The sequence below is a fragment of the Pistacia vera genome, unplaced genomic scaffold, assembly GCF_008641045.1.
Source record: "Pistacia vera cultivar Batoury unplaced genomic scaffold, PisVer_v2 Contig545, whole genome shotgun sequence".
Lineage (NCBI taxonomy): Eukaryota > Viridiplantae > Streptophyta > Magnoliopsida > Sapindales > Anacardiaceae > Pistacia > Pistacia vera.
Window position 1 is genome coordinate 711313 of NW_022196385.1, and position 72089 is coordinate 783401.

The 72089-nt window shown below is 41.7% G+C and overlaps 1 pseudogene; it reads right to left on the minus strand.

The window, feature by feature from the left end:
• Nucleotides 1-14527: 14527 nt before the first annotated feature.
• On the minus strand, nt 14528-58324 carry LOC116107659 (annotated as a pseudogene).
• Between the last annotated feature and the right edge of the window lie 13765 nt (nt 58325-72089).

The following is a 72089-nucleotide window of genomic DNA, read 5'->3' on the forward strand; positions in this document are numbered from 1 at the left end:
TCGGGGTCTCGTCAGGAAAGTTCTTGGGCTACATGGTGACTCAGCGAGGGACAGAAGCCAACTCCGACCAAATCAGAGCAATCCTTGGTATATCGTCTCCAACTTGAGTCAAAGACGTCCAATGCCTCGCAGGACGTGTAGTCGCCTTGAGCTACTTCATCTCTAGGTCAGTCGACAAGTGCCATCTCTTCTTCCATGCTCTCAAGAAGTTCAAGAAGTTTGAGTGGACCACTTCCTACGAAGAAGCCTTGCAACAACTGAAAAGGTACCTAACCTCACCTCCACTCCTCTCCAAACCTGTGGACGGGGAGAAGCTCTACTCTTACCTAGCGGTCTTAGAGACAACCATCTCAACAGTACTAGTTCGGGAAGAAGAAACGAAGCAATTGTCGGTCTACTATGTAAGCAAGTCATTCCTTGACGCGGAAACACGATACAGTCAACTGGAAAAGTTAGCCCTCGCCCTCATCCATGCATCTAGGAAGCTCAGGCCGTACTTTCAGTGCCACTCAATAGTTGTACTCACCTCCTTCACACTCAAGAAGATACTGCACAAACCAGAGCTATCAGGGCGACTCCTACAATGGACAGTAGAGCTCAGTGAGTTCGACATATCATACCAGACTCGCATCGCCGTCAAATCCCAGGCCTTAGCTGACTTCATTACTGATTTCACCCCGAATACCACCATCCAAGCAGAAAGTGAGTTGTTATGCATGAACGGCGGATCACCTTCAGGTGGACTCTCTCAGTGGACGGCTTGAGTAACGTAAATGGAAGCGGACTTGGAGTAGTACTGATTACACCAGAAGGAGACATCATCCAGCTGGCAATACAGTGTGGGTTCAAGTGCACAAACAACGAAGCCGAATATGAGGCCCTCATAGTTGGACTTTCCTTAGCCAAAGAAATTGGAGCAAAGAAATTGGAGCAAAGAAATTAGAGATGAAGTCTGATTCCCAACTCGTGGTCAATCAACTGCAAGGTACGTATCAAGCACACGACTCGAAGATGACATCCTACTTGAGCATGGTCAAGGAGATGCAAGCCCAATTCGATGAGTTCTCCATCGTCCAAATCCCCAGAGCAGAGAACTCCCATGCTGATGCCCTTGCCAATCTCGACTCAGCCCTCAAATGCTCTTCCCAGTCATCCATCCCTCTATTATTCATGTAGTGGCCCACCAACTAGGAGGGATAACAACCAAACAAGCCGCCCGAGGAAGTCATGGGTGCTGCACTAGCCGACTGCTGGATGACTCCGATAGTGAGATACTTGGAACACGACGAACTCCCAGCTGACAAGAACGAGACACGACAACTAAAAGCAAGAGCCGCTAGATTCACCATACATGAGGGTCAACTCCTTAGAAAATCATTCTCGGGCCCCTACCTCAAGTGCACAAGCCCAGAGGAGGCTCAACGTGTCCTTGCCGAGTTACATGAAGGCGAATGTGGAAATCATGCTAGGGGACGTAGCCTTGCACACCGGGTGATCACTACTGGATATTACTGGCCGACTATACGCACCGATTTAGGCGCTTATATGAAGAAGTGCGACAGTTGTCAGAGGTTTGCTTACGTCTCACACCTCCCACCAAAGCGACTCCATTCCATCCTCACACCCTGGCCCTTTATGAAGTGGAGAATGGACATTGTGGGAAAACTACCGACTACACCCGGACAACGAGTCTTCATGTTAGCTGTGATAGACTACTTTACCAAGTGGATTGAAGTTGAACCCTTCACACAAGTCAGTAATAGTTGGAATGCCGTTCACATCTAACGCTACTACTTCTAGGTGAACTTATCTTTTTTCTGTTTTCCTTTTTTATTTTAAAAGGGATGAGTGGGCCTATCCACCTCCTCTTAGACAGTCAGCCTCACAGCCAAATATTAATGAAGTATTATTCAGAAATCTTTCATCTCCAAATCGACTCCGATCGATCAATTATTGTTAACACCTTTAGATCGGTCATGCCCGATCCACGAACTTGCACCTTCGAATCGACTCCGATCGATCAATTATTGTTAACACTTTCAGATCGGTCATGCCCGATCCACGAAATTGCACTTTTGAATCGACCCTGCTCAATTCACGATTACACCGTCAAATTGGCCCTGTTTGATCCACGATTTCGCACCTTCGAATTGGCCCTGCCTGATCTGCCAATAACACTTTCGAATCGACCCCGCTTGGTTCACGAAAACACCTTCGAATCGACCCCGCTCAGTTCATGAAAATACCTTCGAATCGACCCTGCTCGGTTGACAAAAACACCTTCAAATTGACCCCGCTCGGTTCATGGGATCATCTTCAGTCGGCCCAGCCCGATCCATGAAGGGATGCCGTCAAATCGGCTCAGCTCGACCTATGATTCGCACCTTCGAGTCAGACCCGTCAGACCCAAGAATTCACACCTCCTGATTGACTTCACCCAATCTAGGACTTAGTACTCGGTTGGCTAGACCGAATGAATGGTTCTTACATTGGCAATAAGCAAAACGCCAACCTAGCCTAACATAAGGCTTACATGCCTTAGCCGCTGGGTCACACTGAAGTAACAAACACAACCTGGTGCATCTACAAGAAAAGAACAATGAACTCATTCATACATAAAGAAAGCATCAGAAGTTAGAACAACCGAGTATAATAACAGATAGCCTTAAACGGCTCAGTTCAAAATACAAAGGAACGGCACACGCCAAGAAAAAGGGCATTGCAGGCCCCAAAATACAAGAAAAAACTAGGCTAACTATCCTCAGTACGAGTCGCCTCCTCCATCTCCGACTCAGTCATAATGTTTGCACTACCAGCACCTGTCCTAGTAGCCCAGTCGCTCGTATCCCCAACATCTGATGGCCCTGGCTGACTAGCAAGGTCAGGCATCTGTTCCTTGCCCTGCAAACCCGGATGACCAACCCCGTCTTTTAGCAACTCCCACATGAGCTGGATGTCTTCGTCCGGATCCCAGTGAGAAGTCTTCCCTTCCTTGAACTCAAGCATGAGCTCACCGCATGCCTTGATGATAGCGTCATCGGCAATGGAAATACACTGCTCCCTTAGAGACTCAATCTCTGTAGTCTTTTCGGCCAACTCACGCCTCAACTGCTCCAACTCACGCTTGCTATCCCTTAGACGCTGTTGAAACTCTTGCTCGGCCTTTCGAGCTGCCGCCTCTTTTTGGCGCAGGTTAGTGTTGGCCTTGGATACATCCTGTATCCGTTTCTCCTATGCCACGATAGACTTCCTCAGATAAAGACTGCTAGTGAGTCCTCGCACAACAAAACATTGCCATCAGAACGAGATTTAGGAACAAAATCATCGAATACTATTGTCATACCTGAACGACGCGGGCTACCCCCCAATTAGCCGCAGCAACTGCACCCATCTGGTTAAGGCGCGCCTCATCCGTTGGAAACAAAAATGAGTCGGCCAGCTTACTCATGGTAGTCACATCAGAGTAAGTCGACGCATTAGCCGGAATTGTGACGGTTATCATCCTGGCCTCTTTATCTATGACTACGGTTTGGGACGACCCAACTCTAGCTACAGGCTGCTGACTCGGCGGCATCGCTAACACATCCTTTGCTCTCCTGTTCTCCTTGGCTAAGGACTCCCTCCTCCTCTTCTCGCGGCGTCGGGCGATAGATTAGCTCGCACTCGGGACGGTCAACTTCTTCATCAGTGATTCTGCAAGTGCAAACTCTCCAACGGTTAGTGGGTTCAGCCCGGACTCAGAAGCACATCCCAGGTCTGCTTCAGTGAGGGGAAGGGAGTACCTCTCTGTATCGCCTTTACTCCAGCCCAAAGAATGCTGGTCCTCAGGTTAGACTCTGCTAGCACTACTCGCCAGTCCCTCTACTCCAATGGGATGGCTAACACTGTCTGGGTCGCTACGTCCAAGCCGTCTCCGCTCTGCCCAGCCCGATTGAACTCAAGCTCTGCAAACAAAAAACACAATCAAGACTTAGTAATCAAAAGTACAAAAGAAACAACTAAGTTCTCACCGGTAGCTCGCCAGCCGATCGGGATCTCGCCCTGACCTCTCTCTCCAAAAACAGCCTGACCCCTCAGGTAGAAGTATCAGTCATTTCAGTTCTTATCACTGGACCATAGGTCGGTCACCAAGTAAGACTGATTATGCCTTAAGTTCAACAGATACCGACCCTTCTCCTTGTCATTCTCCTTCAAGAAGTACGAATACAGCAGTTCATGCAGCCCGAACCTCACTTAGTTCCGAACATAGAAGTCTTCTAAAGCTATCAACAATCTCCGAGCATTCAGCATAAGCTGAGATGGGGCAATCATAAAATGGTTCAATACCTCCCACACGAGGCGAGGGACGGCTAACCTCAACCCATCATGAAACCACTTCTCGTAAACACTAATCCAGCCCTTTGCCTCCTAGTCGACTCGCTCGTATAACCGCGGTGTCCGGATATCAACCGAACTCGAAATGTGATACAAGGTCCAGATACGCCAAACATCACTATCCTTCAGCACGGGTGGATAATCTCTAGTCAAAATGCCGTTGCCATGTTGGCTCGGCTCTCCCTTGGAGCCGTTACTGGAAGATGATGGACTACCAACTCCTTTGGAGTATTCCCCACTTCCCCTATGCCTACCCGAACCACTCGGGCCAAGAGTACTCGTACCTGGGGTAGCTACACTAACTCCAGTCAGCACCCTAATCGGGACGCCCTCTTCGGGCATCATCACTATGGTAGGGGCACGCTCGTACTCATCCCTTGGGTCTGCCACAATCCTGCTCGAACTAGCTAATTCGGAATCTGACATGTTGGCTTGATCGCCCAACCCGACCGACAGACTCAAGCCTTGTTCCTAAACTCACAATAATTGTCAAGTGACCACTCGGTCTGAGTTACCAATCGAACAAGCCCACAAGCGGTCAATTATTACTCGCTTCAGTACCGATCTACCTAAACAAGTTCTCGTAAACCCCAGTCGACCCTTCCTGCCGACCGAACCGGTCCTAGATTCAAGTCTCCCTTCGCTCGCCCCAAATGACCGACTCGTCTCTAAGTTCAACCTATAGTCTACTCGCCCCTGCTCACCGACCTAGCAACTCAAAATCCCCCAATCGGTCAGGGTGACCGATCACCCAGTAAAGTTCAATTCATACGCTCCCCTTATCACTCGGTCGGATAGATGGGATGTCCCACTTAGACCAATCAATCACTCGACTCGGTCGGGCAGACCTATCAAGCAAATTGAGGTAATGCCTAAACTTGACTTCGTCTTCCTAATTCCGTCCAAAACGCCGGAAAAAACACCAAAAATCGAGCCAACTTGCCAGAAACTTACCAGAAATCCAAAAATTCACGCCTATCCTAGAAAACCAGAACTCCAACACTTCTAAACTCTTCAAAACAAATCAAAACCATTCAAAATTTCATAAACTTCATCCTATTTTACAAAACTTCAGCAAACAACCAAACAAAAAGAAAGGCGTCGTGAAAGAAGAGGTTTACCATGAGAAAGTCGTCTTCCGTCGGCAGAATCCATCGTTGTTGAAGAAAAACTGGAACGAAAATAAAGAAAACGAAAAAAATCATTTTTCTGCAGAAAGAGCGAAGAAAGTGCGAATGGGTGACGAACAGTCCACCCATTTGTTTTTAAAAGGAAAGTCTAACAAACTGAGATGCGTGGCAGCTTGCAATTGGATGGGAGTCAGCGTGTCTTTTCGTTTTCCCGCCTCGAAAACCAGAAGTGGATCACCATTGTACATGTGGCAGGGATCCATGCAACGTAGGAAACTGTAGAAGCCACTCCCGTCGTCCTGCCTTCCCGACCCAGCCACCACGCGACTGCCAAAATGGGCCCAGTTGGCCCCATGATTCATAAACCCGTGCAAACCTCTCGACTGGTCAACCAGCTTGGAACGGCCTGGCCCGAGCTCTCTATAGGTAAAAAAGGTAGGAGGCTTCGCCCATTCGTCCTTTCAGAGCGGACGAACAGACAGCCAATGGTGAAGACTTCCACATTTCTTTCCATCCATCGCCCGATCCTCCTGACCAACTCTACCCTAGACTCCCAAAGGCATTCAAGATGTCTCATGCTTTGCCAGACCAGTAGGTCTGGCAAACTAATCGATTAGCTTGGAACGGCCTGATGCGAGCCCTCTTCAGAAGAACGAGGCAGAAAGCCTCGACTGTTTGCCCTTCCATGGCGGACAAGTGGAAAGACGATCGAGGTCCGCTATCTCGTCCACCCGATCACCCATGTACTTCGACCGAGCGAACACTCCGACTATAATATTGCAGCTCACCTCTTTAGTCGGCCAGACAGACCGAACGATCGCATGGGCCCAAGGCCTATTTCTCTTTCCCTTCGGTCCGTCGCACCGATCAGGCATATTATGCAATGATGGCATACTCTGGATCAAGAATGGATACCGAACGACGTCCAACCAAGAATCACCTGCAACAGTCAGATCGTCCACCCGACCGTCGTTCGTCCACGAAGGACGACCGAGCTCGCCTCAATCGTTACCTACTCTCTGACTTAAGAAACTCTTAACTGAGAGAGTGGGGGACAAACTATTAGGGCCAAAAATCGTCCTTGGCCCAAATAGGAAAATAGGACCACCAATGAAAGAAAGACCAGGCCTGATCCTAAAGAGGCCCAAGCCAAATTAGTCCCATTTGATACGAGATATGGCCGACCCAAACCATCTGGACACGGGCCTCCCAGTTCCAGCTCACTTCATGGGCCTGTAGGCAAGTTCATTCCTATTCCTGATCAAACTCCTATTCGAAGTCATTTTCCTGTTCAGAACACTTTCCTACTCGAAGTTATTTTCCTGATCAGAATCACCTTCCTATCCGGACACTGGTAAGACAGTTTACCACAACCCTAATTCTTCTAGGGTTTGCATCAGAGTTACACTCGGACTCCTACTCCTACCAGGAATGGGAGACTGGACAGTCACTATATAAATAGAGGTCAGCCCTCTCACAAGGGACATTACATTACACCTTCACACCTGAAGTTCTTACTTGAGAGCTTCATATCACTGTCGTAGTCACAGTCTCCGACTAGACTTCCGGTAACCTCTCTACTCCCTAGCCCTTACTATACTAGCCTCTTTCAGCCTTACTGACTTGAGCGTCGGAGCGCCTACGGCAAACACCACCCTGGTGTTTCCCGTTTGCTTCACGCATTTGTTTCTCTACGTGTGCAGGTGCAGCAGATCGCTAGTGGCCTCAACCTCACGGGATCAGACCCCCCTTCCGTACAAGTAGATTTTTACGTCTACAGCAATGTACTAAATTACTAATGTAATGTTATAAACTTATAATTAATTAAGTAATTATTTAACTATAATATAAATATATAATGATATATTTAGAACTTGATAATTGAAGTAAATAACTAAATATTATATTATTATTCAATCAAATATACTATTTTATTAAAAAATAATTCTTTTAATAACATTAAAATACTTTTAATTGGTCATAATTCCAATTATACATTTAATTAATCAAAACTTTAATATTAATATATTATAATTTATTGAAGTTTTTTTATGGTGTAGTTTATATGTAATAAGTATATTTACAAAAATTGCATGAGAAACAACAAAGTTTTGTTGGGTAAGATTGTACGTGAGTATGGTTTTAGTACCAATAGCATTAACTTTTTACAGAGGGGCTCATAAAAAGACTTTACAGGCTGTGGTTTTTCCCCTCCTGATTCCTTGACGGTCAAACTTCTCTTTTTATTTTATTCAATAAACTATTTTTATATTGACACCGCTCGTGTCTGTGACTGGCTCATTACGTGTCACACGCCTGGGAAAATGTATTCAACTATTCATTTGGATTACCGAAGTCACTGGGCGAATATGCAGGTTGGCCAATATCCGGTCAAAACTCCTGAATTCCTATATTACCGCCGCTCATGTCATACCGTCATACGCGGATACGCCTGGGTAAATGTAACTCATTTGGATTCTCAAAGTCATTGGGCAAATATGCTGGTTGGATAGCCGTTTTAACTCAAAACTCCTGAATTCCTATATTGAGAAATTATAAATATTTTTATAGAGGTGCAAGGTTTTTCATCTCAAGAACTCATCAAAACACAGAAAACCCAAATTGTTTTTATTTAAGGCAAATGGATGAAAAAGGAGCTCCACAAAAAGGGTCGGCAGGATTTTCAGTGGGAGAAGAAATCAAGAAATCCTGTGGACGCAGCCCTTCATTTTCTTCAAAACCTCCGGAAAAGAATGATTCTTCTTCTACAAAAACCTATGATACCAAAGAAGTAGCTGGACGTGAAAAAAGTGGACGAGGAGGAAGAGGAACCAGCGGTAAGTGACGTTTACTATTGATGCAAAGCCAAGTCTTCCTGCCCTGGGTTTGAAACAAATGGTGCAGCACAAGAGCGTCTCGGTTGAAAATTAATGAATTGGTCCTGTTTATGTTGATTTTCATTTGTTTTATATTAAATGTAATCTTCGGTTAGGTTGTTGGTGATTTGGTTGAAAGCTTTATATTTTCCAGGAAAGAAAGAAATTTTACGATCGATTTCATCTTCTTTGATCTTCCTTATACGATCAAAAACAAATTTTATTGTTTTGTCATCGCTCGTAATTATATTAAATTAGAGAATGATATTATTCTAACATCCAGTCTTCCAAATATGATATTATGCTTAATATTAAACTATGCAACACGCTATAATTACTTGGGTAATCTATCCGCAAGGTCCCAAAAATACTACCAAAAATAAATTTTTTTTTAAGACACCAGGTTCTAAAGGGATGTCTAATTTCTCATTAACCTCCATCATCTTTTCTAATGTGAGTAATTAAAATTGTAATTTTAAATTTTATATTAAAAAATAAAAAAATTCCAATTTTTAATTTTCTTTTATCAATAAAAATTGAATAAACAAGTTGTGGTATATTATACATTGAGAAAGGTTTTCTTTCTTTCTTTTATTTTTTTATTTTTATTTTTTTCCAAGCCAGATTAGCCACCTCAACAGACAATTTCTTAATTAGATGATTATTTTCATATTTTAAGTTGGCGGTGTCATCACTCATCAGATGTGTTGTTAGAGATAACAGTTGACGACTTCGTTGACCCTTTTTTTCTTTAAGTTTAAATTCTATATTAAAAGAATTTATTATTTATATATTTTTAATAATTAAAATTGAGCTTCTGTATTATAATATCATATATTGATATTGATATTGACCGTAGAATATGACTATCTATATTTGATCACTTGGAATTGATATGTTAATTCTTTTTCTTTCTGTTTCCATTAGAAAAAAAAAATGCAAATAAAATGATGATGCATTAAATGGTATGGGACGTAAAACTTGGAATAAATATTTGAATGAGGAAATCTAGACAGCCCCACTTTAATCTGAAAGTCTCACATGGCCCATGCGGCCATGCCGTCATAGCGCCGTCTATCCGAGTCGAGTCCAAGCTGACTCACCGACAGACGGAGGGGTTTGTTGGGTTTTATTTTATTTTCTTGGTTCTTGGAGATTTTATCTTATTTTATTTATTTATTTTTTTTTTTTTTTTTTTTGTGTTTGTTCGTGTCCAAGTCTCACATCGATTAGAAAACGACACCCTTGGTAGTTACAATGATACCTTCATCACCTAGAAGTGTCTTTTTAGGGCAAAACCTTACGAGTCCTAGCCCCCAAAATAGACATTATCTCTAAGAACTCACCTGTCATATGTCTGGATCCAACATACATAAATCGTGCTTTAAAAAAGATATACCTTCAAATTATACTATCCCATTTTATCGTGCTATTAGCAATAAGTCTATAATCTATTCATGATATGTTCACAGTTTGCACTAAATTAATTAAAAATAATTTAAGCAAAAAGAAANTTAAAAAAAGAATAATTTTTAAAATGGGATTGCTAATAATAAATGAAAGATGAAAAAAAAAAGGAAAAAAAACTATTTTTTAAAAATGGCTAGCAATAATAAAAGGAAAATAATACAGCCACCGATGGTAGTGCACCGAATGATGTAGCAAAATCCTGACCGTTGATTAATTTTAACTTAATATTAATCAACGGTCAGGATTTTGTCACGTCATTCGATGCACAAATTCGGTGCACTCCCGTCGGTGGCTATAGCATTACTCATAATAAAATGAAAAATTAAAAAAAAAACTAATTAAGTTTGATATAAAACATTTTTTTAAAAAAAAAAAAAAAGGTAAATGATGAAAAGAGTAAAATATATTTTCTACAAAATAAATTGGAAGAAAAAGAAAATTATAAATCATAAAAAGGGGTAAGATACTGTTTCCAAACTAAATTTAAAAAAAAAATGCTAAATTAGAAAAAGGTAAAATAGTTTTTTTTCCAATTATTTGGATGGAATGGAACACTTAATTCTTATTGAAGGCAGGGGATATGTGTGACCTTCCGATTAACTTGGGGCTGTCAGATATTAGCCGATCTCAAGCAACTATACGTGATTAACCGAATAACATTATCCTAAATTTTCAGATTGAAGTAATCAATTTTGAGACGGAATTTAATTATAAATGCATAATTATTTAAGCTTTTCTTTCACTGTTTATGGAGTTCAGTTGATTTTAGGAGTAAGAGGAAAAAAAAAAATTTATTTCTAAATCGTGTTGGAATATTTCTCTTTCTTTTCTTGTATCATAACATGTCAAAATCCTTATCAATATAGTGGTGTTATTTAAGCACAACTAAATATCTTTCTAACTCCCAATTATAATTAAAATCATGGGACTAATATTTATATCGCATGAAGTTCTCTAACCTTGACAAACACCCTTGTGGTATTGGTAATTACTTCCAACCCCGTGTCAATGTCCTAAAGTTTCTTCAAATAATTTTAATAGAATAAAGGGCAAAGAGTAAAATGCGCCTAAATTTTTATAATTATTAAGGGTTGATGCATTTACCACTACTAAAGTCTAAAACTCGTAAAACTAACTACTTATTAGGGCTCAGTCGATGGGTAAGCCTGTGGTTTGCCAGACACTCGCATGCTCACAAGCCATATTTTAATGGCATCTCTTTGATGGCAAGGTTTAGTGGATTCTTAACCTAAAACCACAAATACTTAAATGAAAAAAACTTTGAAAGAATTTGAAAATGTTAAGAATATTTTAAAAAAATTTCCAAGTTCAAATATTTTTTAATTATTTTTTTTTGGATTTCTATTAATTTTTTAAATTTTTATAAAGTAAGTTTTCCAATTTCATCTTTTCATTTTTTTTTTCCATATATTTCTTATTCTTTTCACTACTCTAGATTTTTTTTTTCATTTTTTGTTTTGTCAGATTTTTAATTTATTAGTTTCTTTTCTATTTTTAATAAAAAATTGTAATATTTTACAAAATTTAATAAAGTTTTAAGCCCTTTATGTGTTGTTAGAGATGAAATGAAAGTAGTGGTGATGTATACATGGGCATAACGGGTGAGCGTATTAACCTCATTTACCCTTTCTATTGTTAAAAAGTAGAGAAAACACACTATTGACAGGGGGTTCAGAGTAATTATCAGTTCTATAGGGAGGTTGAGGTAATTATTAGTACCACAGGGTGTTTAGAATGTGGTCAAACTCGTTATCAATATAGTGGTGTTATTTAAGTTCTAGTAAATATCTTTCTAACCCCCAATTATAATTAAAATCACGGGACTAGTATTTATACCCACAAAGTTGTCTAACTCTAATAAGCATCCTTGTGGTACTAGTAATTACTTTCAACCCCGTGTCATCAATGTCCAAAAGTTTCTTCAAATAATTTTAATAGAATAAAGGGTGAAGAGCAAAATACACCTAAATTTTTATAATTATTAAGGGTTGATGCATTTGCAACTACTAAAGTCTAAAACTCGTAAAACTAACTACTCAATAGAGCTCAGTTGATGGGTAAGCCTGTGGTTTGCTTGATACTTGCATGCTTAAAGCCATATTTTAATGGCATCTCTTTGATGGCAAGGTTTAGCGGGATCCTTAACCTAAAAATTAAAATCATAAATACTTAAATTAAAAAAACTTTGACAGAATTTAAAAATGTTAAGAATATTTTAAAAAAATATAAAAAAAAAAAATTCCAAGATCAAATATTTTTTATTTAATTTTTTCGGATTTGTATTAATTTTTAAAATTTTTATAAAGTAAGTTTTCCAATTTCATCTTTTCAATTTTTTTTTTTTTTGATATACTCTTTTCATTACTCTGGATTTTTTTTTTTCATTTTTCGGACATTTTCATTTTTTGTTTTGACAGATTTTCAATTTATTATTTTCTTTTCTATGTTTTCATAAAAAATTGTAATATTTTACAAAATTTAATAAAGTTTTAAGCCCTTTATGTGTTGTTAGAGATGAAGTGAAAGTAGTAGGGATGGGTTGTGATTAATGGGCATAAAGGCATAATGGGTGAGTGTATAAAGCTCATTTACCCTTTCTATGGTTAAAACTTAAAAGTAAAGAAAACACAGTAATGACAGGGGGTTCAGAGTAACTATCAGTTCTATAGGGAGGTTGAGGTAATTATTAGTGCCACAGGGGGTTTAATATGGTCAAACCTCAGGGGTTTTTAAGATAATTCCTTAAAATCATTTTAAAAGTTTAATTCACAAATATTTTATAATTTATTACAAACTTACCCCTCTTTAATATTTTTCCTTCCAAATTTTTTATTTATCCTAGCAATTTTTTTTCTTAGTTTACTCAATCACTATATTTCTTTCTGGGAAAATATAAATTCATATATTTCTTACTATATTTTTATTCAAATCAACTTCAACTTTCATGAGAATCAAGAAAGTAGAAGAAATATCAATTAGAAGTCTTAAATTTTTTTTAGTAGTCTCTGTTATATCAAAAAGTAAAGCACTAGTGTAACCCTTGTTTAACACTCAATTTTAAATACTGGCTAATCAAACCCTAAGACAAGAATATTTATTAGGAATCAGTAATTCTTTTATTCCCATGGTTTGGTTCCATCTTCTATCTCTTCAAAAAATTTAAACATAAAAACATAATTTCAAACTTTGTTTTAGAAAAAAAATAATGGGCCCAATATATTAAAATAATAAATACCCTTCTTGATATTTATTAGTTTGATAATATATATTCTTTAAAAAAAATTAATATTAAGATTTAGAAAGAAATTTGTTAGAGTTTAAAAAATAACAATCTCTTAGGGGGCGTTCGGTTGGGGTTAATGTGAAATTATTAGAGTTATGTCATCTTATATTACTTGATTACCACGTTTAGTTGTCAAGTAACATAAGATTCTGGTAATCTTCAAATACCAATAGTAGTTACTGTTGGTAATATTGGAAGTAATATGATTACCTCTATTTTTTTAGGTATTCTAAGATTATCAAGGTAATCTTTTTTTTTTTTTTTTGGTTACAATTCTATCTCTTATTAATAAAATTTTAGGACAATAATGCCCTTATTTTTAAATTTTTTTACATGAATATGACTTTTACTATTTTACCCAAATTAATTAACATTTTGGACAAAATTACCCTTGAATTCAAAACAAATTGCAACCCACCCAAGCCACCACCTCCACTCACCTGTTATTGCCGACAACCAACACTACGGCCAACCACCGCCGTCGTTGGAACGACACACGTTAGCTTGAAAATGGCATTCGTGCGTCGATTTCCGGCTAGATATCTAGCCGGAAATGGCTAGATCATGACAGATCTAGCTGTTAAAGGCCAGATCCGTAGATTTGGCCATCAACGGCCATCGATCTGGCTGTTAACTGCCAGATCGACAGATCTAGATGTCGACGGCCAAATCTGTCACAATTTGGCCATACGACGCATAAAGGCCATTTCCTACCTTCCATGTGCCATTAGGTTGTCAAATGCCGGCGGCTTGTAGTGGTTTCCGGTGGCCCGTAGTGGTTGGGTTGGTGAGAGTGCTTTGTTGAATTTCCAAAATTTTATTATGGGGTTGTCTTTGCTAAGTTTATAAATGTAGTGGGTTTATATAATCTACATAATAATCAATATTAAAAAGTAATATAATAATAATATTTAATTAGAGGACAATTCAATCATTTAAATAACATACTCACTAATTTATTCCACCTAACCAAACATATTAATATAACATACCCACCAACTAATCAAACACATTTTCCTAAAGATTTCGAATAATCTTTAAGGTAATTTAATTTTTCAGTAATCCAACATTCTCTGAACTAAATGCACCTTTATTTATATCCATTTTTTTTGCAAGACCCATTAACTTACATATCCAACTAAAAGTCCCATTGTTACAATGTTACTTGTCAAAGATTAGTTTGGGCCATTTTTGGGACAATACCTTACCAAGATCCATTAAGGTACATAACGAACTAATTATTCCATTGTCAGTCTACACTAGGCCATCATAAAGTCACAAGTTTGAGTAACCACTCCATAAAAATGAGTTTGACCACGTACAATATTAAAAGAAAGATCAAGTAGAAAAAATGGTTTGCACTAAGCTGACTTCTAAAGCGATTTGGACTCATCCAATTGTAAGGAAAATTCTGAGCTGTCTTCAATTGATCCCTGTTCGGTTTCCTCAGGAGTTTCCATATGCAACATCTCTCCTCTCCTTTGCCGAGGCTCTTGGTCTTGGTCGATTTCTAAGCTTCTTTGAGATTTTATCAACCCTTCAAGTTCGGTGGCCACCTCTTTCATGGTAGGCCTCTTTTTCCCATTCAATCTTAAACATCTCATCACAAGCTCTGCAATAGATTGAATATCTTCCTCCTTAGCTTCTTTAGCTACTCTTGTATCCAAAATCTCAAGCAGTTGGTTCTCCTTTGCTAATGAGATGAAGCATGTCACCAGGTTTTTCTCTTCTGCTCTAGCATAGGAGAACGGCGTTTTACCCGTCAGAAGCTCTAAAAGCACAACTCCAAAACTATACACATCACTTTTTTCTGTGAATTGGCTTGATTGAAAGTATTCTGGATCTAAATACCCCAGAGTTCCTTGGACTGCTGTCGTTAAGTGAGTTTTATCATTTGGAATAGACCTTTAAGTCCCAAAATCAGAAATTTTTGCACCATACTTCTCATCCAGGAGTATATTGGAAGATTTTATATCTCGATGGAAGATAGGAATCGAGGCTGCAGAATGCATATAAGCAACTGCTCCCGCAACTTCACAAGCGATTCTAATTCGATTGTCCCATGAAAGTGAATATTCTTGTTCTTGTTGATGATGATGAATATGATGAGAAAGTGTTCCATTAGGGATGAACTCATATACCAGTCTCCAAGCAACAACCAAGAAGCTTTACAATGTTTCGATGATTGACTTGAGATAAAATGACGACTTCGTTAATGAATTGCTCAATCTGACTTTTATCAATTGTTTTCGCTTTTAACAGCAACTACACTGCCATCCGGTACACAGTACCAAATCCTCCCTGACCTAGAAAGCGACTTTGATTGTAGTTATCTGTCACCTTCTGAAGCTCCTCTTCGGTAAATATTTTTGCTCTTTCCCTACAACCATAGTCTAACAATCGTTGTTGAAGCAAGAAGCCACCATTTTGCTTAAACAGTTTCTATTTTCGCATTTTGCATCTTCTGTTCTTTAAAAATCGGTATAACATGTACCCTGAAAGACACATGCTCAACAATCCCAAACCAATGCCTATACGTGAAACAAATTTAAAATTTCTCAACGTATGTAAATATTATGTTACAATTTGAACAAATATATATTTTGAACTATAGGGTCTAGAATTAAAATTTAATTAAGATATCATTGGGTGCAAGAGTAATACCCAATAGCGTGACTATTTTGACTGGAAACTTTTTGCCATGATTGCAAGTTGAAGCCTGTAGTCTTGCATCTCTAGGAAAATCAGCAGGACAATTATAGCAGAAGAAATTCTGTGGATTTATTAAACAACTATCATTTTTCAGTGGAATGAAAAGAGATGTAAAGGAGAAGAAGATATTATCTTGAGATATCATGTTTGCCTCGAAAATGCTTTCTTAATCGACACCAAATACATTTGCAATTGATTCAACTGTATCGCCCCACGTTACTAGATATTGCAGCAAGGAGATCACCCCATTTGCTGTCTGGTTGGTACTTGTACAAGCACATTTCAGTTGAACGACCACCTCGATACCCACGAACACATTTTGATCAAAGAATTCTCCATTGAGAGCTTGGCAACTTGTTAGGCCCTGGTAAGTGTCATTGGCAATGTTAAAAGCGGTCTCAGAACCGTCCTGGATGGTATAAACGGTGTTGTGACTATTTTTAATTTTCCTGGAGGTATATGACTAGTGGGTGAGATGTTGTTTATGAAGGCTATTCCGGAGGCATCAGAGGTTAAAAGATGAGCAATAGTGATGGGTGAATCATAAGGTAGTCGCGATCGAAAAGATATGAAGGATTGACATGACATTTGAGAAATATTACACGAATAGCTCGCGGTTGTAGGAAGGTTCTGGGAGCAATCTAGCAGGTTTTTTTGGTATGGTTGTTGGCAGTTTGATGGCTGATAGAGCAGACATAGAAAGACAAAGATGTAGGAGAAGTAGAATGAATAAGGCTTCACAATTGAATTGAGTTTTGTTGATGGATTTTCTTGTATTTTACAGGAGTGGACAATTAGGAACCATGCTTCGTTGAATGTGTGAACAAAGTCAGTCAAATGGATTGGTGGTGTAGTCATGGTACAAAAATTATTAAACAGCGAAAACAAGAAACTTGGAGTGCTATACACTTTTTATTTCTTTTCTTTTGTATACAAAAAGACTTTGAGTAAGTCAGAGATTTGAAGTGTAATTTTTAGTATTTCATAGTTACATATACAAGTCATTTTCTATAGTACACATTATTGAATAGTTACATAGGAACTGGAGAAAATGTCATATTATATTATAATTTTTGCATCTTGATCATGTGGATAATTGCCTACATGCCAGCTTCCCGTGTCAACTGGACAAAGTCAAAGATTTTTTTTTTTTTTTTTTAATACCAGAAGTTTGAAACTGGAAATTTCTTGGAAAGGAGGTGCATTAATTGGAGACTGAACTTTAAATTTTCCAATCAGCTTAATAAGACCTCTAGTTCAACACTGGTTATGTATGTCAGAAAATGGGATCCGGCCCAAGTGCCTAGGGCCTCCAAAAAAACAGGGCCAAAGAGACCCAAATTTTTTATAAATTTGTTTAAATATATTATAAAAATAAAAATAGTATATAATTTCTTAATCAAACTGACCCGAGGAAAAAAAAAAAAAACCAAAAAGGCGCAAATGTATTATAAACTTTTTACATATATTCCCATCCAAAGTATGACGAAATAGTACTTTACACCTCTAGTTTCATATATTTCAATTTACACCCTTAAATGAACACATTGAATTTCTTTTAACAATAAAAGACTAAAATGATAATTTATACGTCTCAAATTATGTACCCTCAATTCAATTCCAAAATTCTACATTCACATAAATCATCTTCACCCGTCTTTTACCGTCGGCTGTTTGCAGCTGGTTCTAGTCGATTTTCTCAGCAAAATCCACCAATATCATCACTTTATCATTTCTTAAGTGTTTTTCCAATCTAGCTTCATCACGTGCAACAACCATTTTCAGCCTTTTAGGCATGTACTCAACGTCGTTGGCCTTCCTCGATACCACCATTTTCCTCCCCTCAACCTTATCACCCAAACCTCTATTATACCTCATTCGTTTACTCCTTTAATTGCTAGCCACCAGTACTTTTTGAGCCGCAATTTCTCAAGCCTTTTCCAGTCAATCTTAGAATTGAAAATCACTCATTTCACCACCCATCACTTCTCTAGCATTTGCTCTCTAAAACTCTCCACCAAATTGACCCCTTTAGCTTGTTGGCCACCATCCACCTCTCCTAATGATTTTGCATCTCAAAAGACAAGAAAACTAATTTTGAAATAATTTTTTTAATGTATGTTTATATTATTATAAGGCCTCCAAAATAATTGTTGCTTAGGGTTACAAATATTCTTGAGACGACCTTGGGCATAATTCCTAAAAGGATTGGAAGTATTTAATATACAGCGAATACCGATAGGAGTGAAGAAGGGTTCATCGTCAGAAAAACAGGATATATATATATATATATATTAGTCTTTTAGAAACTATATATATATATTTTTTTTTTCAGTCTTTTAGAAACTGTGAAAAAGGATTAATAAACTGATGTTTGATGAAAGGGCAAATGGGTTCAGTCTATTGGTTTGTGCTATTAGTTTTTAGATCAATAAGGGTTTTTAATTTTCAATGTTTGGTTATTCTGCTTTGGACAGTTTTAAAACAATTTACTGTAGCGCTCAAATCATGGACGATAAACCCGTCTGCCCCTGCCCTCTTCCCCCGGGTTGATGCTTCACAAATAGTGCGAGCAAGGGGGATTCGGGAACAAAATTATTCTAATTTCCAGGAATTAGCCCTAAAAAAATAAAATAATTAATTCAAATAAAATAAAATAATATTTTCAAAATTAATTAAATATATAAAAGAAATATAAATTCTTGAAAAACCAATAAAAATTTATCTTTCAGTGCATATATAAAAATGTCATATTTATTTGATAATTCACTAAATAACTGAATATTCAATTAAATAAATATACAAAAAATATTTATTTCATAATGTAATACTTAAATTAGCATATGACATAATCTTGCACTTAAGATTCAAAAGGTATCTTATCTTTTTATTTTTAAAATAATATAATTAAATACTAATGTAAAATAATTACAAATAGATTAATAAAAGAATTAGCAGAGAAATTTGAACTAATCAATTTATGAATTTTGTTTAATACATGAAAGCTTCTAGCCACTGTATTTCACTTAAGGATGCTAGAAAAATATCATCCGATTCTTTTTGGACGAAACACTATCGATGGGGACTTCGCCATTACCACCATTAGGTAGATCATCGAACACTCTACCAATGATACTGGCAATATCATCGAACAAGCACCAAAAATATTTTTGGCGATTGCTAACTAGCTAGTTTAAATTATTATTATTATTACTTTAATTTTTTAAATAATTATATTTTCATTTAAATAATTATTTATATATTTAGCCAATGTTCACTCCAAACATCTAACCATATTAAATTTAATATACTCCAATTTTTCCAATGCACTTCAATCCCAAGGTTGTTGGCAATTTGATGGCTAAAAGATTAAGTCATGCTATACTTACAATTAAATCATACAAATAGACAAAAAACAAAGAACAAAATAGTTATTTTACAATAGTTTTGTGTAACATTTATCTGTTTATATGACTCAAATGTAAACAAAACATTATTGTTGAAAGATTAGGCAAAACAGGAGGAAGATTGAGAGAAAACATATTAATGAAGATGGCTTCATTTAACCACAGCAGTCCAAGAAAATTTTGGGTATTTAAATTTGGAGTACTGATATAGTTTAGGATACAACAGACCATTATATCTTTCTTGTAAACTTCTGAAGAAATAGGGGAGATATCAATAGATGAAAGCTTGGAATTTTCCTTACAAATGGAGTCCAACTCGTTTTAGAAGTCAGCAGCCTGATACATACAATTATATGATTATGTAGCGGAGGTATATGATATTGAGAGCAGACTTATAATATGAAACGTAAAAGTTGTAAAATGACAGAATAAAAAAAAAAAAAAAATTTGATTCTACCAATTAAGCCAAACGATATTTATTTGGACATTGAACAATTATATGTATATTATTCAATGATTATATTCAAGACCAATCATACCATCTAACCCATGATTGATTATTGTTGCTGAAATAGAATCCATCATCTTTTACAGACCAAAAACATTTCCCAGTATGACAACACTGGTTATCTCCAAACTTCTCAGTAAAAACATATATAATTTTAGAATGGTGAGATCCATACTTCATATCACACCAAAAACGAGTATGAAGTATTACGTGTTCACCAAATTTAAAAGTAAAATCACCGCCCACTCCAAGGTTATGCTCTCCAAGATCATCATCCAAGGAATAACAATGAATATCTAGATTGTCATAAGATAGAGCGTTGATTATGTGAACTCTGAACCTCCAACAAAGATCTATTGCAAGTGTTGGGGCCTGGGAGATATGAAAAGTAATCAGGAAAATAATAAAGAAGCAACTCAAAAGATGATTATACATTATGAAGAAATTACAGAAGAGGTTTATGGTGTTTTTGGTGGTTGTTTCATAAACTGGCGATGAGGTAATTTATACTAAAAATCAAATCTTATGTAAGAATCAAAATCAAAGAATATTAAAATGGTAAGTAGTTGATGTTATATTTCCATTTAAAAATTCTTCCTTAAATACAAAATACAATTTATGATGCTTTTGGTTGTTTAATAAAACTACGGACGAAGGACTTTATAATAAAACTATACCGAAATTTTTTTTAATAGAATAATCAATGTAGCATCTGTAAATTCTGCTAGGATAATAAATGCAAAGAATATTTTTTAGGTAAAAGGTAATTTACAAAGAACGAAAGAATGAGTCCAAAAAACAGAAAATCCTTACAAAGGCAAGATCCTTGGACAGGCCCAAGAATCAAGCAAAAGAACAAAAGAAAAGACACGGAAACACAAGCCACCGAAGCGACCATCCACAAACCAGCCTCCCAAAGAGTCTGCAAAATCTGTACATATATAGCAGTCCAAACATCAAACCAACCAACTAAGACACCCAGAAAAGACAGATTCAAAAAACTTCTGCAGCAGCCCAAACACAAGACCACAATCAGCCACCGGCAAAAGGAAAGAGAACCATGCAGCACAATCCCAATCCCAATCCCAACCGAAGTACACCAGGAAAGAAGAACAAACAGAGGAACTGCACTGCGAGCCGCAAGGAACCTGCAGTCAAAAATTAACTCCCCAGGAAAACACAGTTTAGTAACAGTTCTGGGCGGGGAAGAGAGAAGGCTTCTTCCAAGTCTCCAGGTATTCAGCACGGCAAAATTAACAGCCCACTTTGTAAAATCTACCAAGCTCGCATGAATAGTTAAGCAAGACCGCAGCAACTTCTTTGGAGGATGAGAATTGGAAGCATCCAAAACCATACTCTCCACCGGACTATCCCACAAAAGACACAAACTACAAATAGCCAAAAGAGCATCTTTGGGGCAGAGTCTATAGAATCTCATTCCCGAAAAAGAACAACCTGCAAAAAAATAGGCCAAAACCTGCTGCACCTGCACAGAGAAACATGGGAAAACTAGTTTAATACAGCTAACAGGTAAATCCCATTCTGCCAGCACCTGGCAAACTCGGGGGTTATCTCTGAACGAGAGGCTCAATAATCGGTAACGAACTTCCTCAAACACCAATCTAATGATACAGATCTGATTCCTCCTTTTTCCTTTGAAAATACGGAGGTTCCGCTCCTGCCAAACAAAGTAAACTGTTGCCCTCAAAATAAGACCGCGAATCACCCTAAGGATGTTTTTTCCTTTGAGGTGAATAACGCACCAGTTAACAATATTGTTCCATCCATTAACTGGAGCTTGGAATTTTCCTTTAATTTGGGCAGCCTGCCATACCGATGGGCACATAAAAAATAAATGATCATGGGAATCCATAGGACCATTACATAACACAAATTTCAAGTTCTCCAAGTGTGACCAAGGAAGAATTCTGTCTTGAGTTAAGAGTTTATGTTTAATAGCTAGCCACAGAATAAGGGAGTGTGGTGGAATACATGTCCCATACCAAACGAGACAGCTCCAATTGACTTCATTCGAAAATGGAGCCAGATCACGCCAGGTTTGCGCAGCTGAGAACCTCACCTTCCTGCCATCTTTGGTGCGCCAGAAAACAGAATCTTGAGATGCCACATTGGGAAGAGGGGAAGACTTGCCTGTCACTTGGGGAAACTGCTCTAATAACTCATCCGGCCACCTCCATTGTCCATTGTCAATAATATCGCTAACTTTGGCGCGGTGGCCAAGCCTTGACGAATAGTACAATCTGCGAGGAACAATTTTATCAAGGGGTCCCATCGGATGCTAATCATCATGCCATAAATAGATCGATTGCCCATTTCCAAGTATAACTCCAATGCGATCTCTAATGCATTCATGGGTTTGAAGGATTTTACGCCAGCTCCAGCTCGCATCCCAAGGTATTGGAACACTCCAAAAACTATGTCCTCGTAGTCGATAAGAGTGAATCCATTTGACCCAAAGGGATTCTCTCCTAGCAACTATCGACCAAGCATGAAACACCATCAAGGAGACATTCCAAATGGACCGCGGTCTAAGTCCTAACCCACCTTCGGATTTAGGTTTGCAAACATCCTTCCAGGCAACTTTAACTTGGCCCTTCACCAAATCACCACCTGACGAAAGGAAAGCCCTCATTTTCTTCTCCATTGATTTAGTCACGGAAGATGGAAGAACAAAGATAGAGGCCCAATATACCTGCATAGAGGCTAAGACAGATTGAACAAGCTGAAACCGGCCAGCAAAGGAAAGAATTTTATTTTTCCAAGAGTTAAGACGACGGTCAATCTTCTCTAAGAGAGGCATGCAGTCAGTGTGATGAAGGCGTGTGGTAATCAGAGGAACTCCAAAATATCTAACTGGAAGTTGACCACAATCAAACCCCATGATATCCTGAAAGATTTATTTCGATTCACCATCCACCCCACAAGTGAAAGTGCAAAGAAAATTAAAATAGTGAGAGAATTAATTTTATTTTACAATTTGAAGATTTGTATAATTTTTAAACAAAAAACACTTTTTAATTAGCCACATTACACTTATTAATTTATATTGTAAAATTTATACATTTTCACCACTTTTTTAGAATTAGCGTATAAGAGAGAAAATAATAACAACGATCATTAGATGAAAAAGCTGAAACATTGTGAAGCTTCTGGATTGTTGCCTTGGGACCGCGGTACCGATAGTAGTATTATCCCAACCAATGCCAAAACCTAATACAGATGTAAAGAGATTATTAAGTTTAGATAATTTAAAGTGACTAGCCAGTCTATGGAGGGCATCCGCCTATGGAGTACATAGTTCAGTATTCGTCTAATGCATTTTGCCCACGCCAGAGGAATATCGTTACCCCGACGCCGCCAATGTTTGGGTATGAATTTGTACGCCGATGCCTTCATGACGTTGGCGTATCGGCAAGTGCAACGGCAACAGGTTCCGGCGTTGGGCTTGGTGTCTATGCATATGAGTTTTCTGGTGGTGAGAGAGCAATTACCTTGTAGAGTAACCAATTTGACTGGAAATCGTTTTTCATGAGGTTTGCAATTAGATACCAATTGACTTCCATCTGCAAGGAACCATTGAGACAGTGGCGAAAGAATTTCTCCGGACTTTTAAAAAAGCTCTCGCTTTTCGGTGGAATCAAAGTAGTAGTAAACGTTCTTATGTAACTTTCTGAGACCAATTCGTTTGCCTCCTGAATGCTTTGTTTATTAATTCCAGAATAATTTGCTATACTTCCTAAAGTATCACAATGTTTCAACTTCTCCACCAAATAATCATATTATTATTATTTTCTCCATAATATTATTTTTAACTACACACAAATTCTGAATAAGTGGTACCAATGTACCGAATTTACGACAGATATATCAAGTAATAAATGGAATATTTCTATTTAAAGAATAATTTTTGTTGAAAAAAATTATTAAATTCTTAAAATGGTGAAACAAAATTAATTTTCTTATTATTTTAATAATCTATGCATTTATTATCCAAGCAAATTTTCAGATCTTGCATTAATTCCCTCATCCATAGTTTTACAAAACAACCCAAAGCATCATAAATTGCACTTCATATTTAAGGAAGAATCTTTTCAAATGGTAATATATATCAACTTTGGATAGCAAGCATTTAATGTTTACATAAATGGTAATATAACATCAATTTATATTCCATTATAAATGCTTGATCTCTCTAGTTTATGAAACAATAACCAAAAACACCCTAAACTTCGTTTGTTTCATCATGTATAATCGTCATTTGAGTTGTTGGTTAATAGTTCTCCTAATCATTTTTCACATCTCTCAGGCCCCAACATTTGCAAACAAAGTAAGCTTTTGCNAGGAAAATTAAGTGATGATGACCAGCAAGGATTGGTATCATTCGACAATTTCAGGATGAATAGACGAGGATTTTTTCCATAAGAACGAATTCAATTTTAGTGATGAGAAAGGAAAACAAATATTGATGTGTAGTTTTAATTGTAATTGTTCTATCTCTTTTTGTTGATATTTTTTTATGTTACATACATAAATCATGAAAAGAGGTTGTTGCTGAATATAACTAATTTTATTTGTTTAACAAATATCAATTGATATTTGATGTTGAACCATATAGCTTTAGTCACTACAAGAAATATATTATATTTGTTGACATAAGAGGGTACAAGTGCAAATATGTCAAGTATTGGGTGTCTTTAGTAATGTTGATCAGTGTCGTTTATGTGAATGTCAAAGCGGCGGTGTTTTTATGTAAGAAGTCTGGTAAAGGTTAGTTGTTAAAGCTCTTTAACTAAATTAGTATAAAAGAGCAATTGCTCTTTCTCATTGTATGAATTAACATCAATACACATAAATTTGTGTTCTTTTTCTCTGGATTGTTCTTTTTCGACTTGCATTTCATTTCACATGGTATCAGAGCCCTGACTCGTCAGTGGCTAAGGATTCTTCTTCTTCTCATATGCCTAACAACAATCGGGAAATGTTGAAAGATTCCTCAAATCGAACTGCTTTAGCTCTTAATTCGAGCTTGCAAGTAATAAACCCTAAGTTGACAAGAAACAATTATCGTTTTGGACCTTCCAAGTATTATCCATTGTTGGCTCTCATGAATTGGAAGACCACCTCTTAGGTCTAATTGATGACTCTGAGGTAAGTGAACAACTTAATCCAGCTTATGTTTTGTGGAAAAGAGTTGATAAATGCTTAGTAAGCTGGTTACTTGCATCGATATCAGAAAGTATATTATGTGTTGTTTCAAAATGCCAATAAGCTACTAAAATTTGGTTAGCTCTAGAAAATGAATTCATAACAGATTCTAAGGCTAGAGCTCTTCATCTTAAAAATTTGCTTTATACAACTCAGAAAGGCAATTTAAGTATTGGTGATTAAAGATGAAAGATATATCTAAAAGTTTAGTAACAAGTGGAATGATTATATCTGATGAGGACTTGCTTCAATACGTACTAGATGGGTTAGGCCCTGAGTATGATGTTGTTGTTATGACCCTTAACTCTAGATTAGAATCTAAAATTGACACTGTTANAAAAAAAAAAAAAAAAAAAAAAAAAAACCGAAATGGCACAAATTTATTATAAACTTTTTACATATATTCCTACCCAAAGTATGATGAAATAGTACTTTGTACCTCTACTTTCATATATTCCAATTTATAGCTTTAAATGAACACATTAATTTTTTTTTTAACAATAAAAGGCTAAAATGATCATTTACATGTCCCAAATTATGCACCCCAATTCAATTCCAAAATTTGACATTCACATAAATAATCTTCACCCCTCTTATTTCGCCGGCCATTTGGAGTTGATTCTAGCCGATTTTCTCACCAAAATTGACCAGAATCATTACTTTATCATTTCCCAAGTATTTTTCCAACCTTGATAGCCCTCGATTTGATCGATTTTTTACTAATCCTGCAACCTAGCTTCATTGAGTGCGACAACCGTTTTCAACCTTTTCGGCATGTACCCGACGTCGTTGGCCTTCCTTGAGACCACCATCTTCCTCCCCTCAGCCTTCTCACCAAAACACCTATCATACCTCATTCGTTTACTCCGCCAATTGCCAGCCACCAATACCTTTTGGGCCACAACTTCTTAAGCTTTTTCCGGTCAATCTTAGCATTGGAAATCATCAATTTCACCACCCATCGCTTATGTAGCATTCGCTCTCCAAAACTCCCTACCAACCTGACTTTGTTAGCCCGTCGACTGCCATCCATATCTCCTAGTGATTTTGTATCTCAAAAGGCAAGAAAAATAAATTTGAAATAATTTTTTTAATAAATGTTTTTATTATTACAAGGTCTCCAAAGTAACTCTTACTTAGAGTCATAAATGTTCTTGAGAGGACTTGGGGAATAATTCCTAAAAGGATTGGATATATTTAATATACAGCGAATTCAGATACGAGTGAAGAACGGTTCACTGTTAGAAAAACAGGATTTTTTTTTAAAAGTCTTTTAGAAACTGTGAAGAAGGATTAATGAACTGATGTTAGATGAAAGGGCAAATGGGTTCAGTCTATTGGTTTGTGCTATTAGTTTTTAGATCAATAAGGGTTTTTAATTTTCAATGTTTGGTTGATATTCTGCATTCCACAGTTTTAAAACAATTTACTATAGCGCTCAAATCACGGAAGACAAACCCGTCCGCCCCTGCCCTCTTCCCCCGGGTTGATGCTGCACAAATAGTGCGAGGGAACAAAATTATTCTAATTTCTAGGAATTAGCCCTAAAAAAAAAAAAAAAAATAATATTTTCAAAATTAATTAAATATATAAAAGAAATATAAATTCTTGAAAAAACAATAAAAATTTATTTTTCAGTGCATATATAAAAATGTCATATTTATTTGATAATTCACTAAATAACTGAATATTTAATTAAATAAATATACAAAAAATATTTATTTCATAATGTAATACTTAAATTAGCATATGACATAATCTTTCACTTAAGATTCAAACCGTATCTTATCTTTTTATTTTTTTTAAATAATATAATTAAATACTAATTTAAAATAATTACAAATAGATTAACAAGAGAATTAGTAGAGAAATTTGAACTAATCAATTTATGAATTTTGTTTAATACATGAAAGCTTCTATCCACTGTTTTTCACTGAAGGATGCTAGAAAAATATCATCCGATTCTTTTTCGACGAAACACTATCGATGGGGACTTTGCCGTTACCACCATTAGGTAGATCATCGAACACTGTACCAATGGTGTTGGCGATATCATCGAACACGCACCAAAAATATTTTCGACGATTGCTAACTAGCTAATTTAAATTATTATTATTAATTTAAAATTTTTAAATAATTATATTTTCATTTAAATAATTATATATATATTTATCCCCATGTTCACTCCAAACATCTAACTATATTAAATTTAATGTACTCCAATTTTATCCAATGTACTTCAATCCCAAGGTTGTTGGAAGTTTGATGGCTAAAAGGTTGAGTCATATTATACTTACAATTAAGTCATACAAACAAACAAAAAACAATGGACAAAATAGTTATTGAATAATGCTATATGTATTAACAAAAAACCATACAACCCGAGTACTAACTGACGTGATAGACCTCTCTTATTTCCATGTCAATTCCCTCTAAAAACTTAAAAAATAAAATTTCAAAATTTCAACTGTTAGCACTTGGATTAGTATAATTTGATTAATGCGCATAACATTATTCATAGTTATTTTACAATAATTTTATGTAATGTTTGTCTGTTTATATGACTCAATTGTAAGCAAACCATTATTGCTGAAAGATTAGGCAAAACAGGAGAAGATTGAGAGAAAACATATTAATGAAGATGGGTTCATTTAACCACAACAGTCCAAGAAACTTTTGGGTATTTAAATTTGGAGTATTTTCAGTCAAGTCAACTCACACAAAAAAAAAAGTGATATGTATAGTTTCGGATACAACAGACCATTATATCTTTCTTGTAAACTTCTGAAGAAATAGGGGAGATATCAATAGAAGAAAGCTTGGAATTTTCCTTACAAATGGAGTCCAACTCGTTTTAGAAGTCAGCAGCCTGATACATACAATTATATGATTATGTAGCGGAGGTATATGATATTGAGAGCAGACTTATAATATGAAACGTAAAAGTTGTAAAAAGACAGAATAAAAAAAATTGATTTTACCAATTAAGCGAAACGATATTTATTTGGACATTGAACAGTTATTATTTATATTATTCAATGATAACATTCAAGACCAATCATACCATCTAACCCATGATTGATTATTGTTGCTGAAATAGAATCCATCATCTCTTATGGACCAAAAACATTTCCTAGTATGACAACACTGGTTATCTCCAAACTTCTCAGTAAAAACATATATAGTTTTAGAATGGTCAGATCCATACTTCATATCACACCAAAAACTAGTATGATGTATTACATGCTCACCAAATTTAAACGTAAAATCACCGCCCACTTGAAGGTTATGCTCTCCAAGATCATCATCCAAGGAATAACAATGAATATCTAGATTGTCATAAGATAGAGCGTTGATTATGTGAACTCTGAACCTCCAACAAAGAACTATTGCAAGTGTTGGGGCCTGGGAGATATGAAAAGTAATCAGGAAACTAATAAAGAAGCAACTCAAAAGATGATTATACATTATGAAGCAATTACAGAGCAAGTTTATGGTGTTTTTGGTGATTGTTTCATAAACTAGAGATGAGGCAATTTATACTAAAAATCAAATCTAAAACTCATTTATGTAAGAATCAAAATCAAAGAATATTAAAATGGTAAGTAGTTGATGTTGTATTACCATTTAAAAATTCTTCCTTAAATACAAAATACAATTTATGATGTTTTTGGTTGTTTAATAAAACTACGGACGAAGGACTTTATAATAAAACTATACCGAAATTTTTTTTAATAGAATAATCAATGTAGCATCTGTAAATTTTGCTAGGATAATAAATGCAAAGAATATTTTGTGGGTAAAAGGTGATTTATAAAGAACGAAAAAATGAGTCCAAAAAAAGAAGATCCTTACAAAGGCAAGATCCTTGGACAGGCAAAAGAATCAAGCAAAAGAACAAAAAGAAAAGACACGGAAACACAAGCCACCGAAGCGAACATCCACAAACCAGCCTCCCAAACCGTCTGCAAAATCTGTACATATTGTTGAAGTCCCACATCGACTAGGCATGCTCAAGCCTATTGGGTTATAAGAGGGGGTGTTAAATAAGTGAAGCATGCGACGTCGTTTAGACCACGTAACAAAACACTGTCGTTTTGTCTATTATTCCAAATGAATCACAACCATCACAGTTAAAGAGAATCCAACGGCTCAAATGCAATCAGAAGTCAATAGTATAAAAAGGGACTATTCACGTATTTGGCTGAGATTTTCAGTTTTAGGTCTTCGTTTCGTTTTCTCTGAAATATCGTTTCATCTGGGTTAGGGTTTCACGCCCATTCTGGGTCTTCTTTGTGTGAATCTTTCTGGAGTATTTGTTTGAGGGCAGGGGTTCCTTAAAGGGTATAGAGTACTCTAGGGTTTGATAGGATTTGCGGGATGTAGGGAAGTGAATGAGTGTTTGATTCGGTGAGTGACAGTGAAGAATATTCATCTGTAAATTGTAATCTTTGAAGTGATCAATATCAGTGCAGCGAGCTTCATATTCTGGAGTGCAACGTGGATGTAACTTGTTCTATATTGAACAAGTGAACCACGATATATCTTGTGTTGTGTGATTGTTCGTTGTTCTTGCAGTTTCTGTTTTGTATTGTGACTAATCTTGCAGGTTGAAGGATTGGTATTGATTTACAACAGGGGGTAATCTTCCCATTCAACAAGGCCTTATTGGGTGAGGAGTCAGACCTACCTCAAATTCTAACATGGTATCAGAGCCTAGGTTCAGTTGAGCTGAGCGCTTGACCAGCGGGTGAGGAGTTAGAGCCAGCAACTACCTCCAATAACAGGTATGATCCAACTTATGGGCTTGACCGTGAGGGGGAGTGTTGAAGTCTCACATCGACTAGGCACGCTCAAGCCTATTGGGTTATAAGAGGGGATAATCTTCCCATTCAACAAGACCTTATTGGGTGAGGAGTCAGACCCACCTCAAATTCTAACACATATATAGCAGTCCAAACATCAAACCAACCAAGACACCCAAAAAAGCCAGATTCAAAAACTTCTGCAGCAGCCCAAAAACAAGACCATAATCAGCCACCGGCAAATGGAAAGAGAACCACGCAGCACAATCCCAATCCCAACCGAAGTACACCAGGAAAGAAGAACAAACAGAGGAACTGCACTGCCAGCCGCAAGGAACCTGCAGTAAAAAATTAACTCCCCAGCAAAACACAGCTTAGTGACAGTTCTGGGCGGGGGAGAGAAAAGGCTTCTTCCAAGTCTCAAGGTATTCAGCACGGCAAAATCAGCAGCCCACTTTGTAAAATCTGCCAAGCTCACATGAATAGTTAAGCAAGATTGCAGCAACTTCTTTGGAGGATGAGAATTGGAAGCATCCAAAATCATACTCTCCACCAGACTATCCCACAAAAGACACAAACTACAAGTAGCCAAAAGAGCATCTTTGGGGCAGAGTCTATAGAATCTCATTCCCGAAAAAGGATCAACCTGCAAAAAAAAAAAAGGCCAAGAACCTGCTGCACCTGCACAGAGAAACATGGGAAAACACCAAATCATGGGAAAACAAGTTTAATACAGCTAACAGGTAAATCCCATTCTGCCAACACCTGGCGAACTCGGGGGTTATCTCTGAACGAGAGGCTCAATAATTGGTAACGAACTTCCCCAAACACCAATCTAATGATACAGATCTGATTCCTCCTTTTTCCTTTGAAAATACGGAGGTTCCGCTCCTGCCAACAAAGTAAACTGTTGCCCTCAAAAGAAGACGGCGAATCACCCTAAGGATGTTTTTTCCTTTGAGGTGAATAGCGCACCACTTAACAATATTGTTCCATCCATTAACTGGAGCTTGGAATTTTCCTTTAATTTGGGCAGCCTGCCATACCGATCGAGAAAATGGGCCCATAAAAAATAAATGATCATGGGAATCCATAGGACCATTACATAACACACATTTCAAGTTCTCCAAGTCTGACCAAGGAAGAATTCTGTCTTGAGTTAAGAGTTTATGTTTAATAGCTAGCCACAGAATAAAGGAGTGTCGTGGAATACATGTCCCATACCAAACGAGACAGCTCCAATTGACTTCATTCGAAAATGGAGCCAGATCACGCCAGGTTTGCGCAGCTGAGAACCTCACCTTCCTGCCATCTTTGGTGCGCCAGAAAACAGAATCTCGAGATGCCACATTGGGAAGAGGGGAGACTTTCCTGTCACTTGGGGCAACTGCTCTAATAACTCATCCGGCCACCTCCATTGTCCATTGTCAATAATATCGCTAACTTTGGCGCGGTGGCCAAGCCTTGAAGAATAGTACAATTTCGAGGAACAATTTTATCAAGGGGTCCCATCGGATCCCAATCATCATGCCATAAGGAGATCGATTGCCCATTTCCAAGTATAACACCAATACGATCTCTAATGCATTCATGGGTTTGAAGGATTTTACGCCTGCTCCAGCTCGCATCCCAAGGTATTGGAACACTCCAAAAACTATGTCCTCGTAGTCGATAAGAGTGAATCCATTTGACCCAAAGGGATTCTCTCCTAGCAACTATCAACCAAGCATGAAACACCATCAAGGAGACATTCCAAATGGACAGCGGTCTAAGTCCTAACCCACTTTCGGATTTAGGTTTACAAACATCCTTCCAGGCAACTTTAACTTGGGCCTCCACCAAATCACCACCTGACCAAAGGAAAGCCCTCATTTTCTTCTCCATTGCTTTAGTCACGGAAGATGGAAGAACAAAGATAGAGGCCCAATATACCTGCATAGAGGCTAAGACAGATTGAACAAGCTGAAACCGGCCAGCAAAGAAAAGAAATTTATTTTTCCAAGAGTTAAGACGACGGTCAATCTTCTCTAAGAGAGGCATGCAGTCGCTGTGACGAAGGCGTGTGGTAATCGGAGGAACTCCAAAATATCTAACTGGAAGTTGACCACAATCAAATCCCATGATATCCTGAAAGATTAATTTCGATTCACCATCCACCCCACAAGTGAAAATGCAAAGAAAATTAAAATAGTGAGAGAATTAATTTTATTTTACAATTTGAAGATTTGTATAATTTTTAAACAAAAAACACTTTTTAATTAGCCACATTACACTTATTAATTTATATTGTAAAATTTATACATTTTCACCACTTTTTTAGAATTAGCGTATAAGAGAGAAAATAATAACAACGATCATTAGATGAAAAAGCTGAAACATTGTGAAGCTTCTGGATTGTTGCCTTGGGACCGCGGTACCGATAGTAGTATTATCCCAACCAATGCCAAAACCTAATACAGATGTAAAGAGATTATTAAGTTTAGATAATTTAAAGTGACTAGCCAGTCTATGGAGGGCATCCGCCTATGGAGTACATAGTTCAGTATTCGTCTAATGCATTTTGCCCACGCCAGAGGAATATCGTTACCCCGACGCCGCCAATGTTTGGGTATGAATTTGTACGCCGATGCCTTCATGACGTTGGCGTAGCGGCAAGTGCAACGGCAACAGGTTCCGGCGTTGGGCTTGGTGTCTATGCATATGAGTTTTCTGGTGGTGAGAGAGCAATTACGTTGTAGAGTAACCAATTTGATTGGAAATCGTTTTTCATGAGGTTTGCAATTAGATACCAATTGACTTCCATCTGCAAGGAACCATTGAGACAGTGGCGAAAGAATTTCTCCGGACTTTTAAAAAAGCTCTCGCTTTTCGGTGGAATCAAAGTAGTAGTAAACGTTCTTATGTAACTTTCTGACACCAATTCTTTTGCCTCCTGAATGCTTTGTTTATTAATTCCAGAATAATTTGCTATACTTCCTAAAGTATCACAATGTTTCAACTTCTCCACCAAATAATCATATTATTATTATTTTCTCCATAATATTATTTTTAACTACACACAAATTCTGAATAAGTGGTACCAATGTACCGAATTTACGACAGATATATCAAGTAATAAATGGAATATTTCTATTTAAAGAATAATTTTTGTTGAAAAAAATTATTAAATTCTTAAAATGGTGAAACAAAATTAATTTTCTTATTATTTTAATAACCTATGCATTTATTATCCAAGCAAATTTTCAGATCTTGCATTAATTCCCTCATCCATAGTTTTACTAAACAACCCAAAGCATCATCAATTGCATTTCATATTTAAGGAAGAATCTTTTCAAATGGTAATATAACATCAACTTTGGATAGCAAGCATTTAATGTTTACATAAATGGTAATATAACATCAATTTATATTCTATTATAAATTGCTTCATCTCTCTAGTTTATGAAACAATAACCAAAAACACCCTAAACTTCGTTTGTTTCATCATGTATAATCGTCATTTGAGTTGCTTGTTAATAGTTCTCCTAATCATTTTCCACATCTCTCAGGCCCCAACATTTGCAAACAAAGTAAGCTTTTGCTGGAAGTTCAGAGTTCATATAATCAACGCCCTATCTCAAGACAATCTAGATATTCATTGCTATTCCTGTGAGGATGATCTTGGACAACATATGCTTGGGATAAACGATGAGTTTACATTTAAATTTGGTCAACATTTAATATTTGTTACTCGCTTTTGGTGTGAAATGAAGTATGGTGATTACCATAGTAAAACCATAACTGTTTATACTGATGACTTTGGAGACAAGTATTGTTGTCTTACCAAGAATTGTTTTTGGTCAGTAAGAGATGATGCATTTTATTTTAGCAACAATAATCGATCATGGGTTAAATGGTATGATTGGTCTTGAATGTAATCGAAGGTAATAAAAATATTAAATTATTAATAAAAATAATAGTTCAACTTTCAAGTGAATATTAAATTATTAATTAGCTTAATTGGTGATGAGAATCCAAGCTCATCATGCTCATCACAAATGCTAGGGATTTTAATGAAGACTCAAGGACAGCATGAAGAACAACATTCGGCCCAAACAACCCAACCACTCAAGAAAGCTCACAAAATTGTCCAAGAGGTCTTAAGGTTCCAAGGCATAGCTCAAGCCTTATTTTGTGGCCCAAAACGTGAACAACAAGTGGGAGCAAGTTACATTGGCCCGAGCCCAAGTTTTGGATGTTATTTGATTCAAATTTTGGAGGAAAATCCCTAAAATTATTATTAAGGACATAGGTCCTTAAATTAGGGAAAGGTTGTCCATGACATTAAATGGGTATGGCTTGCTTTTGACTTGTGTGGTGGAGACTTTTTGTTTATTAATTTTCATGTAATATTTTAATGTTTCCATCATGTAATATTTGTTAGGGTAAATCCTTTAATTTTTGTAAAGCCTATTTAAAGGTCACTTGATCATTTTGCAAAGGGAGATTGAATATTGAAGTGAATAGTACTTTGCTTTAAGAATTATTTTTCTCTTGTTTTCTTTACCCAAGTTCGGCCAAACTTGGTGGTGGAGTGTCTATCAAGCTGGTGGAGTTTCCTTTAGGCTTGATTGATTCCTTGGTCATCTCTTTTGTAAATTGTTTTCCTTTAGCTTCAATTTAACTCTTTTCTGGATTTTGTTTTGCATGGTGTGTAAGAGTCCGTTTGTGGTGTATTTGAGCATGAGTGCCTTTGTGTTGATTGGAGTTTGATATAAAAAGTTGTTCTAAGTTGTCTTAATGGTTGTGTGTGTATATGGAGAGTGTTAGCCGAATGGTCTTAAGGAGTTGGAAGAAACCTAGCCTAGGTGGAGTTAGAATTGGTTGATTTAGGGTAGTATATAAATTGTGGTTGTAAGAATTCATATCAATTGGTCTTGTATGTATATAGAAAAATGCAGTTGATTAGCTATCAAATTAATACCAACTTACTGCTTTTGATGTTCTAAACTTTATTTTTCAATGTTTTTTATTTTTTTTAACAATTTTTACATTTCATATTATAAGCGACAATAATTTGTTTATAACTTTGACATTACACCAATTAACACCAATATTATAGCCTTAATTACCTAATAAGATATCAAAATAGAAAATGCTTTACCATGTTAAAAAAGCTAAAATCCTATAACATAGATTTTAAATAAACACCAATATATAATTTTATTTCCAGCTTTTATGAATCTGTAGAATTAATATCATTAGTATGATTGCATAATCAGTGGAATTAAATTGAGCTATGCTTCATTGAACTGTTCAGGACGAAAAATGATTGGATATCAATTTTAATAACTTGACTTCTTAATTGTAATTGTTAACATCTTATATATAGAGGGTTAAGTTTAACAATTTTATGAGATTTAACTGATTCTTTTCTAAATATAACGTTTGTTTCCTTTTCGGTCAATTTATTAAAAATTCATTGGAGATGTACTCATATATACCAAAATCATTGTATAGTTTCTCTATTACGTATTTTTTCGCTAAGGATTGGAATCTATTAAAATTTGATTTAAATTTGTTGACAAAGTTAGAAAAGAGTGAAAGTGGGTAAAGTTGTAAATACCACTTTCCCTTCTATCTCTAAAACGCTGTCGTTTTAGAGTCTCTCTATATATAAAAGAGAGTCTTCTTCTTGATTTGTAAGTAACGAAACAGAAAAAAATTTAGTTACAAAGATTTACTCAATTTTCGTTTTTTCCTTTGAATCTCACATGGTATCAGAGCTGAAGACACAGTCTACAGCTAAGAATCCTGGATCTTCGTTTGATTTTCGTTTCAAAAAGTGTTATGGGAAACTGACAAATTTTAGCTCAGCTCAATCTTTGATTTTTTCGTCACTTTGCAAGTGATTACACGAAATTGATCAGAGACAACTACAAGGACAACATAGGTTCTGGAGATCTCAATTCTCTCAGTCGTTGGATCATGAACTGGAAACCACCTAACAGGTTCAATTCCATGTCTGATCACTAATTGTTTCTGAGAATGTAGTTTAACTCAATCAAGTGAAACCATAACAAAGGAAAAAAATTAATCAAGCTTATGTAGCTTGGAAGAAAACTGATAAATTTCTTGTTACTTGGCTTCTTGCGTCAATATCTGAGTGTATGTTTAGTAATATCTCTAAGTGTCAGTTTGCCACTGAAATTTGGTATAATCTTGAACATGAGTTTGTTACTGACTCCAAAGCAAGAGCACTTCATCTAAGGAATTTACTTCAAACTACTCAGAAAGGAAGTATGAGTGTTAGTGAGTTTGTCAAGAAAATGAAAAGTTTTGCTGACAATCTGCCGGGAAGTGGTCAGGTGGTTAGTGATGAAGATCTACTTCAATATGTGTTAGATGGCCTTGGGCCAGAGTTTGATGCTGCCGTTGTTAATCTGACATCTCGGATTGAGTCTATATTTGACTCAGTGTCTCTACAAGAAGCTCAATTTTTGCCCTAGAAATATGAGATGAGACTGGAAAAGTTTAATAGTGTTGATTTTCCAAATAGTTCAGTGCATATGGCATCTCTCAGTAATTCTAACACTTCACCATTGTTGTCTATTGGTACGAAGGGATCTCTAAATCCTAATGATGTTTCTAGAGGTCACCACACACTGCACCATGTATCTGCTCTGCCGCATACTCTGCCTCCAGCACTAGTTTCATCAAATTATTCATCAGCTTACTCAGCTTATCCATCAGCACATACTGGTTATTCTGCTCCAACTTATCCAGCCTACTCTTTTCCTGTTACACACACTGAGTCACTGTTTCCCTCTGCACATTAGGGTCATTCTGGAGGACCTATTGGTGCTACCTTTCCAGTTTATAGAGCATCTGGTTATAACTTTGGTAGAGGTCGTGGTAGAGGTGCTGGCAGAGGCAGACCAGTGTGTCAAGTTTGCAGCAAAGTTGGTCACACAGCGGCACAATGTTACCATAGGTACAATTCAACCTATAATGGGGTTCCACCTGCTCAGTCTCAGTTTGGTACTCCTGCTCAATCTCAGTTTGGTGCCACAACAACTCAATATGGAGGTTCTCATCCTCAGTTTACACATTATGGGGATCCTGGTTCTCGGTCAAATTTTGGACTTACTGGAGGTGTCACTTTTGGGAACAATCTGTCTCATGGCCAAGGACATCATTTTGTCTCTTCCACTCAACAGCAATCTTCATCACAGCCTAGTCTTCCTGTCCCAAGCCAACAACTAAACTCATCCACTCCTAATCAAGCCTACCTTGTATCCCATCAAAATCCATCACCAACACCCTACTCTTTCATTCCTATGCCTATTTCCACCACCACACCGCCTAATCCAGCCTGGTACATGGATTCAGGAGCTACCGATCATGTCATTTCTAATCTACATCACTTGGTAACCAGTAGAAACTATGAGGGTACTGATCAATTACAAGTCGGTAGTGGTGAGTCTCTTAGTATCTCCCATGTTGGTTTTTCCTTACTGCCTAGTGCTTTACACTCTAAATGCTTGTATTTGAAAAATGTTCTATGTGTACCTAGAATCACTAAAAATCTTCTTAGTATCTCAAAATTTACAAAAGACAATAATGTGGTAGTATAATTTAACTCTGACTGTTGTCTTGTTAAGGACAAGGATACTAGAACAGTGTTTCTGTAGGGAGGTCTTAAAGTTGGTCTATATCAGTTGCACATTCCCTCTAGTTTGTCATCTTCTCCTGTTCCTGTTCATAATTCACCTAAGAGTGTTCAGCAACTAGCTCCTAACAGTCTGCATCCTCAAGTCTTCAATTCTATACTAGATAACAGAAATCTTACCTCTAGTGTCATTTCTGAATGCAAATTGCCAATTGCTGATGATAAATGTAATCTGGAAATTGTTGATTTCAACACACAAACATGTTCTTTTGATAATGTTTCTAGTTGTAATTTCAATTCAATAAATAAAACTGATCACAATGTTATTAATAAGCATTCTGATTGCAGTTCTGATGATTCTCCTGTGTTACACTCTGAATTGTCCAATGTTCCTGCTAATCCTTGTGTTTATGATTCTAATGCTTGCACTGTGTTATCCTCTGACCTGTTATCTGCTGAATTGTTACCTGTTCATAATAATAATACTACTGATCACATTGCTAATAACACTGATCACACTACTTATTTTACTGGATTATATTCTGATTTGTCACATAATTGCATCAATAATAATTCTGGTCAAATTCTGTAGCCTATTGTGTCATTTGCTTTACACGTTAGTAGCACTACTGCTGATATATATCTGTGGCATAATAGGTTAGGTCATCCTCACACTGAGGCTCTTCATAAAATTCTGTCTCACATTCATGTCAAATTCACAGAATCTACCTCCTCTTTGCCTTTTTGTGACGCATGCAAGTTAGGCAAGTTACATAGAAATAGTTTTCCTCTCTCCAATCTAGAGCCACTCAACCTCTTGAACTTATCCATAGTGATGTTTGGGGTCCAGCTCCAGTGGCATCTATTGAAGGTTTTAGGTATTACATTCATTTCATTGATGATTATGGTCGCTTTACTTGGATTTTTCCTTTACGAACAAAAGCTGAAGTTAACTCCACATTCATTAGGTTTCATCATTTAGTTGAGGGACAATTTAATAAAAAACTTAAGTGTTTGCAATCCGATCAATTGGGAGAATATAGAGGTTTAGTGTCATATCTTACTGAAGCTGGTATTGCCTTTAGACATTCGTGTGCTTATGTACATCAACAAAACGGGAGAAGTGAGAGAAAACATAGACATATAGCTGAAACTGATCTTACTCTACTTGCCCAAGCATCAATGCCATTGAAATTCTGGTGGTTTGCCTTTGAAACTGCTGTTTTCTTAATAAATAAACTGCCTTATTCAGTTTTGCAATTTATCTCACCTTATCAAGCTTTGTTTAATAAAATTCCCTTGTATACTTCATTAAAATTCGTTGGTTGTGCATGTTTTCCCTACTTGAGAGATTTTAATAAACACAAACTAAATTTTCACTCCTCCAAATGCGTGTTTGTTGGTTATAGTCTCATTCATAAAGGGTATAAATGTCTCACTGCTGAAGAAAAAATCATTATTACTCCTAGTGTTCAGTTTAATGAAACTCAGTTTCCATTTGTTATTGGTTTTCTTAATGGTCCTCAGCCTGTTATTCATAAAACCTCCAATCATAAATCTTCTGACATTCCACCATCTAGTTATCCTTTTGTTTCTATAAACTATGCAACTGGTTCCGGCAGCAAAGATTCTTCAGCAGTGCCCTGTTCTCCACCTTGTACTTCTATAGCAGTTGGTAAGCAAATTCCTTACTCCACTGCTTCTTGTTTTAGTAAATCTCCTGATCTGTCACATAATCTTAATTCTAGTCATAATTCTCAACCTGTCCCACTCTCTAAGTCTCTTACCTCTGCCTCTGTTTCACCATCCTTATCCACATCTCAAACACAATCTGCACAGCCTTCTACATATACCTCAAACTATCCAGTTAACCCTCTAGTTGTGGATCTTACTTGTTTTCCATCTATACCTGTTAAATCCATGTTCTCAATCCCTTCCACCACTCAATCCCAACTTCCTCTGCCTCGTGAGAGCACTAACTGCAGTCTTGTAATTGATTTGTCATCCTCTCAGTTTCCTACTTACCAATCACATCCTTCTTCCACTACATCAACATCCACAACATTAAATACACCAGCCACCTATCCTTCATCTGTCAATATCCATCCCATGATCACTAGAGCTAAACTTGCTGATCAAATCAAAACCAAACCTGTTGATCCAGACAAAACTGTCCTGATAGTCTCTACACCTTCTCCTGTTCAACCTGAACCTACTTCCGTACATGAAGCTCTTCCTTGTAAAGAGTGGAGAAAGGCAATGCATGATGAGTTCGCTACCCTTATGAGAAATGAAACATGGAGTCTTGTTCCCAGGACTTCTGACATGAATATTGGTGGGAATAAGTGGGTTTTTCAAACCAAATATCATGCTGATGGTTCTTTACATAAATATAAGGCCTAGTTAGTGGCAAAGGGCTTTCAACAAACTCCTGGTTTAGACTACTTTGAAACATTTAGTCCAGTGATTAAACAGTCTATGATTAGGATCATATTTACTATTGCTGTGTCCAAAGGATGGCATATTCAACAAGTTGAAGTCAATAATGCCTTTCTCAATGGAGTTTTGAGTGAAACAGTCTACATGAGTTAGCCTGCTGGGTTTGAGCATCCTCAATTTGCTTCTCATGTATGTAGGCTTAATAAAGCCTTGTATGGTCTTAAACAAGCACCGAGAGCCTGGTTTGACAAACTCAAGCAAGCTTTGTTGAATAGAAGATTTCATAATTCAGTTTCAGATTCTAGTCTCTTCATTCTTAAGGAAACAAATCAGGTTCTTTACATCCTCATTTATGTAGATGATATACTCATTACTGGATCTGACAATGCTTCTATTTTACAACTTGTAACAGATCTAAATAGTGAATTTTCTTTAAAAACACTTGGGTCTGTGAGTTACTTTCTAGGTTTAGAAGCTACTAGAAATAGAGAAGGCATACATTTGAAGCAAACTAAGTATATTGGTGATTTATTAACCAAAACAAAAATGCAAGATGCTCATGCTTGTCCAACTCCAATGGCTACTGGTACCAAGCTTTTTTCTTCTGATAGTGAGTTATTCAAGAATCCTAGTCTATATGGAAGCACCATTGGAGCTCTACAATACTTAACTTTAACAAGACCAGATATAAGCTTCACGGTTAACAAGCTTAGTCAATTTCTTCAAGCTCCAACTGAACTTCAATGGCAAGTCTGCAAAAGGGTATTACGGTATCTTAAAGGCACTCAATTTCATGGATTACAATTCAAACCAGCAGCTGCCCTCTGTGTTGAGTGTTATACCGATGCAGATTGGGGAAGTAATCTTGATGATAGGAGGTCCATAAGTGGGTATTGTATTTACCTAGGACCCAATCTTATTCAATGGAGCTCTCGCAAGCAGAAAGTTGTTGCTTTATCCTCAACAGAAGCTGAATACAGAGCCCTTGCACAGACTGCAACTGAATTAGCTTGGTTAGACAGCCTGTTCTTGGAGCTAGGAATCACATTAACTGCCACTCATGTGATTTGGTGTGATAATCTTAGTGCAAGAGCTTTGGCAGCTAATCCTGTATTTCATGCTAGAACTAAGCACATTGAAATAGATACACATTACATCCGAGATCAGGTTTTAGCCAAGAAAGTCACAGTGCAGTATGTTCTATCAAAATTACAGATCGCTGATGTGTTAACGAAGTCTTTATCAATAGCTCAATTTCAGGAGCTGAAATAGAAACTCAATGTCGTTGAGATGAAGATTTCTGCTGGGAAAGTCTAAAGTCTAAACTGATAGTCAGTGGTGCTGAAATGGTGGTCTGTAGCATTTAAATGTGGTGTTCTGAAATTTATGGTGGTTTGTAGCATTGAAATGTGGTGTTCTGAAATTTATGGTGGTCTGTAGCATTGAAATGTGGTGTTCTGAAATTTCTAATATGTTGGTTATTCTGCATTGTTCTGATTCTGCACTGTTCTGATCTATGTTGGTTATTCTGCATTGTTCTAATCTGTGTTGGTTACTCTGAATTGTTCTGATGTGTTGGTTGTTCTGATCTGTGTTGATCGATCTGAAGGACTGCTCTGTGTTGTTCTGAATTGTTCTGATCTGTGTTGGTTGTTCTGATCTGTGTTGATTGATCTGAAGGGCTGCTCTGTGTTGTTCTGAATTGTTCTGATCTGTGTTGGTTGTTCTGATTTGTGTTGATCGATCTGGAGGGGTTCTGTGGAGATGATTGTTCTGAAGTAGTGCTTTGTGTTAATTGGGCAAATAGAAGGTTAGATGATGAGTCTACAAATATGGAGAAATAGATTATGGTGATTCTGTGAAAGTTTATAACTAAAGAAGTTGATGTTGCTGTGGAGTTGTTTGGTTATGGTGATTATGCGTTATGATGATTCTGCAATTTGAAGTTTTTTTTTGGTTTTGGATTATGATGATTTTGCAATTTGAAGTATGAGTGAGACTATAAAAGTTTTTGGTTTTGGATTATGATGATTCTGCAATTTGAAGTTTTGGTTTTGGATTATGTTGATTCTGCAATTTGAAGTATGAATGAGACTATAAAAGTTTTGGTTTTTGGATTATGATGATTCTGCAATTTGAAATATAGGAAGAAGTAGATGGTGAAGCTGATGGTGAAGTCAATAATGGTGAAATATGATGATTCTGCTCCAACAAAAACAAAATTCTACAGTTTGAAGATAATTTCTGCAGATTTCAGAATTTCAGAATGAAGTCTGAATTTTTCTCTCTGGTCTGAAGGTGTAATGCAGACTCAAAAACTGAAGTACTTATCTTTACTCGTTTGAAAGAAAATGCTTATTTGGTTAAATTTTACCTCAGCTATATTTGAGGGGAAATGTTAGAATCTCTTAGATGCAAGGTTGACACCCCAGCTGTGTTTGAGGGGAAATGTTGACCAAAGTTAGAAAAGAGTGAAAATGGGCAAAGTTGTAAATTCTAGTTTCACTTCTTATCTCTAAAACGCTGTCGTTTTAGAGTCTCTCTTATTTCATATAAAAGAGAGTCTTCTTCTTGTATCTGTAAGTAACGAAACAGAAAAAAATTTCTGTTACAAAGATTTACTCCATTTTCGTTTTTTCTCTTTGAATTTCACAAAATTATTGACGTCAATTTTGAACCGTTGACCATTACAAATCAGTGGTAAAGGCCAATTCTGAATAAGTGGTGACATATTTAGTAATAAATGTAATACATATTTCTATTTAAAGAATAATTTTTTAATGAATTATTAAAAACCTTTAAATGGTAAAATAAATTTAATTTTCTTACTATTTAATAATCTTTGCATTTATTATCCAAGCAAATTTCCAGATCTTACATTAATTATTAAGTTAAAGAGTTTTCAGTATAGTTAAATTATAAATTCCTTTATCCATAATTTTATTAAACAACCAAAAACAGCATAAAGTATGTTCTATATTTGAGGAAGAATCTTTTCAAATGGGAATATAACTTCAAATTTGGATAGCAAGCATTGATTGTTACATAAATGAGTCCTAGTTTTGAATTTTAATATAAATTGCTTCATCTCTAGTTTATGAAACAACCAAAAACACCATAAACTTCGTTTGCAACTGCTTCATCATGTATAATCATCCTTTCAGTTGCTTCTTTATTATTTTCCTAATTACTTTTCACATCTCTCAAACCCCAACACTTGCAGCAGATTTTTGTTGGAAGTTTAGAGTTTACATAATCAACGCCCTATCTCACGACAATCTAATTATTCATTGTTATTCCTTGGATGATGATCTTGGAGAGCATAACCTTCGAGTGGGTGATGAATTTACGTTTAAGTTTGGTCGACATGTAATACTTACTACTCGATTTTGGTGTGATATGAAGTATGGATCAGACCATTCTAAAACTATAGATGTTTTTACTGAAAATATTGGAGATAAGTATTGTTGTCATACTAACAAATGTTTTTGGTCCATAAGAGAGGATGGATTCTATTTCAGCAACAATAATCAATCATGGGTTAAATGGTATGATTGGTCTTGAATGTAATCATCAAATGATATAAAAATAAATTTTCAATTAATGTTCAAGTGAATACCATTTAGCTTAATGGGTATGAACACTTTTCTATGTTTTTAACAATTTTTACGTTTCATGTTGCAAGTCCACTCTCAATTGCAAATGCCTTCACTGCAGAATTAAGCATTTTAAAAACTAATTACAAAAAGGAGATAATGCTCTGTATCAAGCTGATGACTTCTAAAACCATTTGGACTCCATTTGTAAGGAAAATTCTAAGCTTTCTTCTATTGATCTTTGCCCTGTTTCTTCAGAAGTTTCCATGTGTAAGACCCCGTTTTTTATATGTCTGGAAAGTTTTTTCTATGAGGTTTGCAATGGGATCCCTCTTGACTTCTATCTGCAAGGAAACCATTAAGACAGTGGCAAAGAATTTCTCCGGACTTGGAGCACAGCATCTCTATTGAAAGTGGAATCAAAATAGTCGTAAACGTTCGTATGTAATTTTCTGACACCTACATTTCTGCCTCCTGAATGCTTTGTTTATTAATTCCAAAATAATTTGTTCTACTTCCAAAGGCATGGCCAGATCCCACAATATAGTCAGCTTAAGGCTCGTTAATGAACAGTTTTCTCAATGCAAACTTCTGCTTACATATACTTCCTTCACCAGAAGGTTATTATAAGTTTCGTTCTTGTTCTTGATGGTGTAAGGTGTTTTTTGCTCATAGAGAGTTCGAGAGCACGAACGAGAGACGGGGACTATGACTAAGTTTCCATGGCGGATCTTGCTGTTGCACGACAAATTATTGATACAGGCGATACTGAAGGCTTCAGAGCCTAAAAGATAGGATATACTGATGGGTGAATCATAAGATGATTGGGATACAAAGCTCACAAAAAACTGGCATGACTTTTGAAGATCATTGCAGAAATACCCTTTTGATATATGTAGACGTAAAAATCTACCTGTACGGAAGGGGGGTCTGATCCCGTGAGATTAAGGCCACTAGCGATCCACTGCACCTGCACACGTAGAGAAACACACGCGTGAAGTGAACGGGAAACACCGGGGTGGTGTTTGCCGTAGGCACTCCGACGCTCAAGTCAGCAAGGCTGAGAGAGGCTAATATAGTGAGGGCTAGGGAATAGAGGTTACCGGAAGTCTAGTCGGGGACTGTGACTATGGCGGTGATGTGGAGCTCTCAAGTCAGAGCTTTCAGTGTGAAGGTGTAATGTCCTCTGTCCCTTGTGAGAGGGCTGACCTCTGTTTATATAGTGGTCGTCTGGTCTCCCAATCCTGGTAGAAGTAGGAGTCCTAGTATGACTCTGATGCAAACCCTAGAAGAATTAGGGCTGTGGTAAGCTGTCTTACCAGTGTCCGGATAGGAAGATGATTCTGATTAGGAGAGTAACTCCGAGTAGGAAAGTGATCAGGAATAGGAAGGTGACCTTCAATGAGAGATTGATCAGGAGTAGGAAAGTATTCTAAGGGGGTTGTGGGCTCTAGATTCGCCCATGGACCTAGGAAATGGACTGGGATTAGGAGGCTCGTGCCCACGTGGTTTGGGCTGGCTATATCTTGTACCGAATGGGCCTAATCTGGTTGGGTCATATCAGGATTGGGCCTGGCTTCTTCTTCAGTGTCGAGCTCGTTTTCCTATTTGGGCCAAGGACAATTTTTGGCCCTAACAGTTTGCCCCCCACTCTCTGAGTTAAGAGTTTCTTAAGTCAGAGAGTAGGAAGCGATCGATGGGCACTCGGTCTCGCTTCTTGGACGGTCGATTGTCGGCGTAGCTGACCAGTTTGATGTAGGTGATTCGTAGTTAAGGGTCGCTCAGTATCGAAGCTGATCCGAAATGTGCAATCACCCCAAGAGGGTGTGCTCGATCGGTGTGAAGGGTCGAAGGGACTGAGATAACGAGACTTCTGGGGCTCACATGCTCGTTCGGTGTGTCCTGCCGACTAGAGAAGTGAACTAAAATCCCATGACAGGGGTATCCGCTCGGTATGTCGGGTCGAATGAGTTGGAGACGATGTTAAATTAAAGGTTCATTCGGTTGGGGTACTCGAGTGATCGAGTGGGATAGAATCGGCTGGGCCGGCTTGTTGGATCGTAAGACTTGCGCTTGTGACTCCACGGCGCTTTTTACTAGATGCCAAAGGGCCAAGCAAAATGCGCAAACATTTGACCCATGGCTGACCACTCGTCCGCTATGGAAGACTGAATGGACGAGGCCCCTTGGCTTGATCACCTCGAGGGTGAACAAGTGCAAGACTGCTCCAAGCCAATCGCCCAGATTTGGAGAATCTCCTGAACGTGAAGCATGGGAGTGTAAGCTTCGTTGCGGGAGCTGACCTGTTGCAGTGTGCTGGCTCGGTTGGGTAGGAAGGGCGATTGAATCTTTTAGACAGGTTAAGTCTATGTGTTGATCGGTGGCGGGGGGCGGGGTGAGTGGTGATAGTCAAAGTTTGAAAAGACCGGGTCGGTCAGTCGGTCGGTGGCATAGGGAGAGTGGTGATCCAATACTTGGTTCCTGGGGAGGATGGAGTTGAGTCGGTCGGTCGGGTGGAGTGGTGATCCAATCCTTCGTTCTTGGGGAGTTAGGATGGTGGAGTTGAGTCGGTCGGTCGGTCGGGTGGAGTGGAGATCCAAAACTTGGTTATTGGGAAGGATGGTGGAGTTGACTCTGTCGGTCGGGTAGAGTGAACATCCAATACTTGGTTCTTGGGGGGTGATGGTGGAGTTGAGTCGGTCGGTCGGTCGGTTAAAGTGGACATCTAATACATGGTTCTTGGGGAGGATGGAGTTGAGTCGGTCGGTCGGTCGGTCCGGTAGAGTGGACATCCAATACATGGTTCTTGGGGAGGATGGTGGAGTTGAGTCGGTCGGACGGGTAGAGTGAACATCCAATACTTGGTTCTTGAGTGATGGTGGAGTTGAGTCCGTCGGTCGGTCGGGTAAAGTGGACATCTAATACATGGTTCTTGGGGAGGATGGAGTTGAGTCGGTCAGTCGGTCCGGTAGAATGGACATCCAATACATGGTTCTTGGGGAGGATGGAAGAGTTAAGTCGGTCGGTCGGGTAGAGTGAACATCCAATACTTGGTTCTTGAGTGATGGTGGAGTTGAGTCGGTCGGTCGGTCGGTCGGGTAGAGTGGACATCTAATACATGGTTCTTGGGGAGGATGGAGTTGAGTCGGTCGGTCGGTCTGGTAGAGTGGACATCCAATACATGGTTCTTGGGGATTGAGGATGGAGTGGAGTCAGTCCGTCGGATAGAGTGGAGGTCCAATACTTGGTTCTTGGGGAGTGAGGATGGTGGAATTGAGTCGGTCGGTCGGGTAGAGTGAACATCCAATACTTGGTTCTTGGGGAGTTGAGTCGGTCGGTCGGTCGGGTAGAGTGGACATCTAATACATAGTTCTTAGGGAGGATAGAGTTGAGTCGGTCAGTCGGTCCAGTAGAGTGGACATCCAATACATGGTTCTTGGGGAAGATGGAGAGGAGTCAGTCCATCGGGTAGAGTGGAGGTCCAATACATGGTCCTTGAGGAGGATGGAGTTGAGTCGTTCGGTCGGTCCGGTAGAGTGGACATCCAATACATGGTTCTTGGGGAGTGAGGATGGAGTGGAGTCAGTCCGTCGGGTAGAGTGGAGGTCCAATACTTGGTTCATGGGGAGTGATGGTAGAGTTGAGTCGGTCGATCGGTCGGTCGGTCAGGTTGAGTGGAGATCCGTAGATTTAGCAGGGTCAATCCGAAAGTGTAAATCCGTGGATCAAGCAGGGTCAATCCAAAGGTGTAAATTCGTGGATCGGTCAGGGCCGATCCAAAGGTGTAGATCCATGGATTGAGCAGGGTGAATCCAAAGGTGTAAATCCATGGATCGAGTAGGGTCGATCCGAAGGTATAAATCTATGGATCGAGCAAAGTCGATCCAGAGGTGTATATACGTTGATCCGGCCGGGCCGATCTGAAGGTGTCATCGTGAATCGAGCAGGGTCGATTCGAAGGTGTACGTACATTGATCGGGCTAGGCCGATTTGAAGGTGTTCATACGTTGATCGGGCAAGGCCAATTTGAAGGTGTCCGTACGTTGATCGGGCAGGGCCGATTTGAAGGTGTCTGTACGTTTATCGGGCAAGGCCGATTTGAAGGTGTCCGTACGTTTATCGGGCAGGGCTGATTTGAAGGTGTTCGTACTTTTATCGGGCAAGGCCGATTTGAAGGTGTCCGTACGTTTATCGGGCAAGGCCGATTTGAAGGTGTCCGTACGTTTATCGGGCAAGACCGATTTGAAGGTGTCAGTACGTTCATCGGGCAGAGCTGATTTGAAGGTGTCCGTACGTTCATCGGGCAGGGCCGATCTGAAGGTGTCGGTACGTTCATCGGGCAGGGCCGATTTGAAGGTGTCCGTACGTTCATCGGGCAACGCTGATTTGAAGGTGTCCGTACGTTTATCGGGCAAGGCCGATTTGAAGGTGTTCGTACATTCATCGGGCAGGGCCGATTTGAAGGTGTCCGTACGTTTATCGGGCAAGGCCGATTTGAAGGTGTCAGTACGTTCATCGGGCAGGGCCGATTTGAAGGTGTAAGTAATTCATCGACCGGGGTAGATTTGGAGACGAAAACTTCTGAATAGCACTTCATTAAATATTTGGCCATGAGGCCGACTGTCTAAGAGGAGGTGGATAGGCCCACTCATCCTTTTTAAAATGGAAAAATGAAAAACGAAAAAAAGACAAGGTTCACCTAGAAGTAGTAGCGTTTGAGGTGAACGACATTCCAACTGTTGTTGATGTCTTTCTCATCGGGGGTCTGGAGTTTGTAGGCGCCCTTCCCTGCTTCTTTGGTGACCTTGTAGGGCCTACAATCGATCTGAGCTCTGGCCTCCTGTCATTCTGCATTCAATCATACCTGGCGTGAATTGCCTGATTCATCTCATCTTCCTCCCACCTTATTTGAATCGTTGCTCTAGCCAAGGCGTCTTCCATCGTGGTGCAACCTAGCTTTGTTAGTTCTTTGTATAATTCACCATCCGGGAGGAGACCTTTTTTGAAGGCGTCTACGGCTGTCTCAGGGTTACAGGCAGGGATGGAAATCTTCTCTTTGTTGAATTTGCTGATATATTCTCTCAATGGCTCACCCCTTCTCTGGTATACCCTGTACATGTTGGTTGACAGCTTCTCGAGTTTCTTGCTGCTGGCGAACTGCTCCACAAACGTGTCTGTGAGTTGAGCGAACGAATCAATGGATCCATTCGGGAGGTTCGTGTACCATTGCAGTGCTGGGCCGGATAAGCTTGAACCGAAACTTTGGCACATGTAGGCTTCCCTAAGCGGTAGCGGTATCGGGACGGTGAACATCCGTTGTTTGTACGAGGCTATGTGATCGTCCGGATTGGTTGTGCCGTCGTACATTTTCATGTTGGGGATAGTGAACTTCTGTGGCGGGTCGGCCAGGGCGATCTCGTCCACGAAGGGTGAATCTGCGTAACAATGGGGCCTGCTCTTCTTGGTTAGGACCGGCATTCCTGGAATGCGTCGCATCACTGCTTCCACATCGGCCAATCTCTTGGCTAACACCTGTTCCATAGGAGAAGGGGATGCCACTAGGTCATCCCGTGTGACCGGATCGGCCTTTGCACTTATCTTTGGTACATTCTGTTGGGTCATCCCTCTTGGGGTAAGCTGACGAGTCCCTTTGTGCGTTCCTTGGTAGCATAAGTCTTCGATCATTCCTTCCGGTTGGATGACTCCCAGGGTCACTGTTCTGGTGTTTCGCCCTACATAGATGGTCAGGGGAGTCTTCTGATAGTCATTCGGTTGGTCAGGATGGATGGGCTCAAGTGCTGCTGGTTTTGTTTGGCCGTTCATCCCGCGGGGATGAGCCGGGCCAAATGGAGTATGTGTTGGGATGGTTAGATTGAGCTGGTCTTGTGGATGAGGGCTCTCGGCCACCGGATCGTCTTGGTCTTGATGTTGGGATGAATCGGCTGATTGGTGCTCTTCAGGCATAACTTTATCTCTATGAATTAGGACAGAATTGTCGACCGCAGACAGGTTTAAGGGACGCGGCCTTTTGCCAGAGGCCGAGGGTCGGGGCTTCGGCGTAAGCAGAGGTTGCATGGGCGGAATAGGGGTGCGGAACCGATTGAGGGGTGTTTGGCCAGGAAGGAACTCTAGGTCATAGAATTGACTTACCTTCTCTTTGAGGGATTGGTTTTCTGACCTGACGGACGCGTTTTCTGTTCGGATCGCATTGTTCTCAGCTTCCAATGCCGCCACCTTGTCCAAGTTTTGTTGCATGAGAGCAGTTAAAGCTTCCAGTTTGGCCTCGAGGCCGGGGTTAGCGTTATCGGAGTTGTCAACCATGGAATGTTCCTCCACGTAGCAAGGTTCATCGAGCTGAATGATTGCTAGAGGCCCCACGGTGGGCGCCAAACTATAGACGTAAAAATCTACCTGTACGGAAGGGGGGTCTGATCCCGTGAGGTTAAGGCCACTAGCTATCCGCTGCACCTGCACACGTAGAGAAACACACGCGTGAAGTGAACAGGAAACACCGGGGTGGTGTTTGCCGTAGGCACTCTGACGCTCAAGTCAGCAAGGCTGAGAGAGGCTAATATAGTGAGGGCTAGGGAGTAGAGGTTACCGAAAGTCTAGTCGGGGACTGTGACTACGGCGGTGATGTGGAGCTCTCAAGTCAGAGCTTTCAGTGTGAAGGTGTAATGTCCTCTGTCCCTTGTGAGAGGGCTGACCTCTGTTTATATAGTGGTCGTCTGGTCTCCCAATCCTGGTAGAAGTAGGAGTCCTAGTATGACTCTGATGCAAACCCTAGAAGAATTAGGGCTGTGGTAAGCTGTCTTACCAGTGTCCGGATAAGAAGGTGATTCTGATTAGGAGAGTAACTCCGAGTAGGAAAGTGATCAGGAATAGGAAGGTGACCTTCAATGGGAGATTGATTAGGAGTAGGAAAGTATTCTGAGGGGGTTGTGGGCTCTGGATTCGCCCATGGACCTAGGAAATGGACTGGGATTAGGAGGCTTGTGCCCACGTGGTTTGGGCTGGCTATATCTTGTACCGAATGGGCCTAATCTGGTTGGGTCATATCAGGATTGGGCCTAGCTTCTTCTTCAGCGTCGAGCTCGTTTTCCTATTCGGGCCAAGGACAATTTTTGGCCCTAACAATATAGAAGAGCCTTCGCTGCAATTTTGCGAGTCCTTCATCACATATGTTTCTTACAATGTGAAGGTTGATAGAGTAGATTTATGAGAAGGAAGATTGAGAGGAAGAAGAAGGAATACTACTTCATGGTATTTGAATTTTCTTCTTGCATGAGTTTGGATTTCTGATCTAATAATCTGTATCAGTTTAGAGCTAGCAGCTATAAGTGAAGATTTTCTTTAGTGGTTATGGCAAAAAATCTTCAGAAAATTAAAGGAGTCCAACGAAAACAGCTAGAGAAACTCTCAATATTGTTATTTTACTGTTCTCTAAATATTTATTAGCGAACACATTCTGCCATTCAAATTTAGATAGCCTAGTAAACAGGTTGGCTGTGAAGAACTAGTGTTCTTTAAAATCTGCCAGATATATTTGACTATTAATTAAGTCATTTCGTAAATTTGACTAAATGAGTGGAATTAAATCAAGCTATGCTTCATTGAAAGTGTGGACGAAAGATGGTTGAATATCAATTGAAATAACTTTTAACTTTTTTTACTGCAAATTTTGATATCCTTTAAGAGGGTTAAATTTTATCAAGTTTATAACCGATTCTTTTCTTAAACAAACGTTTGGCATCAATTCTAGTTAGTTTATAAAATTTTTTGTTATGCCTGGGAAATCAAGGACTGACGTGGAAAGTCACGTGATGAAGAGTGACCTGCTCCCGTCAGAGAAATAAGCGCACGTCAGGCCTACCAAATGATATGGAGCTCCCACGTGTCCATTTCCCTGCAATAAATCGTGTGAAATCAGCTTGGAAAGAGGGCAATGAGACGTAAAGCCGGATTATGTCCTGACAATCACACCAACCCATGGATTTAATGATGATTACATGCCTTCAACTTGATATAAAAAGAAGAAGACCCCTTCATTAAGGGGATTCGGCCATTTTGACACTTGAACTCTCTCTCTTTTGTAAGCTTTATATTAACTTTTTCCTAATCATTTGTAAGTCAGTCCACTGTTGTGACCTGACCCACAATATCAATACAAATCAGTGGACGTAGGACTTGCTACCTTAGCATCCGAACCACTTTAAAAGCTTTCATTGCATTTATTTCGTATTCTCTATCCATAATCGCATGTGTTTCTTGACCAATCAATGTTACGCACGTGACGATTAGTTGGTGTAAGAATCAAGCATCAACAGTTTGGCGCTAGAAGGAGGGCCTGATTTAGTGTCTACCCTTCATCAGGAGAATCTTCGACCCACTGGTCCTACAGTAACAAATGGCCTGCCAATCTGAGCCAGAGCAAACTAATCAGTGCGCTGAAGGAGTCCCCTTGACCCTAGGGGATACCCCCTCCAGGGTACTTCTAGTTTCTCAAAATGCTGCGGGGGATATCCCGGCAGCTTCGCAACTCGACCCCGCCATCAAAAGCTACTTGGAGAGGTTCGACAATACCCTTCAGACGGTTAACCAAAGGTTAGACCGTTTGGACCAAGGCATGTCATCTACAACAGCTGGGGTGGTGCAACCGCCAAAGACGCCTGTGGGTCGCGCGAAAGCGAGACAAAGGGTAATAGCCCGTGCCGCGAGCATTGCAGCGCGTAGACGTAAGGGTAAGCAAGTGGCAAAAAGTAAGCCTACGGGCTCCCAAGGACCAGCGAACACAAAGCGTGCCCTGAACAGGGTGCCGGCAAAGCTGAGACTCGACGAAAAAGTGAATCCCGAGCTGTCCCATGCCACGTCGCAGGTGAACCCAACCAAAAGTGCCGGGCGCGACGATTCCTATCACCACCAGCAGAACGATCCCGATCGCTATCATGCAGGTGGTCCCCACACCTCGCGGGGCGGTTCGTACCCCCGCGAGGGTCGTGAAAATGCCCCGCACAATCCATCGCCTTCACACGCCTCTAGCCAGCGTGTGTCGAGTGCGACCGAAAATGCAGGCCGAGGCGAAGAGGAGTCCAACCTCCGGACTTTCCTGAATCGTAATCGCGAAGGCCGGACTCGTACGGGAGAAAGCAATCTCCAATTGGCTCCGTTACCACAAATTGAGGAGCTACAGCGAACTCTAGACAGGTTAAGGGAGCAACAAAACGAACAGGCACAGGTCGCCTCTGCATCCCCTTTCTCTCCCAAAGTGCTAGCTGCTCCACTCCCACCGGGGTTCAGAATGCCCGATATGCGGCCGTTTGATGGGAACAATGACCCGCAGGATCATTTGTACGAGTTCAATGACCTGATGGAGCTCCACCAGGTATCGGATCTTGCAAAATGTCGCTGTTTGGCTGTAACACTGACTTCTCATGCCAAGCGGTGGTTAAGGTAGCTCCCAGCGAGATCGATCAGTTCGTGGCCTCAGATGAGCACGACGTTCCTACGGCATTTCCAAGCAAATCGGAAGTTTTCGATGCCTTTGAGCTACCTCAGCAACATAAGGCAAGAAAGAGACGAATCCCTGCAATCTTACATTGACCGTTTCCACAGGGAACTCAACAAGGTGGCTCACGTTCCAGAAGAGTCCATCCAAACACTTATAATAGCTGGAGTTCACCTGCAAACCGACCTGTGGAAAGAACTGTAAGATGAGGACGATGTTTCCCTTACTAGATTTTACAACCTTGCAGAAAAAAATCTCCGAATAGAGAATTCATTGGCGGCACTCTGCCGTCGTGATCACGGCACTTCCAACAGTATGTCTGGTTAGGGAGAAAATAGGATAGCTGATCGCAAAGGAGACATTGATGATCAGCGAAAAGGGAAGAAACCCTGCTACGAGCACAAAAAGTCCTATGCTCCTGTTCCTCGTCGCGACCGCGACAGAGCTCAATACACTCTACTGAACGTGTCCATATCTGCAATCCTTGACAAATCCGAGGAGGCCAGCCTGCTCGGTGAGCCGGAACCCATGAAAACCCCTGCTACGGCCAGAAACAGCAAAAAATACTGCCGTTACCATCGGGATAACGGGCATCACACTGATGAATGCCGAGCTCTAAAGCAGGCAATCGAACAGCTCATCAAGAAAGGGCACTTCAAGGAGTACATTGATGACTCTCCAAAAGAGAACCAAGGGGAGCAGAAGAAAAAGCGTCATGATCACAGAGGATACAGTAGTGTTAACATAATCTTCGGAGGCTCGCACCTCGCGGGAAACACGCGAGGTGCGCAGGAAAGGTACACTCGCGAAGCATATCACGACCCGATCAGGGTAATGAACACTTCGCAGCGACCTCAAAAGGCTAGAAAGGAGGAACCGATCACCTTATGCGAAAAGGAAGCAGCTCGCTTGCACCATCCTCATGAGGACGCTCTGGTGATCACGCCCCTAATAGGGTGCCATAATGTCTGTAGAATGCTTGTAGACAACGGAAGCGTTGTGAACATCCTGTTCAAGACCGTTTTCGATAGAATGAACCTAGACGAGACCGACCTGAAGCCCGCCTCGATACCCCTTTATGGTTTTACTGGGGACTACCTGATCCCCAGAGGAACGATCTAGCTACCAGTCACGCTTGGCGACTACGACGAGGTGACTAGGATTACCGAATTTTTGGTCGTGGACTGCCTATCGGCCTTTAATGGAATCTTGGGGCGACCTCTATTGAGAAGCTTCAAGGCAGTCACTTCCATATATCACCTCAAAATGAAGTTCCCCACTCCAACGGGGATAGGGGAAGTGAGCGGATCGCAAAGCGCATCGCACGAATGCTACGTAAAAGTAGTGCAAATGGCAGGTAAGGGAAAGTGCATTTCGCGATGTGTGCCTCGCCAGGCCATGGCGATCAGCCGGATCGAACCACAGCCTGGCCCAGCGGAGGATAACATAGATCCGTGAATTTAGGAAGTCCCCCCTAGCGGCCCAGTCGAGGATCTGTTCAAAATTTTGGTTGATCCAAAAGAGCCGAGCCGAGTGTTAAGGATTGGAAGCTGTCTCAACCCTTAGCTCGCTTCCGAACTGATAAACTTCTTAAGGGAAAATATCGACGTGTTTGCCTGGTCGCACGGAGACATGGTCGGGATCAGCCCGGACATTATTTGTCATTCGTTAAACGTTAGCAGTGAAGCCAAACCAGTTCACCAGAAAAGAAGAGCGATGGATCCGGAGCGGTACACCGCACTAAAATCAGAAGTGGAAAACCCTCTCCGAAATGGATCCATTCGTGAGGCTCTCTACCCAACCTGGGTTGCCAACCCAGTCCTGGTAAAGAAGCCAAACGGCAAGTGGCGGACCTGCGTTGACTTCAGCGACCTCAACAAGGCTTGCCCAAAAGACAGCTTCCCTCTGCCGAGAATTGATCAGCTCGTTGATGCCACTCGGGGCACGAGCTATTAAGCTTCATGGATGCATACTTGGGATACAATTAAATCCTGATGTATAGGCCAGACGAGGAACATACGTCCTTCATTACGGACCGGGGGCTGTACTGTTACAAAGTTATGCCTTTCAGCCTCAAGAATGCAGGCGCGACCTATCAGAGGTTGGTTAACCGAATGTTCTCCGACCAGATCGGAAGGACAATGGAGTTCTATGTGGACGACATGCTGGTCAAATCCCAGGCCGCCTCAAAACACGTTGCACATCTCGCTGAGATGTTTGACATACTTTGACTCTACAAAATGAAGCTGAACCCTCTCAAGTGTTCGTTCGGAGTGTCGTCAGGAAAGTTCCTGGGGTATATGGTCAATCAGCGAGGCATAGAAATAAACCCCGAAAAGATCCAAGCTTTGCTCGATATGGAGAGCCCGACCAGCAAGAAGTAGGTCATGAGTCTAAATGGGCAAATAACGGCACTTAGTCACTTCATATCAAGGCTAACAAACTGCTGCTTGCCATTTTTCAATGTCCTGAAGGCCAATAAGGAATTCGAATGGACTCCCGAATGCGAACAGGCGTTCCAAAGTATAAAAGAATACCTCGGGAAGCCACCTCTCCTCCCTAAGCCTCTTCCATAGGAAATCCTGCTCATCTACCTGTCCGTATCTCAGTTCACTGTTAGTGCAGCTCTAGTACGGAAAGAGGAAAAGGCGCAGTGGCCAGTGTATTATGTGAGCAAGCGCCTGTCAGATGCCGAGATGCGGTATCCGGAAATGGAATGATTAGCCTATGCCCGGCTGATCGCGTCCAGAAAGCTGCGCCCTTACTTCCACGCCCATACGATCCACGTAATGACTAATTACCCCCTCAGGCAGGTCCTCCAGAAACCAGAAGCCTCAGGTAAACTGCTTAAATGGGCCATGGAATTAAGCCTGTGCGACCTGAAGTACAAGCCCAGGTCGACCATTAAAGGGCAGGCTGTTGCAGACTTCATCTCAGAATTTTCCTATCTTCCAAGCGAGCAACAGCCTAGCGAAGTCATGCAGGAAAGAATTCAGAACCTGTCGACCTGGAACCTCTACGTCGACGGGTCATCGAATAGGAAAAGAGCCGGTGCGGGTCTTCTCCTTGTAAGCTCCGAGGGGGCTCGAATTCATGGTATTCTCCTGTTCGGGTTTCAGGCGACCAACAATGAGGCTGAGTATGAAGCCCTGCTCGCTGGGTTGCGACTTGCCAAAGAAATGGGTGCAACCGCGATCAGCATTTACAGCGACTCTATGCTGGTCGTCAACCAAAATTTAGGGGAATACCAAGCCAAGGAAGAGAACATGGTCCGCTACCTGAAAGAAGCTAAGACCGCTCTCGGGTCTTTCAAACACTTTGAGATCACATAGATCCCCCGAGATAGCAATTTTATAGCGGACGCCCTAGCAAAGATAGCCTTGTCATTGGATTCAGAGGCTCCAGAAAACATTCCTGTTCTTTTCGTCGATGCTCCAACTATCAGCTTGACCGAACAGGCTGTAAACATGGCTCAACCGGATTCCTGGATGACTCCCATTGTCCAGTACCTCAAGGATGGGACCTTGTCAAGCGACAAGGTCGAGGCAAGGGTCCTGCAAGGAAGATCTGCTCGTTACACACTCATCGGGGACCAGTTGTATAGAAGAGGATTCAGTGCCCCTCTCCTCCGATGTGTGACCAGTGAAGAAGCAGACTATGTCATGAGAGAAATCCACGAAGGAATCTATGGTAACCACACAGCTGCTCGATCTCTTGCAAACAAGGTTGTTCGTCAGGGATATTATTGGCCCCGGATCCAAGAAGATGCGCACAATTTTGTCAAGAAATGTGACAAGTGCCAGCAGTTCGCAAACATTCTGCGAGCCCCCTCGCACGAGCTGATAACGATGTCTAGCCCCTGGCCATTTTCCATGTAGGGTATTGACCTTATCGGCCCCATGCCAGTTGGAAAGGGAGGGGTCAAGTATGCCGTGGTTGCGGTAGATTATTTCACAAAATGGGTTGAAGTTGAACTGCTAGCCGTAATCACGACCAGAAAGCTAAAAGACTTCGTTTTCAAGAACATAGTGTGCCGCTACGAAATTCCTCACACCCTCATCTCGGATAATGGAAAGCAATTCGATAACAAGGAGTTCAAGCAGTTCTGCGACGAGCTGGGCATCCATAAAAAATTCGCCTCAGTCGCCAGACCGTAAGCGAATGGCCAAGTTGAAGCTGTCAACAAGACCATCAAGCACACTTTAAAGGACAAACTTGGGGCAGCCAAAGGAAATTGGGCTGACGATCTCCCTGAAGTATTATGGGCGTACAAGACAACTCCAAGAACCTCCACCTCAGAAACCGCTTTTTTGCTAGCCTATGGCTGCGAAGCGATGATTCCTGTAGAGGTGGGAACTGGCTCTCTTCGGAGGGACTTGTACAATGAGGTCGAAAACGAAGCACTTATGAGGGTAAGTTTGGATCTCATTGAAGAGCACCGCAGCAAGGCTTCGCTAAGGATAGCAGCCTACCAGCAGCGTGCAAAGAGGTTCTTCGACTCAAAGGTCAAGCGAAGAGACTTCCAGGTCAGAGACCTTGTGCTAAAGGAAGTTCTCCTTGGGACCAGAGAGCCAAGTGCGGGGGTACTAGGACCTAACCGGGTAGGACCGTACCGGGTCAACAAGGTGATCAGACCGGGGACTTACCATCTCAAAAGATTGAACGGTTCCAAAGTACCCTGAGCTTGGAATGCCGAGCACCTCTGGCCATATTATCAGACCAGAACCCTCTGCCTGGTCGGATGCTCGGGTGGCCGCTACTGCCTGATCGTCTTCTTCCGCCAAGATCTACAAGGCCTCTTGCCACCCCTCTGGGAGGTCGGAAATATCCATATCTGGGTTCTTTGGTCGCAGGCTGTAAATGGACCCGATTGCCCAGTCGGCGGCCTTGTCCTCGATTTCCTCTGACTGGATCCGCATTTCTTCAGTCAGTGAGGCAATTTTTTCCCGACTCTCCTGGAGTTCTACCTCGAGAGCTAGCCTTTCCTTTTCGGAAGCCTCCCTTTCTTGTTCAGCTCGCTGGGCCCATATAAAGGTCGTCCGGAGCTCCTGATCCTTCTCTTCGACCTCCTTAGAAAGCCTAGCAGTTGTCCTCTGAAGCTCCTTCACTTCTTCCGTGCGTCGTTCAAGCTCTGCCTTTTGGAAGTCTACTGCCCTCAAAGCGGCATCCTTTTGGTCCAGGTACCTGCCCGCCGCTTCGAATGCTTGCACTCTTTCCGCTTCGACGGACTCCAGGCTCTGTTTGAGCTTCGTGACCTCCTCCCTTAGGTCGCTTGCCCCCTTCGCGGCCCCCAACCGAGTCTTCTCCATAGACATCCTCATTGCAAGTAACGCCTGCGAGCAAGAAGCGAGTTTAGAATGAAAACGGCGGACAATCCCTAAAGAGCAGTTCGTGTACCTTGCTTAGATGCTGGAACGATGTGGTCATCAGGTCATCGCCCGTATCAGCAAACTTGTCATATGGCTCCGATAGCCCACACTCAAGCAGACCATAGACTATCGGCTGCAGGTATTCGGGCAGACTCCCCAATGAGTCCAGCACTGGTGCGTTCTTCGCCTTGTCGGCAGCGATCGCCTCGCTCATGGGTTCCTTGCCCGACCTCCTTGAGTCTTGTCGTGACCTCAAAGGTTCTTCCTCATATTCGGTCTCTGACTAGTCGACCTGAATCTGCTTCCTCTTCTTTGACCTCTGGGTCGGAGCCTTCCGCCTTGGGCGAGCAGGTGGTGCCTGAGCGACCTATTCTATCCTGGTCGCTTCTTGCACAGGATGGGGCTGGGAAGGCGCAGCTGTTCGCACTGGTTGTGCCGGAATGGGATGAGCAACTTCGGCCGCTCTCTCTCTCCTCGATCGAGGGAAGACGAACTGTGCTCGGTGAGGCTGCTCGGACTCTTTCGGAGGCATAGTTGCTGCATGCAAGTACATTAGTAAACAAAATTATCCTGCGACCAGAAGGAAATCAGTGTAATTTACCTTCTAGGGGCTCTAAAGACGTGTTGTTACTGATAAAACATTACTTCCGCAAGTTCACGGTTGTCACGAGCTTCCTCGCGTCCCGACTTTCCTCGGGAAGGACTCTAAAAGACACGAGCCTATCTGGGTCGTCAAGCAAGTCTTGGCTGGTCGTTCTATTAACTGCAAAAGAAGAAAGAAGGTCGTTATTATAAAACATGCGAATAGACAATGAACCTAGCAAAGAAGAACCTACTTGGTTTCCGAAAGTGGCAGTAGCTGTTATAGCAGAAAAAGAATAATTTTGTCTCGTAGGCCCCCGCGTTGCTGGGTTAGCTATATATCCCATCGGCGATGGTAGGTCGCCGGGACAAGTAATACGAATCCTTGTCCCAACTCTTTTTAAGATAGTAGGCGATGCCGAGTTCCACAGCCGTTGGCTCGCCCAAGCCATTCTCGCAGCACGCGATGTACATCGCGACGGCGATGACATACGCGTTTGGCGTTAGCTGCATCGGTGCGATCCCGAAGTGATCCAGGACCGACCTGATGAAAGGATGGAAGGGAATTATCCCTCCACCCTTGAAGATATCTTCGGAGATCGCAGCAAGGCCATCTGAAGGATGCCGTGACGACCGGGTGTTGTCAAGGAACACCTCTGCGCGGACGTCGTACTGCTTTTTTATCCTATTCAACTCTTCTTGGGTGAGAACCGAGAAGACATCAAGGGATGCGTCCTCGGGAACGTCCCGCGAGGATGAGTTGGCCGCGTCCTCGGGTTTGGACGTTGACGGTTCCATTCCAGAGTGTGCAACACCGACAGACATGTCATTTTAACCATCGCATGTCCCGCACAGCGGCATGGGATAAATCCCTTAAACCCTAACAGTAACTCGAGCCGCCATCCACGGCTCGAATCAGACGATGGCGACGCGTCTCTGGTGAAGCACCGGGAGACCCAATGCCATTACCCACCAACCAAACAAAAAGGAAGAAGAAAAAGGATCTTACCTTCTGGGACACGCGACCAAGGCCGAATCTTGTTTCAGATATTTGAGAGGCGCCAATCGGAAAAGAGGAACTTTCGGTTTGCAAAGGTTTGTCTCTCGGGGCAAAAGGGATCTTGGTGGCATCATCTGAAAAATATGCGCTTTTATATAGACTGCGAATCGACAGTTACCCCTGCTCGAAACCAAAACGACAGCCTTCTCTCTCTCCCCACATTAAATGCGCCCCACGTCGCATTAAATGCCGTGATGAGGGTCGTCGTTTCAAATGCGTCGTACAATTAATGCTGTCAAAACGACGCCGGGTCAGCACGCAACGCATTTAATGTGCCTGCCAGACGCTTTAACACGTGCAGAGCGCCTGAGCGCAGAATCAGATTCATTGAATCTCCAACCCTAAGGCACGGAAAGGAGCGTCCGATGAATCCAGGTCGCTAGGATGAAGATTGTCAGGTCGTTTAGGCAAAGAATTGTGCGAGGTCGTGTTCGCCAAAGGCCTTGTCCCGAGCTTCTCCCATTCAGGTCGAAGTGACCAGGACCTCCAATCGCGGCATGACTTAGTTTCCAAGGTTCGATCCTCAAACCTTAAAAACTAGGGGACTTTTGTTATGCCTGGGAAATCAAGGGCTGACGTGGAAAGTCACGTGATGAAGAGTGACCTGCTCCCGTCAGAGAAATAAGTGCACGTCAAGCCTGCCAAACGATATGGAGCTCCCACGCGTCCATTTCCCTGCAATAAATCGTGTGAAATCAGCTTGGAAAGAGGGCAATGGGACGTAAAGTCGGATTATGTCCTGACAATCACACCAACCCATGGATTTAATGATGATTACACGCCTTCAGCTTGATATAAAAAGAAGAAGACCCCTTCATTAAGGGGATGATTATGTACGACGTAAAAATCTACGGTACGGAAGGGGGTCTGATCCCGTGAGATTAAGGCCACTAGCGATCCACGCACCTGCACACGTAGAGAAACACACGCTTGAAGTGAACGGGAAACACCGGTGGTGTTTTGCCGTAGGCACTCCGACGCTCAAGTCAGCAAGGCTGAGAGAGGCTAATTAGTGAGGGCTAGGGAGTAGAGGTTACCGAAGTCTAGTCGGGACTGTGACTACGGCGGTGATGTGACTCTCAAGTCAGAGCTTTCAGTGTGAAGGTGTAATGTCCTCTGTCCCTTGTGAGAGGGCTGACCTCTGTTTATTAGTGGTCATTTGGTCTCCCCAATCCTGGTAGAAGTAGGTCCTAGTATGACTCTGAGGCAAACCCAGAAGAATTAGGGCTGTGGTAAGCTGTCTTACCAGTGTCCGGATAGGAAGATGATTCTGATTAGGAGAGTAACTCCGAGTAGGAAAGTGATCAGGATAGGAAGGTGACCTTCATGAGAGATTGATCAGGAGTAGGAAAGTTTCTAAGGGGTTGTGGGCTCTAGATTCGCCCATGGGCCTAGGAATGGACTGGATTAGGAGGCTCGTGCCCACGTGGTTTGGGCTGGCTATATCTTGTACCGAATGGGCCTAATCTGGTTGGTCATATCAGGATTGGCCTGGCTTCTTCTTCGTGTCGAGCTCGTTTCCTATTGGGCCAAGGACAATTTTTGGCCCTAACAGTTTGCCCCCCACTCTCTGAGTTAAGAGTTTCTTAAGTCAGAGAGTAGGAAGCGATCGATGGGCACTCGGTCTCGCTTCTTGGACTCGATTGGCGGCGTAGCTGACCAGTTTGATGTAGGTGATTCGTATTAAGGTCGCTCAGTATCGAAGCTGATCCGAAATGTGCATCACCACCCAAGAGGGTGGTCTCGATCGTGTGAAGGGTCGAAGGGACTGAGATACGAGACTTCTGGGCTCACATGCTCGTTCGGTGTGTCCTGCCGACTAGAGAAGTGAACTAAATCCCATGACAGGGTATCCGCTCGGTATGTCGGTCGAATGAGTTGGAGACGATGTTAAATTAAAGGTTCATTCGGTTGGGGTACTCGAGTGATCGAGTGGGATAGAATCGGCTGGGCCGGCTTGTTGGACGTAAGACTTGCGCTTGTGACTCCACGGCGCTTTTTACTAGATGCCAAAGGGCCAAGCAAAATGCGCAAACATTTGACCCTGGCTGACCACTCGTCCGCTATGGAAGACTGAATGGACGAGGCCCCTTGGCTTGATCACCTCGAGGGTGAACAAGTGCAAGACTGCTCCAAGCCAATCGCCCAGATTTGGAGAATCTCCTGAACGTGAGCATGGAGTGTAAGCTTCGTTGCGGGAGCTGCCACTGTGCAGTGTGCTGGCTCGGTTGGGTAGAAGGCGATTGAATCTTTTAGACAGGTTAAGTCTATGTGTTGATCGGTGGCGGGGGGCGGGGTGAGTGTGTAGTCAAAGTTTGAAAGACCGGTCGTCAGTCGGTCGGTGGCATAGGAGAGTGGTGATCCAATACTTGGTTCCTGGGGAGGATGGAGTTGAGTCGTCGGTCGGGTGGAGTGGTGATCCAATCCTTCTTTCTGGGGAGTTAGGATGGTGGAGTTGAGTCGTCGGTCGGTCGGGTGGAGTGGAGATCCAAAACTGGTTTATGGGAAGATGGTGGAGTTGACTCTGTCGGTCGGGTAGAGTGAACATCAATACTTGTTCTTGGGTGATGGTGGAGTTGAGTCGGTCGGTCGTCGGTCGGTAAAGTGGACATCTAATACATGTTCTTGGAGGATGAGTTGAGTCGGTCGGTCGGTCGGTCCGTAGAGTGGACATCCATACTGGTTCTTGGGGAGGATGGTGGAGTTGAGTCGTTGTGGGTAGAGTGAACATCCAATACTTGGTTCTTGAGTGATGTGGAGTTGAGTCGTCGTCGTGGTCGGGTAAAGTGGACATCTAATACATGGTTCTTGGGGAGGATGGAGTTGAGTCGGTCAGTCGGTCCGGTAGAATGGACATCCAATACATGGTTCTTGGGGAGGATGGAAGAGTTAAGTCGGTCGGTCGGTAGAGTGAACATCCAATACTTGGTTCTTGAGTGATGGTGGAGTTGAGTGGTCGTCGGTCGTCGGTAGAGTGGACATCTAATACATGGTTCTTGGGGAGGATGGAGTTGAGTCGGTCGGTCGGTCTGTAGAGTGGACATCCAATACATGTTTTGTGGGGATGGGTGGAGTGGAGTCAGTCCGTCGGATAGAGTGGAGGTCCATACTTGGTTCGGGGGAGTGAGGATGGTGAATTGAGTCGGTCGGGGTCGTAGAGGTGAACATCAATACTTGGTTCTTGGGGAGTTGAGTCGGTCGGTCGGTCGGGTAGAGTGACACTAATACTAGTTCTTAGGGAGGATAGAGTTGAGTCGGTCAGTCGTCCTAGAGTGGACATCCAATACATGGTTCTTGGGGAAGATGGAGAGGAGTCAGTCCATCGGGTAGAGTGGAGGTCCAATACATGGTTCTTGAGGATGGAGTTGAGTCGGTCGGTCGTCGGGTAGAGTGGACTCCAATACTGGTTCTTGGGGAGTGAGGATGGAGTGGAGTCAGTCCGTCGGTAGAGTGGAGGTCAAATCTTGTTCATGGGAGTGATGGTAGAGTTGAGTCGGTCATCGGGTCGGTCGTCAGGTTGAGTGGAGATCCGTAATTTAGCAGGGTCATCCGAAAGTGTAAATCCGTGGATCAAGCAGGGTCAATCCAAAGGTGTAATTCGTGGATCGGTCAGGGCCGATCCAAAGGTGTAGATCCATGGATTGAGCAGGGTGAATCCAAAGGTGTAAATCCATGGATCGAGTAGGGTCGATCCGAAGGTATAAATCTATGGATCGAGCAAGTCGATCCAGAGGTGTATATACGTTGATCCGGCCGGGCCGATCTGAAGGTGTCATCGTGAATCGAGCAGGGTCGATTCGAAGGTGTCTACGTACATTGATCGGGCTAGGCCGATTTGAAGTGTTCATACGTTGATCGGGCAAGGCCAATTTGAAGGTGTCCGTACTTTGATCGGGCAGGGCCGATTTGAAGGTGTCTGTACGTTTATCGGGCAAGGCCGATTTGAAGGTGTCCGTACGTTTATCGGGCAAGACCGATTTGAGTGTCTACGTTCATCGGGCAGAGCTGATTTGAAGGTGTCCGTACGTTCATCGGGCAGGGCCTATCTGAAGGTGTCGTACGTTCATCGCAGGCCATTTGAAGGTGTCCGTACGTTCTACGGGCAACGCTGATTTGAAGGTGTCCGTACGTTTATCGGCAAGGCCGATTTGAAGGTGTTCGTACATTCATCGGGCAGGGCCGATTTGAAGGTGTCCTACGTTTATCGGGCAAGGCCGATTTGAAAGTGTCCATACGGTTATCGAGCAAGGCCGATTTGAAGGTGTCCGTACGTTCATCGGGCAGGGTCGATTTGAAGGTGTCCGTACGTTTATCGGGCAAGGCCGATTTGAAGGTGTCCGTACGTTTATCGGGCAAGGCCGATTTGAAGGTGTCAGTAGTTCATCGGGCAAGTCGATTTGAAGGTGTAAGTAATTCTCGACCGGGTAGATTTGGAGACGAAAACTTCTGAATAGCACTTCATTAAATATTTGGCCATGAGGCCGACTGCTAAGAGGAGGTGGTAGACCCCTCATCCTTTTTAAAATGGAAAAATGAAAAACGAAAAAAAGACAAGTTCACCTAGAAGTAGTAGCGTTTGAGGTGAACGACATTCCAACTGTTGTTGATGTCTTTCTCATCGGGGGTCTGGAGTTTGTAGGCGCCCTTCCCTGCTTCTTGGTGACCTTGTAGGGCCTACAATCGATCTGAGCTCTGGCCTCCTGTCATTCTGCATTCAATCATACCTGGCGTGAAGCCTGATTCATCTCTCTTCCTCCCACCTTATTTAAATCGTGCTCTAGCCAAGGCTCTTCCATCGTGGTGCAACCTAGCTTTGTTAGTTCTTTGTATAATTCACCATCCGGAGGAGACCTTTTTTTGAAGGCGTCTACGGCTGTCTCAGGGTTACAGGCAGGGATGGAAATCTTCTCTTTGTTGAATTTGCTGATATATTCTCTCAATGGCTCACCCCTTCTCTGGTATACCCTGTACATGTGGTTGACAGCTTCTCGAGTTTCTTGCTGCTGGCGAACTGCTCCACAAACGTGTCTGTGAGTTGAGCGAACGAATCAAGGGATCCATTCGGGAGTTTCGTGTACCATTGCATGCTGGGCCGGATAAGCTTGAACCGAAACTTTGGCACTGTAGCTTCCCTAAGCTAGCGGTATCGGACGGTGAACATCCGTTGTTTGTACGAGCTATGTGATCGTCCGGATTGGTTGTGCCGTCGTACATTTTCATGTTGGGGATAGTGAACTTCTGTGGCGGGTCGGCCAGGCGATCTCGTCCACGAAGGGTGAATCTGCGTAACAATGGGGCCTGCTCTTCTTGTTAGGACCGGCATTCCTGGAATGCGTCGCATCACGTCTTCCACATCGGCCAATCTCTTGGCTAACACCTGTTCCTAGGAGAAGGGGATGCCACTAGGTCATCCCGTGTGACCGGATCGGCCTTTGCACTTATCTTTGGTACATTCTATTGGGTCATCCCTCTTGGGGTAGGCTGACGAGTCCCTTTGTGCGTTCCTTGGTAGCATAAGTCTTCGATCATTCCTTCCGGTTGGATGACTCCCAGGTCACTGTTCTGGTGTTTCGCCCTACATAGATGGTCAGGGGAGCTCTTGATAGTCATTCGGTTGGTCAGTGGATGGGCTCAAGTGCTGCTGGTTTGTTTGGCCGTTCATCCCGCGGGGATGACCGGGCCGAATGGAGTATGTGTTGGGATGGTTAATTGAGCTGGTCTTGTGGATGAGGGCTCTCGGCCACCGGATCGTCTTGGTCTTGATGTTGGGATGAATCGCTGATTGGTGCTCTTCAGGCATAACTTTATCTCTATGATTAGGACAGAATTGTCGACCGCAGACAGGTTTAAGGGACGCGCCTTTTGCCAGAGGCCGAGGGTCGGGGCTTCGCGTAAGCAGAGGTTGCATGGGCGGAATATGGGTACGGACCGATTGAGGGGTGTTTGGCCAGGAAGGAACTCTAGGTCATAGAATTGACTTACCTTCTCTTTGAGGGATTGGTTTTCTGACCTGACGACGCGTTTTCTGTTCGGATCGCATGTTCTCAGCTTCCAATGCCCCACCTTGTCCAAGTTTTGTTGCATGAGAGCAGTTAAACTTCCAGTTGGCCTCGAGGCCGGGGTTAGCGTTATCGAGTTGTCAACCATGGAATGTTCCTCCACGTAGCAAGGTTCATCGAGCTGAATGATTGCTAGAGGCCCCACGTGGGCGCCAAACTATAGACGTAAAAATCTACCTGTACAAGGGGGGTCTGATCCCGTGAGGTTAGCCACTAGCTATCCGCTGCACCTGCACACGTAGAGAAACACACGCGTGAAGTGAACAGGAACACCCGGGTGGTGTTTGCCGTAGGCACTCTGACGCTCAAGTCAGCAAGCTGAGAGAGTAATATAGTGAGGGCTAGAGTAAGGTTACCGAAAGTCTAGTCGGACTGTGACTACGGCGGTGATGTGAGCTCTCAAGTCAGAGCTTTCAGTGTGAAGGTGTAATGTCCTCGTCCCTTGTGAGAGGGCTGACCTCTGTTTATATAGTGGTCGTCTGGTCTCCCAATCCTGGTAGAATAGGAGTCCTAGTATACTCTGATGCAAACCCTAGAAGAATTAGGCTGTGGTAAGCTGTCTTACCAGTGTCCGGATAAGGTGATTCTGATTAGGAGAGTAACTCCGAGTAGAAAGTTGATCAGGAATAGGAAGGTGACCTTCAATGGGAGATGATTAGGAGTAGGAAAGTATTCTGAGGGGGTTGTGGGCTCTGGATTCGCCCATGGACCTAGGAAATGGACTGGGATTAGGAGGCTTGTGCCCCGTGGTTTGGGCTGGCTATATCTTGTACCGAATGGGCCTAATCTGGTTGGGTCAATCAGGATTGGGCCTAGCTCTTCTCAGCGTCGAGCTCGTTTTCCTATTCGGGCCAAGACAATTTTTGGCCCTAACAATATAGAAGAGCCTTCGCTGCATTTTGCGAGTCCTTCATCACATATGTTTCTTACAATGTGAAGGTTGATAGAGTATATTATGAGAAGGAAGATTGAGAGGAAGAAGAAGGATACTACTTCATGGTATTTGAATTTTCTTCTTGCATGATTTTGGTTTTCTGATCTAATAATCTGTATCAGTTTAGAGCTACAGCTATAAGTGAAGATTTTCTTTAGTGGTTATGGCAAAAAATCTTCAGAAAATAAAGAGTCCAACGAAAACGCTAGAGAAACTCTCAATATTGTTATTTACTGTTCTCTAAATATTTATTAGCGAACACATTCTGCCATTCAAATTTGATAGCCTAGTAACAGGTTGGCTGTGAAGAACTAGTGTTCTTTAAATCTGCCAGATATATTTGACTATTAATTAAGTCATTTCGTAAATTTGACTAAATGTGGAATTAAATCAAGCTATGCTTCATTGAAAGTGTGGACGAAAGATGGTTGATATCAATTGAAATAACTTTAACTTTTTTTACTGCAAATTTTGATATCCTTTAAGAGGTTAATTTTTCAAGTTTATAACCGATTCTTTTCTTAACAAACGTTTGGCATCAATTCTAGTTAGTTTATAAAATTTTTTGTTATGCCTGGAAATCAAGGACTGACGTGGAAAGTCACTGATGAAGAGTGACCTGCTCCCGTCAGAGAATAAGCGCACGTCAGGCCTACCAAATGATATGGAGCTCCCCCGTGTCCATTTCCCTGCAATAAATCGTGTGAAATCGCTTGGAAAGAGGGCAATGAGACGTAAAGCCGGATTATGTCCTGACAATCACACCAACCCATGGATTTAATGATGATTACATGCCTTCACTTGATATAAAAGAAGAAAGACCCCTTCATAGGGGATTCGGCCATTTTGACACTTGAACTCTCTCTCTTTTGTAAGCTTTATATTAACTTTTTCCTAATCATTTGTAAGTCAGTCCTGTTGTGACCTGACCCACAATATCAATACAAATCAGTGGACGTAGGACTTGCTACCTTAGCATCCGAACCACTTTAAAGCTTTCATTGCATTTATTTCGATATCTCTATCCATAATCGCAGGTGTTTCTTGACCAATCATGTTACGCACGTGACGATTAGTTGGTGTAGAATCAAGCATCAACAGTTTGCGCTAGAAGGAGGGCCTGATTTAGTGTCTACCCTTCTCAGGAGAATCTTCGACCCACTGGTCCTACAGTAACAAATGGCCTGCCAACTGAGCCAGAGCAAACTAATCATTGCGCTGAAGGAGTCCCCTTGACCCTAGGGATACCCCCTCCAGGGTACTTCAGTTTCTCAAAATGCTGCGGGGGATATCCCCAGCTTCGCAACTCGACCCCGCCATCAAAAGCTACTTGGAGAGGTTCGACAATACCCTTCAGACGGTTAACCAAGGTTAGACCGTTTGGACCAAGGCAGTCATCTCCAACAGCTGGGGTGGTGCAACCGCCAAAGACGCCTGTGGGTCGCGCGAAAGCGAGACAAAGGGTAATAGCCCGTGCCCGAGCATTGCAGCGCGTAGACGTAAGGGTAAGCAAGTGGCAAAAAGTAAGCCTACGGGCTCCCAAGGACCAGCGAACACCAAAGCGTGCCCTGAACAGGGTGCCGGCAAAGCTGAGACTCGACGAAAAAGTGAATCCCGAGCTGTCCCATGCCACGTCGCAGGTGAACCCAACCAAAAGTGCCGGGCGCGACGATTCCTATCACCACCAGCAGAACGATCCCGATCGCTATCATGCAGGTGGTCCCCACACCTCGCGGCGGTTCGACCCCCGGAGGGTCGTGAAAATGCCCCGCACAATCCATCGCCTTCACACGCCTCTAGCCAGCGTGTGTCGAGTGCGACCGAAAATGCAGGCCGAGGCGAAGAGGATTCCAACCTCCGGACTTTCCTGAATCGTAATCGCGAAGGCCGGACTCGTACGGGGAAGCAATCTCCATTGGCTCCGTTACCACAAATTGAGGAGCTACAGCGAACTCTAGACAGGTTAAGGAGCAACAAACGAACAGGCACAGGTCGCCTCTGCATCCCCTTTCTCTCCCAAAGTGCTAGCTGCTCCACTCCACCCGGGTTCAGAATGCCCGATATGCGGCCGTTTGATGGGAACAATGACCCGCAGGATCATTTTTACGAGTTCAATGACCTGATGGAGCTCCACCAGGTATCGGATCTTGCAAATGTCGCTGTTTGCTGTAACACTGACTTCTCATGCCAAGCGGTGGTTAAGGTAGCTCCCAGCGAGATCGATCATTTCGTGGCCTCAGATGAGCACGACGTTCCTACGGCATTTCAACAAATCGGAAGTTTTCGTATCCTTTGAGCTACCTCAGCAACATAAGGCAAGAAAGAGACAATCCCTGCAATCTTACATTGACCGTTTCCACAGGGAACTCAACAAGGTGGCTCACGTTCCAGAAGAGTCCATCCAAACACTTATAATAGCTGGAGTTCACCTGCAACCCGACCTGGAAAGAACTGTAAGATGAAGAGTTTTCCCTTACTAGATTTTACAACCTTGCAGAAAAATCTCCGAATAGAGAATTCATTGGCGGCACTCTGCCGTCGTGATCACGGCACTTCCACATATGTCTGGTTAGGGAGAAAATAGGATAGCTGATCGCAAAGGAGACATTGATGATCAGCGAAAAGGGAAGAAACCCTGCTACGAGCACAAAAGTCCTATCCTCCTGTTCCTCGTCGCGACCGCGACAGAGCTCAATACACTCTACTGAACGTGTCCTATCTGCATCCTTGACAAATCAGAGGCCACCTGCTGTTGAGCCGGAACCCATGAAAACCCCTGCTACGGCCAGAAACAGCAAAATACTGCCGTTACCATCGGGATAACGGGCATCACACTGATGAATGCCGAGCTCTAAAGCAGCATCGAACAGCTCATCAAGAAAGGCACTTCAATAGCATTGATGACTCTCCAAAAGAGAACCAGGGGAGCAAAGAAAAAGCGTCATGATCACAGAGGATACAGTAGTGTTAACATAATCTTCGGAGGCTCGCACCTCGCGGGAAACACGCGAGGTGCGCAGGAAGGTACACTCGCGAGCATATCACGACCCGATCAGGGTATGAACTTCGCAGCGACCTCAAAAGGCTAGAAAGGAGGACCGATCACCTTATGCGAAAAGGAAGCAGCTCGCTTGCACCATCCCATAGGACGCTCTGGTGATCACGCCCCTATAGGGTGCCATAATGTCTGTAAATGCTTGTAGACAACGGAAGCGTTGTGAACATCCTGTTCAAGACCGTTTTCGATAGAATGAACCTAGACGAACCGCCTGAAGCCCGCCTCGATACCCCTTTATGGTTTTACTGGGGACTACCTGATCCCCAGAGGAACATCTAGCTACCAGTCACGCTTGGCGACTACGACGAGGTGACTAGGATTACCGAATTTTTGGTCGTGACTGCCTATCGGCCTTTAATGGAATCTTGGGGCGACCTCTATGAGACCTTCAAGGCAGTCACTTCCATATATCACCTCAAAATGAAGTTCCCCACTCCAACGGGATAGGGGAAGTGAGCGGATCGCAAAGCGCATCGCACGAATGCTACGTAAAAGTAGTGCAAATGGCAGGTAAGGGAAAGTGCATTTCGCGATGTGTGCCTCGCCAGGCCATGGCGATCAGCCGGATCGAACCACAGCCTGGCCCGCGGAGGATAACATAATCCGTGAATTTAGGAAGTCCCCCCTAGCGCCAGTCGGGATCTGTTCAAAATGGTTATCCAAAAGAGCCGAGCCGAGTGTTAAGGATTGGAAGCTGTCTCACCCTAGCTCGCTTCCGAACTGATAAACTTCTTAAGGGAAAATATCGCGTGTTTGCCTGGTCGCACGGAGACATGGTCGGATCAGCCCGGACATTATTTGTCATTCGTTAAACGTTAGCAGTGAGCCAAACCAGTTCACCAGAAAAGAAGGCGATGGATCCGGAGCGGTACACCGCACTAAATCAGAAGTGGAAAACCCTCTCCGAATGGATCCATTCGTGAGGCTCTCTACCAACCTGGGTTGCCAACCCAGTCCTGGTAAAGAAGCCAAACGGCAAGTGGCGGACCTGCGTTGACTTCAGCGACCTCAACAAGGCTTGCCCAAGACAGCTTCCCTCTGCCGAGAATTGATCAGCTCGTTGATGCCACTCGGGGCACGAGCTATTAAGCTTCATGGATGCATACTTGGGATACAATTAAATCCTGATGTATAGGCCAGACGAGGAACATACTCCTTCATTACGGACCGGGGGCTGTACTGTTACAAGTTATGCCTTTCAGCCTCAAGAATGCGGCGCGACCTATCAGAGGTTGTTTAACCAATGTTCTCCGACCAGATCGGAAGACAATGGATTTCTATGTGGACGACATGCTGGTCAAATCCCAGCCCGCCTCAAAACACGTTGCACATCTCGCTGAGATGTTTGACATACTTTGACTCTACAAAATGAAGCTGAACCCTCTCAGTGTTCGTTCGGAGTGTCGTCAGGAAAGTTCCTGGGGTAATGGTCAATCAGAGGCATAGAAATAAACCCCGAAAAGATCCAAGCTTTGCTCGATATGGAGAGCCCGACCAGCAAGAAGTAGGTCATGAGTCTAAATGGGCAAATAACGGCACTTAGTCACTTCAATCAAGGCTAACAACTGCTGCTTGCCATTTTTCAATGTCCTGAAGGCCTAAGGAATTCGAATGGACTCCCGAATGCGAACAGGCGTTCCAAAGTATAAAAGAATACCTCGGGAAGCCACCTCTCCTCCCTAAGCCTCTTCCATAGGAAATCCTGCTCATCTACCTGTCCGTATCTCATTCACTGTTAGTGCAGCTCTTACGGAAAGGAAGGCGCAGTGGCCAGTGTATTATGTGTCAAGCGCCTGTCAATGCCGAGATGCGTATCCGGAAATGGAATGATTAGCCTATGCCCGGCTGATCGCGTCCAAAAAGCTGCGCCCTTACTTCCACGCCCATACTCCACGTAATGACTAATTACCCCCTCAGGCAGGTCCTCCGAAACCAGAAGCCTCAGGTAAACTGCTTAATGGGCCATGGAATTAAGCCTGTGCGCTGAAGTACAAGCCCAGGTCGACCATTAAAGGGCAGGCTGT